Here is a 72,089-nt window from a genome sequence, read left to right on the forward strand (position 1 = left end):
GTTTGCTCACACTCGGTAGGATTTTTAAACACTTAGGCGAGTACTGGGCTGCAGCTAAGCCCCCGAGTGGGAGGTTTGCTCACACTCGGTAGGATTTTTAAACACTTAGGCGAGCGCTGGGCTGCAGCTAAGCCCCCGAGTGAGAGGTTTGCTCTCCACTCGGTAGGATTTTTCAAACTTAGGCGAGTGCCTGACTGCAGCTAAGTCTCTAAGTGGGAGATCTTAGGCGAGTACTGGACTGCAGCTAAGCCCCCGAGTGGGAGGATTGCTCTCCACTCAGTAGGATTTTTCAAACTTAGGCGAGTGCTTGACTGCAGCTAAGTCTCTAAGTGGGAGGTTTGCTCTCCACTCGGTAGGATTTTTCAAACACTTAGGCGAGCGCTGGGCTGCAGCTAAGCCCCCAAGTGGGAGGATTGCTCTCCACTCGGTAGGATTTTTCAAACTTAGGCGAGTGCCTGACTGCAGCTAAGTCTCTAAGTGGGAGAACTTAGGCGAGTACTGGACTGCAGCTAAGCCCCCGAGTGGGAGGATTGCTCTCCACTCAGTAGGATTTTTCAAACTTAGGCGAGTGCCTGACTGCAGCTAAGTCTCTAAGTGGGAGAACTTAGGCGAGTACTGGACTGCAGCTAAGCCCCCGAGTGGGAGGATTGCTCTCCACTCGGTAGGATTTTTAAACACTTAGGCGAGCGCTGGGCTGCAGCTAAGCCCCCGAGTGGGAGGATTGCTCTCCACTCGGTAGGATTTTTAGACACTTAGGCGAGCACTGGGCTGCAGCTAAGCCCCCGAGCGGGAGGTTTGTTCTCCACTCGGTAGGATTTTTAAACACTTAGGCGAGCACTGGGCTGCGGCTAAGCCCCCGAGCGGGAGGTTTGCTCTCCACTCGGTAGGATTTTTTAAACTTAGGCGAAACGGATTCGCAGCTAAGTCACCCACTGGGGGATTTTGTATGCAAACAAAAGTGATAGCAATTATTAGAACACTCTTGTCTTTGATAAAAATGTACTGCGGGAAATTTTTCCTTATTACATCTCGTCCGAGTGAGAATTCAAGTGTAAAATGGGCGGAGCAGTTCCGCATTCCAAGCTCGTGGTTCGTCGATCTGGCGATCAACATTGTAGAGGTGATATGCTCCATTGTGGAGGACTCTGGTGACGATGAAGGGGCCTTCCCAAGTAGGAGCAAGTTTGTGTGGTTTCTGCTGATCCACCCGGAGGACCAAATCTCCTTCTTGGAAGGTTCGGCTCTTCACATTTCTGGCATGGAATCGACGCAAGTCTTGCTGATAGATGGTCGATCTGATCATAGCCATTTCCCTCTCCTCCTCTAGGAGGTCGACTGCATCTTGCCGGGCTTGTTCCGCTTCATCTTCGGTATAGAGTTCGACTCGGGGTGCGTTGTGAGGAAGATCACTCAGCAGAACTGCTTCGGCTCCATAAACCAGAAAGAATGGAGTTCTTCCAGTCGACCGGTTCGGGGTGGTCCTCAATCCCCACAGTACTGACGGAAGCTCGTCGACCCAAGCACCTGCCGCGTTCTTGAGATCACGCATCAGTCGAGGCTTTAGTCCTTTGAGAATTAGACCATTTGCCCTTTCGGCTTGTCCATTTGACTGGGGATGGGCGACCGATGCGTAGTCGACTCGTGTGCCTTGAGAGGCGCAAAAAGCTCTGAACTTGTCTGAATCAAAGTTTGACCCATTGTTAGTGATGATGCTATGCGGGACTCCATATCTGAATGTTAGCCCTCTGACGAAACTGATAGCAGTGCAAGCATCGAGATTCTTGATGGGCTTAGCTTCAATCCATTTGGTAAATTTGTCGACTGCCACAAGCACATGAGTGAAACCGCTCCTGCCTGTTCTCAGTGGACCAACCATGTCCAGTCCCCAGACAGCAAAGGGCCAGATGAGAGGAATGGTCTTCAGGGCTGATGCAGGCTTGTGTGACATGTTGGAGTAGAACTGGCAGCCTCCACACTTGTCGACTATCTCTTTTGCCATCTCATTTGCTCTTGGCCAGTAAAATCCCGCTCGGTATGCTTTAGCCACAATGGTCCGAGAGGACGCATGGTGGCCACAGGTCCCCGAGTGGATATCATCAAGGATTATCTGACCCTCTTCTGGTGTTATGCACTTCTGACCGATTCCAGTCGCGCTTTCCCTATACAACTGTCCCTTTATGACTGTGAAGGCCTTGGATCAGCGGACGATCTGTCGAGCCTCTTCCTCGTCCTCCGGGAGTTCTTTCCTTAGGATATACGTGATGTACAGTATCGTCCAGTCGGGAGTGATTGCCAAGACTTCCATGATTAGGTCGACCACAGCGGGAATTTCGACTTCAGTCGGATCTGTGGCACTTTTCGGTTGCGGGGCTTCTTCTGTAAAAGGATCCTCCTGGACTGACGGCGAGCGGATGTGCTCCAAAAACACATTGCTGGGAATGGCTTCTCTCTTGGAGCCTATCTTTGCCAGATCATCGGCTGCTTGATTTTTCAGTCGAGGGATGTGATGAAGCTCTAACCCCTCGAATTTCTTTTCTAGCTTTCTTACTGCGTTGCAGTAGCCAGTCATAGCTGGGCTTCTGACGTCCCACTCCTTCATCACCTGATTAACCACCAAATCTGAGTCGCCGTAGACCATGAGGCGCCGGACGCCGAGTGAAATGGCCATGCGCAACCCATACAAGAGTGCTTCATATTCTGCTTCATTATTGGAGGAATTGAAGTGGATCTGGAGAACATATCTGAGCTTATCTCCTCGGGGGGAGACCAAGACTACCCCGGCACCGGAACCATTCAGCATCTTAGATCCATCGAAGAACATGGTCCAGTGCTCTGAGTGAACTTGAGTCGGAAGCTGCTGTTCAATCCATTCGGCGATGAAATCTACAATTGCTTGGGACTTGATAGCCTTCTTTGTTTCAAACTTGATATCTAGGGGGAGGAGTTCAATTGCCCACTTCGCCACTTGACCAGTTGCATCTCTGTTGTGCAAAATCTCTGACAGTGGAGCGTCGCTGACGACTGTAATGGAATGGTCAGAGAAGTAGTGTGCAACCTTCTTCGTGGTCATGTAAATCCCATATACAAGCTTCTGGTAATGGGGGTATCTTTGCTTCAAAGGAGTCAAAACTTCGGACACATAATATATTGGGCGCTGAACTCTGAAGGCCTTTCCTTCTTCTTCCCGCTCGACCGTAAGTACTGTACTGACAACTTGTCCCGTGGCCGCAATGTAAAGCAGCAGAGGCTCTTTACTGATTGGGGCAGCAAGCACCGGCTGGGTGGAGAGCAGAGCTTTGAGCTCTGCGAACGCTGCATCAGCTTCTGGAGTCCACTCGAACTTGTCAGACTTCTTCATCAGTCAGTAAAGGGGCAACGCCTTTTCACCGAGACGAGAAATGAATCGACTTAGTGCGGCCAGGCAACCTATAAGCTTCTGGACGTCGTGCACACGCACAGGGCGCTTCATCCGGAGTATGGTGCCAACTTTCTCGGGATTGGCGTCGATTCCTCGTTCGGAAACGAGAAAACCGAGTAACTTTCCACCTGGAACTCCGAATGTGCGCTTTGATGGATTGAGCTTGATATCATATCTCCTGAGGTTAGCAAAGGTTTCGGCAAGGTCAGTCAGTAGGTCGGAACCTTTTCGTGACTTAACCACAATATCATCCATGTATGCTTCTACGTTCCAACTGATCTGAGTGAGCAGACACTTCTGAATCATCCTCATGAACGTGGCTCCAGCATTCTTGAGGCCGAAGGGCATGGTGATGTAACAGAAGCACCCGAATGGGGTGATGAGAGCCGTTTTGATCTCGTCGGGTCCATACAGACGGATCTAATGGTACCCTGAATAAGCGTCTAGAAAAGACAAACGCTCACACCCCGCGGTCGAGTCGACTACCTGGTCGATGCGGGGGAGGGGGAAATGATCTTTCGGGCAGGCCCGATTGATATGTTTGAAGTCAATGCACATGCGAAGTGACTTGTCCTTCTTGGGAACCATGACAACATTGGCGAGCCACTCGGAGTGGTAAATCTCTCGGATGACTCTGCTGCTAAGAGCCGAGCCACCTCCTCGCCAATAGCTTTCCTCTTCTGGACGGCGGACCGTCGAAGATGTTCCTTCACAGGCTTGAACTTCGGGTCGACTCGTAGGCGGTGCTCAGCCAGCCCCCTGGGAACTCCAGGCATGTCAGAAGGCTTCCATGCGAAGACGTCCCAGTTCTCACGAAGGAACTGGATGAGCGCTTCTTCCTATTTGGAGTCGAGCGTCGTTGAGATGTGAGTCAGAGCAGCATCGGGGTCGGCCGGGTGAATGTGAACTGGCTTAGTTTCACCGGACGACTGAAAAGCAGATTCTGAAGCAGGCTTCTTGGCTCGTAACAATTCACTCAGATCAGCAGTTTTCTAGTACTCTTGCAGCTCAACAACTGCCATCTGAGCGTCAGCAATCTTTGATCCTTTCTGAAAACACTCCTCTGCTTTCTTCCGATTGCCTGTAACGGTGATCACACCTCTGGGGCCGGGCATCTTCAACTTAAGATACACATAACATGGTCGAGCCATGAAGCGTGCGTAAGCTGGTCTGCCCAAAATGGCATGATAAGCACTTTGGAAGTCCACAACCTCAAATGTCAACTTTTCCTTGCGGTAATTCTTTGAATCACCGAAAACCACATCGAGAGCAATCTGGCCGAGTGATTCGGCTTTCTTTCCAGGAATGACTCCATGGAAACTCATGTTGCTGGCGCTGAGCCTGGACATCGGAATGCCCATCCCTTTCAAAGTTTCAGCATACAATATGTTCAGGCCACTGCCACCATCCATCAGGACTTTGGTCAGTCGAGTGCCTTCGACAACTGGGTCGACCACCAAAGCTTGCCTCCCAGGGTGGCGATGTGTGTAGGGTGATCAGACTGGTCGAACATGATGGCAGTCTGAGACCACTTCAGATAACTGGGTGTTGCCGGAGCAACCATATTCACCTCACGGTTAATGACTTTCAGTCGACTTTTGCTTTCGACATCAGCAAAAATCATCAGGGTGGAATTGATTTGGGGGTATCCATCGTCACTATCTTCCTTGTCCTCAACTCTGTCCGACTCTTTTTCCTTATCTTTGGACGGTTTGCCCTGAAACTGCTGGATCAGGAGCCGACACTGTCGAGTGGTATGCTTTGGGTAAATAAAATTACCCTCCTCATCTTTCTTGGTGTGGATGTGACATGGCAGATCCAAAACATCATTTCCATCTTGATCCTTGACTTTCTTGGGCTTTCAGGGGCCTTTGGGCTTTCCCTTGAAATTTCCCTGGGTTGCGGCCAGGGCCTCCCCAGGGGCGGCTGGCTCGGCCTTCCGCTTCTGTTTCTGACTGGAATTGCCTCCGGTCTCCTGGGCGACTGCTTTCTGCTTGCCACTCCGGAGTCGATCTTCATCTTCTCCGTTAGCGTACTTGGTGGCAATTTCCATCATCCTATTCAGAGACATTTCTCCGGTCCGACCGAACTTCAGGTTCAATTCTCTGTATTTAACGCCTTCTTTAAAGGCACAAATTGCTTGATGGTCAGGCACATTCTCAACTGTGTGATGCAACGTGATCCACCTCTGGATGTAATCCCTCAGAGTTTCATTCGGTTTCTGCACGCAAGAACGCAATTCTGTAAGGCCTGCGGGTCGCTTGCATGTTCCCTCAAAGGTTGTGACAAACACTCGGGAGAGGTCCTCCCAAGTGTAGATGCTGCTAGGCGCCAACTGATTTAGCCACGCTCTGGCTGAGCCCTCTAACATGAGAGGCAAATGCTTCATGGCCACCTCATCATTGCCACCGCCAATCTGTACGGCCACTCGGTAATCTTCGAGCCAAGTGTCAGGCTTAGACTCACCGGTGAACTTGCTGACTCCAGTCGCCAACCTGAAGTTGGGAGGAATCACTGCGGCTCTGATGGCTCGGCTGAAACACTCTGGCCCCAAAACATGCACTCTGCTGTTGGCAGGCACATCTCTGTTGTGGCCTTCCCGATGAGCTCTGTTCCTGTCAACCAAACCTTGAACGAGGATAGACCTCGCGTCAAAGCCTGGGTCCCTGGGGTCGACTGGAATCCTCTGCCCAACACTATGAGGGCGCCTGTCATCTCGATGCCGAGGCGCATATGACCGACTCCTCGGGGGAGGGGTTGGCACTCGACGTCAATCATCACGGTCGGATTGGTGACCATACCGCTCATTCCTTCTGTACTGATCATGCCGGTCACCACGTCCCTCACGCCTCGGGGGCGATCTCGGGCTGTGAGCTGACTCGACTGTATCTGTTGCAACGGATCGACTGTGGATCCTATTCCGCGACTGAGAAACAGCGGAATTCTGGTTTCCCGCCGCCCGGAGCAACGCTCTGATCTGCAACAAGCCCCTGCCAGCCTCCGACTGGGAGGGCTGAATCGATTCTGCTATACGGGCCGCGGCGGCCAAATTCTGAACTGGGGTTCGGTATACCTGCGTCGGCGGGAAGAGATGACGTCGACTAGACTCGGGAGCCCGCTGACGCGCTTGCTCGTCGAGTGCTCGCTGGAGATTCTCCAGTCAAGTGCGCTCGACCAAGTTAGCCAAGCGCGCGTCCTCCAAGGCCCGGGCCTCGGGGGTCTCTCCGACGATAGGAGTGTGGAGTGCGTCCATGTTCCAGCGGCGAAGCTCCTCTCGTTGTAATGACGTGAGAGGTTCGGGGAGATACTCGTCGTGGGGATGCGACGGGTCGCCCCCACCCGCGCCTCCATCAGCGCGAGGGAAACCGGGAGGGCTGTGCGTTCCATCAACCGCCAGAACCTCAGCCGCTGGGTCACTGCTGCCGCACTCGGATGCAGTCTCCGCGGAGCCAGTCGAACAGGCCGCAGAGGGATTCGTCGGGCTCGATTGCCGCGACTTGTGGGGCGGTCGACTGGCGAGCCACGGCATGCCTCACCCACCTCTGAAGTCTCGACCGACCAGAGCACTTGCGCCGATGGGAGACAGAGCGAGGAGACGATACGGGGGCCGACCGATACTGGGTCGACGGCTGCCGCAGGAGGACGCCACGAACGCATGCGCGGAAATGCGTCGCACCGCGGACGGGGAGCGCGTCGATGTCGAGCGGTGCCTCCTGAAGCCAGGCGGAATCGTCGACGATGAACGTGAGCGCGCCGAGGCGGATCTCGCGGCCCTCCACCAAAACTCCGCCCGAAACCATGATCAAAGGGATCGGAAAAATCGCAACTTCTCCAATCAGGCGCTAAGATTCCTGCCCCACGGTGGGCGCCAACTGTCGTGGTTCTAACTCTGACAGTGAGGTAGGGGTGTGTGTATGGAGAGGCTAGATCTCAGCTATTGGAAAGTTGTAAACGCACGAGGGTTACAAGTTCAGGCCCTTCTCGGAGGAAGTAACAGCCCTACGTCTCGGTGCCCAGAGGCGGTCGATTGGATTATGTGTGTATGAATAACAGGGGTGCGAACCCTTCATACTGAGGAGGGGGTGGCTTATATAGAGTTCGCCAGCCCCCCTCCTGCCCTCAGTAATGCAGGGTTTAAGGTACATTTAAGGTCGGGCGTTACTGGTAACGCCCCTAATAAAGTGCTATAATGACCATAAAGACTACTTAACAGCCGACCGTTTGCCTGCGGAGTGACTTTAGGTCTCTTGGTAGTCGAGTGGTTGGCTTCATGGTCGAGTGATAGCTTCTTGGTCGAGTGTCTTGAACCCGTCGAGTGGGGTACCTTCAAGTCGATTGAAAGGTGACTTCTTCTGGGGACGTCCTTGGGTAGGGCTCTTTGGACAGGTCCGTGCCCCTACCCTAGGTGCATAGCTTCATCATAGGGCACTCCATAATTGCAAATAGGGGCATGGATGGATAGAGCACAACCATATATCCAAATCATCCTTACTGAAGCAACACAAATAAAGCATAGAACACACTGTAGCATCATGTATACATGGCATCAAAATAACAACAGGAAAGGACTTAGTAAAATTATAAGTCCCTGAAAACAGCAATATCACGAAGGCTACTTTGCATGCTTGTGCTAGTCACCACAAAGATCACAAAAATACATGATAAGCACCCCTGTAAAGATGGCATGACATTGATCAAAACACATGTAGAGCTCATGTTCATATGCAGCACACAACAAATGTGACAAAAATGACAAATCCTCATACTCTGATAAGAATCACCACCTAACAATTTATAGCACTCTTGCATCAGTGATCTCGGCATCAAGATGGACTCAAACAAGAATGTCACAATGGAACAAAATGAAGAGCACATCATGATATACATTTTGGTATATCATGCACACGAAACGGAGCTACGGATGAGAAGTTATGGCATGATGAACATGGGCTAAGAATATAGCAGAAAAAGACTTAGAGATGAAAACGAGGTCAACCCTAGTCTTCTAGATCTGGATCCGGGCATGGAAGTCGAGGTGTCCAGAATTCGTCCTCGCAGTGGCCAGAGTGGAGGCGGGGTCGCCAAGCGCTCTGGGCCTCGCCGGAGACGCGGATCCGGTCGGGGCGAGGTCCTACGGAGGCGGCGAGGCACCGGGCGGCGCGGCCGGCGAGCTGCGGAAGGGCGGCGGCGGAGAAGTGAAGAAGAACGGCGGCGGAGGTTCGGAGGCGCGAGGCGGCGAGGTCACGGGCGGCGCGGAGGAACCGCAGGCGGTGTACGGGCTGCGCGGGCCGGCTGCGGGCCCCGCAGGCCGGCGGCGGCAGCAGATCTGGGAGGCCACGTGGCGGCTCTCTACTGGCACGGGCGCGGCGGCGACTGTGTCCGGCGGCGTGCGGACATGTCCGACGAGCAAGAGGGAGGGGGAGCTAGGGTTTCGACCCGGATTTTGGACGGGGAGGACATATTTATACCTAGAAGGAGGTGGGAGTGTTCAAATGAGGTGTAGTTTTTGACCACGCGATCATGATCCGACGGTGGAGGACATGGGAGAGGTTTGGATGGGTTATTGGGCCGTTTTGGAGGGGTGTTGGGCTGCAACACACACGAGGCCTTTACGGTTCCCCGGTTAACCGTTGGGGCATCAAACGGACTCCAAATGACACGAAATTTGACAAGCGGTCTATCGGTGGTGTACCAAGGCCACTTGGCAAACCTCGGTCCATTCCGAGAACGTTTAACACCCGCTCACAGAAAGAGACAAAAGGAGGCGCCGGATGACGTAGGAGTGTCGGATTGCAAAACGGGCAACGGGGAAAATGCTCGGATGCATGAGATGAACACGTATGCAAATGCGATGCACATGATGACAAGATATGAGATGCAAGACATAAACAAAAAGCAAAACAAAGACAAAACCCAACCACGAGGGAATCTCATAACTTAAAGCCAAAAATGGCAAGAGTCGAAGTACAAATATGGCAAGTTACATCCGGGGTGTTACATTGGAATAGCTTCTATCCACTTAGTAACGTAATTAACAACAACTAAAATATGTGTATACCCATTAGAGGAAGGAAACGGTCCCATATAATCAAAGGCCCAAACATCGAATGGTTCAATAACAAATGAATAATTCATAGGCATTTCTTGACATCTACTAATATTACCAATTCTTTGACATTCATCACAAGACAAGACAAACTTACGAGCATATTCGAAGAGAGTAGGCCAATAAAAACCGGATTGCAATACCTTATGTGCAGTTCTATCTCCAGCATGGTGTCCTCCATAAGCCTTCGAGTGATACTTGCGTAGGATCTGTTCCTGTTCGTGCTCAGGTACACAACATCTAATAACACCATATACTCCTTCTTTATAAAGGTGTGGGTCATTCTAAAATTAATGTCTTAAATCATAGAAGAACTTTTTCTTTTGCTGTTATGTGAAACTAGGTTGTATAAATTTAGAAACAATATAATTAGCATAATCAGCATACCATGGAGCAGTACGAGAAGCATCTATGACAGCTAGTTGTTCATCTGGAAAGCTATCAACAATAGGTAGTGGGTCATCAAGAACATTCTCTAACCTAGACAAGTTGCCTGCAACGGGGTTCTCAGCTCCCTTTCTATCAATAATATGCAAATCAAATTCTTGTAGCAAGAGAACCCATCTAATAAGTCTAGGTTTAGCATCTTTCTTTTTCATGAGATATTTAATAGCAGCATGATCAATGTGAACAATTACTTTAGAATTAACTATATAAGGTCTGAACTTATCACAAGCAAATACAACTGCTAAAAACTCCTTTTCAATAGTAGCATAATTTCTCTGGGCACTATCCAGAGTCTTACCAGCATATTGGATAACATTTAATTTCTTATCAACCCTTTGTCCTAGAACAGCCCTTACAACATAATCACTAGCATCACACATAATTTCAAATGATAAATTCCAATCAGGAGGCTGAACAATATGTGCAGAAATCAAAGCTTTCTTAAGTATTTCAAATGCTTCTACACAATCATCATCAAAGACAAAAGAAACATCTTTTTGTAAGAGATTAGTCAGAGGCCTAGAAATTTTAGAGAAGTCCTTAATGAACCTCCTATAGAAACCGGCATGACCAAGGAAATTTCTTATATCTTAAATGTCCTTAGGACACGACATATTTTCAATAGTATCAACCTTAGCTTTATCAACTTCAATACCTCTTTCAGAAATTTTATGCCCCAAGACAATACCTTCATCTCTAGTCCTAATGTCTCAGTTGGTAGGTCGCGTTCCGAGTTTTATTTTCATCCCACCTCACCCGGTCTTTTTTGATACTTTTTTGGTACTTCCTCTCATCATCCCTTCAGCCGTGAAAAACCAAAGAAAAAAACCGGAAGTCCCGCGTACGCCCAAACTCCCGTCGTCATTAACTGAATCGAACGACAAAATACCTACGAAGAAAAACCAACGAAAAAAACCCCTCGAGCTCGGACGGGAACAAGGCTCCCCTCGATCTGAAACAGCGCTAGGGTTTGCCCAGCCGCCACGCTCCGCGCTGCCGCCCAAGGCCCGCTCCGCCCCCACCGCTCCCCACAACGCCGCTGCCGGAGGGCCGGCCGGCGAAGCCGCGCCGCGCCCAGGGACGGCAGCGGCGGGGCGGTTCCATCTCCCTACCTCCTGCCAGAGCCACCACAACACCATACGTAGATCTGGCCGGGAGCCCCGCCGCCGACGAGGGCCACACCGGCGATCTCGCGCAACCTACCTGCCTCATGTTTCCTCTCTGTTCTCCTCCTTCTCTCTCCGACCCTTGTTCATCCGCGGCCGCCCGAGCTCGCCCCGATTCATGACCCTCTCCTTCCGCCAACTCTGGTCCGTCGCCGGTCGTCTGTGGCGCGAGCGTCGCGCCTCCTCCTCAACCTCCTCGATCCGCGATGCCCTGACTGCACTGCGCACGTGCGCCTCGCGAGCCATGGCCGCCTTTTGCCGAGCTGCGGGATCGACGTCTGACCGCCACCATGACCGGCCTCTTGCGAAGGTCCCGGTCACAGTCTCCTGTGCCTTTGGACCTTGGGAGCGAATGGGTGATTATATGCCAGGTAATCTATTTTGCTGAATTTGTTCAGAAGGAAAATTCTTGAGGTACAACACTGACCCGCTTCCTTGCTGTCTCATCTCGGCTGTTTTGGTTGAGCTAGACGCCAAAAGCAATATTGCAACACCATGCGTGAGGAACATGATTCTGCCAGTATTTAAGCATTATACTTGCTAACACTGAGAGCTTAATTATCTTTGATGCAACCAGTCCGTCCAAGCATCCAAATGTACGATTCATGTGCCTAGAATCAGTACTTTTGCATGTCTGATGCATGCAGAAATATCCAAATGTACGACACCTCATGGACCCGATGTGAAGGTAGCATATGCTATTCTACAGTGCTTGCCCTCTGAAATCTTAATTGTTGGTTGTACAGTTAGTGCTAAACTGCAGTAATCTACTGCACTTGCATCTGAATTTTACATTTAATAAGTTAATACTTGAGAGTTAAGATAGATCAGTAATCGAGTTGGGGCTCTATCGTTGTGGCAATTTGGCAACTGTTGCTAGAGGTGATACATCTACTGCACTTGCATCTGAATTTTACATTTAATAAGTTAATACTTGAGAGTTAAGATAGATCAGTAATCTGGTTGGGGCTCTATCGTTGTGGCAATTTGGCAACCGTTGCTAGAGGTGATAAATCTGCAAGCATAAAGTCAATGTCCTGCTATGCCGCATAATTACAGTGCTTTCACATTATGGTAAATTTGTTTCCTAAAAGCAAAATCTTTGTCATGCCCAATTCATGGTGCAGGACAAGTAAGCCATCCACACGAAGTCGGCGGCAGCAAGGGTGTGGGGCGTCGGGAGGAGCATCTGGGTTGAAGGTTCTGGCCCTCGCCATTGAGACTACCGTGTTCGTCGCCGAGTACATCTGGTATGTACGCAATGAACCTCCCTAATGCAATGTCGCTGCTGTTTATTTCATCTTTTGATTGCGGCAGACTATATTCCACTAAGGCACATTAGGGAGTAGCTTTGGGGTAGGGGCCAAACCTGCATATTTTGATCAATTATTTTTATTAGATTAGCAATGGGAGCTTACTGTTCAGTGAGGATTTTCCCCCTTAAAGTCATATTGTTAATATCCAAAAAATTTAATGGGTGGGTGGTGATGTCCCACTGCTTTGCCCTTTTAATTCCAGCACTTAAATAAGAATTGGAGGGCAGACGTTGCACAAATGGATCATGTGGCATTTACTACTGTTGTATTATCATATCTAGCATCTCCCTATAAAAAATAAATCTAGCATTAGTTTTGAACTTCTGATGATGTAAGGTAAACACAGAGGCATATCTTCGTCATAGTTGCATCCTTTATAGCAGAGATTTTGTTATGAAAAAATTATTTTGTTGATGGAAGCCTTTGTGCTTCTGTCACTTGGACGTGAAGTTTTTGTAGACAATCTTAGGACGTGAAGTGGGATGCAACATCTATAGATCTACTGACACTGAAAGGTGGTTGTTAGTTAGGTTCTGATTGTGCCAATCAATAATACACAATTGTTACTAGGGTTCGGCTACGGATGCCATCCATCAACTCATGTTTTAAAGTGTGCTTGTGAGATGCAATCCGATCTCTCTATCTTTCCCGCTGAGATGCAGAGGAGCTCGGTGTTTTAGGGCCTGGCTGTTGCTACAGGGGAAGGTGGAGCTGCGAGGAAACAAGACAGGTGGACAATGCGACAGGAAGCAAGAATGAATTTCTAATCAATCTACTGTTTCCCTTGAGTCGGGGGGAACATACCACGCACCACGTTGTGTTTATTGATCTGGAATCCTAGAGGATCACCCACCCTCGTAATTCAGTATTGAGATGATCTCCTTAATTTCTCAAATGTGTTTTATTAAATTGGATTTCTGTAATTATCCTTGCTCTAATTTGATAGTTTTACCCTCCCGAGCATGTTGTGCTTCCATAAAAACATGAATATTTCTCAGCCATTTTATTGAAAATGTAGTCCTATGCTTTCACATTGACTCTGGATATTCTCCTAAACGAAGGTCAAGAACAATTGATTTTATCGGCAACAGGAGGCGCTTATCAGTCGCCATCAAGTGCCTCAACCAGTGCGGCGTCCAGGTACACACATTGCTTCATCTCCTGTGCTATCTCATCGTCTAGACAATATATCCATGGGTGACCCCTGTACTCACCTCATCTCCAGATTAGAACATAAGTGTCCGTAGGAGGGTAGGATCTAGGCAACTGCAGTACTGATTGTCCAGCTAGGCAACAAAGTCGACGGGGCAAATAACATAATCTTCAGATAAAGTTATATTCGAAAGTCAGTAGGCTTTTCATGATTGCCAGTGGTAAAACAAGCATATATTTCTTTTGATTATTGACATAGCACAGCTTAGTAGAGTGGACCAACCAACATTGGGTTTGGGAGGTCATTTAATAGGAAACACTTCGCTGCAAGTTTCTTCACCATTGAACACAATTCATCACAAGACTTTATATATGTTGGTTGTCATGCATGTATGTCTGCAACTAAATAATTACAGGATGTTGTGTGCTTGTTTTATGTCCAGCAGTAAAGATGTTTGAAGTTTTGTACCAGTTTCCAATAGATCATTTCCTACAACAATATTTGTTTTGCAATCCAAACAAGTAAATGTCTTGTAAAGAAGTAGATGTTTCTGCATATCAACACACCATTCAAGTTATTTACAGAATGATTTTCTTGGAGCGTTCATAATTTCACGTATGTTTACATCATTATTCATGTGTGGGTTGTATTGTGTTTTCTTTCGTGGGGTGCCGGACGCGCTACTGACGGTACTAGCATGTTTGGGCTAGGGAGACAGAGATGGTATGCGGAGTAAGAAGAGTGATTTAAGGGGAGAGAAATCATAACAGGGGTTGGTGGAGCAGAAGAGGGCGAAGGAAGACTTGTGGGGAGCTGCGAGGAATAGATTTTGGGGTATGTTACTGTTTTATGTGTGATATCAGTTCATAATTTACTGCAGCGATCAGTTCTCTACTTTCTATGTACTAGGTTAATTCTATTTGCTAGCCTTAAGTGTTTTTTCTATAGCAACTAAATATTGTGAAAGTAACCCTGAAACATACACACATCTACTAGATGCAAAATTGTTTCTCTGTTGGTACGAACAATCATGTAGATTAATGCATGTAGTTTCGTTTTGCACACAACATACTCTCCAGTAGTGCCGAAATTAGAATCTCAATCCCTGTCCATTATACAAGATGCAAAAGAGTTCAGAATAAGATATTCATCATCATATTCACGCATTTTCCGTTGTAATATATATTTTGTATTTGTGTACAGGTTGACACATTACACATACATACAGTATGTCTGACTTATGCAGAAGAAAAGGGACCCTTCATATAAATTATTTGCATGCTCATAGTTATGAACTTAATACACTTTGCCTGGCATTCATAACCATTATACTTCCTCCTGCCCAAATTTGTTGTCCTACGTAATAGTGTTCCACTTTGCGCCTACCACTGGTAGCTGGAAATTAGATATAATAATAATCAGTTTCCTTGCTAGATTTGTTTCCTTATAGGATATCCTGCCGATTTGATCTATTTTTGGCTAGAGCACATGGGATCAAACCAGAGGTAATCAATTTTCTATGTTCACCTGATTAGTTATAAGGAATTTATTACCTCTGTTTTATTTCCAGGATACCCAAACCAGTGGTAACGTTTTTTATGGCTTTGAAATTCTGTACAAGGTATTCTCATGTCTAAATACTAGAATTGTTTGTTCATTGCTAAATTGTTAATGAGGGGTCCATGTAGTGCTCTCAGTGGAGACACTAGACCATCTGATGTTCATTTAGACATTTCTATTCAAACTTTCAAAGTGATTGTTTTCTTTTTGTGTGTCCACATAGTTGTTTGTGTGCATCCAATATAAAACTTGCTATGAATTTGCACCACCTACACCCTTTTTCCATGTCTTAGTCTATATGAATTACCCACTTTATATACCGCAAAAAGAAATTACCCACTTTATAATAACTCACATGTTAATTAAAAGGAAAAAGATCTGAACCATCGACACTCTATAAGTTAAGTTGTTCAGCTAAAATTTAACAAAGAGATATTTGATTACATGGATCTCTAATTTTTCTGCAGTGTTGTAATTATATTGTCTCGGGTGTTGTTGTACGTTCCTTGTATCATGTTGACTTACTCCTTGATCAATAGGGATGTGGATACAAAATTCCGTTTTCCACTACTTATATTATCCTCATTGGACCTTAAGCTATAATCATCGGCTATTGTTGTGTGTCTGCCTGCCTGGCAATGTTTCACCTCTATTTTTGACCTACTGTTGACTTATTTGGAACCTGAGAAAGAATTATTTTACATGTTAGAGTACTCTCATATGTTCGAAGTCATAAAACCAGCTGAGATAATGAAATAATGCCAGGTAATTACTCGTGGTTTCAAGGTTGCGCAAAGGAGAGGAGGCATGGTTATAGGTCCTCGACAACATCTGCGCCTCATAGGTCAGCCATGATTCTCGGATTTTTTGTTCTGTTGTTATTCCCAAAGAAACATCGTAGTTCTTTTGGACGGTCAAAGATTATTCAGTTACTGAAATACTTCTTATCCAAAGAGCTGGGAATATTTAAAACATCTAAATTGCTTATCTCAACACTATAATAGAAAGTACTATCTCGGAAATAATAACAAAACACCGTGATAAACTGGGCACCGGAGCCATATTGACACAGACCCATGATCAATGATATGTGAGCCAAGTCTTGATACCTGTGAACTTACAGCCACCCATTGAGTGCATGATTTCTTCCATCTCCTTTTCTTTTGTTTTCTAGGGCAGATATTCCACCGTGCATTGTATTTGACCATACTTAGCCAAGTTGATTCATATCAATAAGTATCTTTTGGTTTTCTTCCAGTTTATTAGGCATGGACCCAGACACAAATTCTGAAGCTTCAATAATTTGGGTGGTCTAATAGTTCCTGTATAGCTTGATGTCGTATCAGGTGTAATATTTTGTTGTTGTTTGATGTTGCATCAAGACAAGCTAGGGTCAACAAGGAACAAAGGGGTTGACACATGGAGAAGCGGGAGCATAAAATTCAAAAGGTACTGAACATGTGTATGGATTACACCGGTGAGTGAATGGTGTGGCACATTGAGTCAGAGAGTAGTTGCTTGTCTGGTATGAAAAACAGTTGTTTCTCGATTAGATTAAGGCCAAACTTATCTTCAACATGTGTGGTCTTTCATCACCATTTTAAAAGAGGTTCAATGCAAAATCCTCAGACTGCCAATTTTTACTATATTGGAAGTACTTTATCGATACGTTTGGAACAATTCTCAGATTCCATGAAACATATTCGTGGCACCAATTTTAACTAAAGAATAAATCAATCTCAATTTTGTTCTGTAAAAAATTAAAGCACTCTCCTTTCCTATGAGAAAAGAAAACATATACTCCAATTGAAGGAAGGAGTACAAAGTTGAGTCATTTTTGAGTCACTTATTGCGGGATGGAGGGAGTACTACATTGAAGCGATTGCCAATTCAAGGAATCATTTTCTATGGTCAGTCCAAACAAACAAAATTTAACCATATGGAAACAATATTTAGTTGCCATAGAAGTAATTTGACCCGAAACAGTTACCATCCAAAAAAAGGAAGTGAAAAAACCATATGAAGGAAACTAAAGTTCCAAAAGCAAGGAGTATCAACATTTGAAACAAAATATATTTTCATACAGAAGTAATTTACATCTATGGAAGCAATTTTTTGTTCATCACTAATCTGTATCAATATGTATTGCATTCTCTTTTAGAGAAGTGAACTCTGAAATCCCTCCTCATTCCAAACAATGATATTCTGAGGCTGAAAGTACAAATTTGTTACGACATGACTGACTTAGAGAAAAAAAATGGGCGTATTTGGAGCCAGATGGAAACATGGGCAGATTTGGAGCAGTGTGAAGATGGCGCACACTGGTGTTGCAATGACCAAAAGAGCCGAAGTGAAAGAAGAGATGGAATGACAATGATGCAACCTTGTCGTGTGATTCTTGTATGTATATTTGGGGTCCGTAGAAAAATATGTATTAGTGAGATAAAGTGATGGAGATGCATCTTAGGTGGAAATGGAAGCAGAGCCCAAAGATAAATAGAGAATTATTAGTTTGTGAATGAACATGTGGTGGAAAGATTGTTTTCTTGTTCATATGCCACATTTTCTTACTATTTCTACTAAGGTGAGGTGCCTTGTACATGCCATATTTTTAACATACATAGTAGCGCGAGACAATAAAACAATGACATAGAAGCCACATGCATAATCAAGTTACCGCATATTGAGAGGATGGTTTATGTATCGACAAAGAGGGCTAGGGAGAAGTTCAACAAAAAATAGAGGCTAGATGGGGTGCATGGTGTTTGTTGGAATAGAGAGAAGATACTTGCGTGCAATGTTTTCGTTCGAGGCGGGTAACTTGAGCATTGTTTACAAATTTTTCCCTGGCCCGTGGCAACGCATGGGCAGTCTACCAGTTAACCATAAAGTGACACCTCTCCTAATTCAAGACAAGATTAGTTTCGTAACATCTCTGCAAAACTCGATCAAGGTTGCTTAAGAAATCATCAAAAAAAGTTCCATATACATAAAAATCATCCATGAATACATCAACAATCTTTTCACAAAAGTCCGAGAATATAGCAGTCATACATCTTTGAAAGGTAGCAGGTGCATTGCATAAACCAAAAGGGATACGTCTATAAGAAAAGGTACCAAAAGGGCATGTAAAAGTTGTCTTTTCTTGATCCTCTTTTGACACATGTATTTGAGAGAAACCAGAATAACCATCTAGAAAGCAAAAATGTGTATATTTGGATAATCATTCTAGCATTTGATCAATAAAAGATAAAGGGTAATGATCCTTTTTAGTAGCTTTATTTAATTTGCGGAAATCAATTACCATTCTATAACCTGTAACAATTCTTTGTGGGATCAGTTCAGCTTTATCATTAGGAACAACAGTAATACCTCTCTTCATAGGGACACAATGGACAGGACTTACCCACTGACTATCCGCAATGGGATAAATTATACCTGCCTCCAGAAGTTTTAGTATTTCTTTTCTTACCACTTCTTTTATCTTAGGATTTAACCGTCGTTGGTGATCAACAACCGGTTTAGCATCCTTTTCCAATTTTATTTTGTGCTGGCATAGAGTGGGACTAATGCCCTTAAGATCATCAAGAGTATATCCAATAGCAGCACGGTGCTTCTTCAGAGTTTTCAATAATTTTTTTTCTTCATGCTCTAAAAGGTTAGCACTAATAATAACAGGATATATCTCTTTCTCATCAAGATAAGCATATTTAAGAGTATCAGGTAAAGGTTTAAGCTCAAACACAGGGTCACCCTTGGGTGGGGGAGGATCCCCTAGGATTTCAACAAGCAAGTTGTGTTTCAAAATTGGTCCCTGTTTAAAGAATACTTCATCTATTTCCCTTCTTTCATTCATAAACATATCATTTTCATGGTTGAGCAAATATTGTTCTAAAGGATCATTAGGAGGCACGACAATAGAAGCAAGACCAATAATTTCATCTTTACTAGGCAGTTCTTTATCATGGGGTTGTCTACGAAATTTAGCAAAATTAAACTCATGAGACATATCCCCCAAACCAATAGTAACTACATCCTTTTTGCAGTATATCTTAGCATTAACAATATTCAAGAAGGGTGTAACAAATATAATGGGACAAAATTCATCTTGTGGGGAACCAAGAACAAGAAAATCAGCAGAATATTTAACTTTCCCACACAAGACTTCAACATCTCTAACAATGCCAACTGGTGAAATAGTGTCCCTATTGGCAAGCTTAATAGTAACATAAATTTCCTCTATCTCAGTAGGTGCAATATCATGCATAATTTCTTTATATAAGGAATGAGGTATTGCACTTGCACTAGCACCCATATCACATAAGCCATGATAGAAATGATCTCCTATTTTAACAGAAATAACAGGCATGCCTATAATAGGTCTATGTTTATTTTTAGTATCGGGTCTAGCAATTCTAGCAGCTTCATCACAGAAGAAAATAACATGCCCATCAATATTATCAGCCAAGAGATCTTTAACCGTAGCAACACTAGGTTCAACTTTAATTTGCTCAGAGGGAGTAGGTGTTCTAGTATTACTCTTACGAACTACAGTTGAAGCTTTAGCATGATCCTTTATTCTAACAAGGAAAGGTGGTTTCTCAATATAAGCAGTAGGAAAGACAGAATCATTATAAGTGATAGTCTTTTCTTCAACTTTAATAGGTGCAACTACTTTTAATTCAATTGGAGGATTATATTTAAACCACTTCTCCTTAGGGAGATCATCATGAGTAGCAAAGGATTCATAGAAAGAAGCTACTATCTCAGAGTCAAGTCCATATTTAGTGCTAAATTCACGGAAGGCATCGGTATCCATAAAAGATTTAACACAATCAAACTTAGGTGTTATACCTGACTCCTTACCTTCATCGAGATCCCAATCTTCAGAGTCGAGTTTAATTCTTTCCAATAAATTCCATTTGAATTCAATAGTCTTCATCATAAAAGAGCCAGTACAAGAAGTATCGAGCATGGAGCGATTATCGAGAAAAGCCGAGCATAAAATTTTTGAATAATAATTTCTCTTGAAAGCTTATGATTGGGGCATGAATATAACATTGACTTAAGCCTCCCCCAAGCTTGAGCGATGCTTTCTTCTTCGCGAGGCCAAAAAATATAGATATAATTACGATCACGATGAATAAGATGCATAGGATAAAACTTCTGATGAAATTCCAATTTCAATCGGTTGTAGTTCCATGATCCCATATTATCACATAGCCTAAACCATGTCAACGCCTTTCCCTTCAAAGATAAAGGGAAGACCTTCTTCTTGATAACATCCACGGGCATACCTGCAAGCTTAAATAATCCACAAACTTCATCCACATAGATTAGGTGCAAATTGGGATGTAATGTTCCAGCTCCCATAAAAGGATTAGCTAGCAGTTTCTCTATCATACCCGAAGGAATTTCAAAGTAAACATTTTCAGTAGGTTCAGTAGGTTGAGGAGCAACTCTTTGCTCTACTGGTCGGGGTGAAGATACCCCGAACAAGCCCCTCAAAGGATTATGTTCCATAGTAACAGGTGACAGTAAATTTCAGCACACTATATAAATTTTTCCTTACCAAATTCCACCTACCAATGGCACTTCACTCCTGGCGCCAGAAAATAGTCTTGACGACCCACAAGTATAGGGGATCTATCGTAGTCCTTTCGATAAGTAAGAGTGTCAAACCCAATGAGGAGTAGAAGGAAATGATAAGCAGTTTTTAGTAAGGTATCCTCTGCAAGCACTGAAATTATCGGTAACAGATAGTTTTGTGATAAAGTAATTTGTAACGCGTAACAAGTAACGAAAGTAAATAAGGTGCAGCAAGATGTCCCAATACTTTTTGTAGCAAAGGACAAGCCTGGACAAACTCTTATATAAAGAAAAGCGCTCCCGAGGACACATGTGAATTATCGTCAAGCTAGTTTTCATCACGTTCATATGATTCGCGTTCGGTACTTTGATAATTTGATATGTGAGTGGACCGGTGCTTGGGTACTGTCCTTCCTTGGACAAGCATCCCACTTATGATTAACCCCTATTGCAAGCATCCGCAACTACAAAAGAAGTATTAAGGTAAACCTAACCATAGCATGAAACATATGGATCCAAATCAGCCCCTTACGAAGCAACTCATAAACTAGGGTTTAAGCTTCTGTCACTCTAGCAACCCATCATCTATTTATTACTTCCCAATTCCTTCCTCTAGGCCCAAACAATGGTGAAGTGTCATGTAGTCGACGTTCACATGACACCACTAGAGGAGAGACAACATACATCTCATCAAAATATCGAACGAATACCAACTTCACATAACTACTTATAGCAAGACTTCTCCCATGTCCTCAGGAACAAACGTAACTATTCACAAATCATATTCATGTTCATAATTAGAGGGGTATTAATATGCATAAAGGATCTGAACATATGATCTTCCACTGAATAAACCAACTGGCATCAACTACAAGGAGTAATCAGCACTACTAGCAACCCATAGGTACCAATCTGAGGTTTTGAGACAAAGATTGGATACAAGAGATGAACTAGGGTTTGAGATGAGATGGTGCTGGTGAAGATGTTGATGGAGATTGACCCCTCCAAATGAGAGGATTGATGGTGATGACGATGGTGATGATTTCCCCCTCCCGGAGGGAAGTTTCCCCGGCAGAACAGCTCCACCGGAGCCCTAGATTGGTTCCGCCAAGGTTCCGCCTCATGGCGGCGGAGTTTCGTCCCGTGAGCTTGCTTATGATTTTTTCCTGGACGAAAGACTCTATATAGCCAAAGATGGGCATCAGAGGGCTGCTAGGGGTCCACGAGGCAGGGGGCCCCCTTTGGTACTTCTTTCGCCCAATATTTTTTATATATTATGAAACATGCTCCCGTGAAGTTTCAGGACTTTTGGAGTTGTGCAGAATAGGTCTCTAATATTTACTCCTTTTCCAGCCCAGAATTCCAGCTGTCGGCATCCCCCCTCTTCATGTAAACCTTGTAAAATAAGAGAGAATAGGCATAAGTATTGTGAATAATGTGTAATAACAGCCCATAATGCAATAAATATCGATATAAAAGCATGATGCAAAATGGACGTATCACAACCGATGCGGCTATAACATCTGGTGCGGCAGCAATGACAACTGCAGGTGCTGGCGGGTCAGCTCGCCCGACGGCTCAAGTTTTAGCAGATCTATTGGAGGCTCTGGCGACTCTGATGGAGGTTGAGGTAACCCCAGACAACCAGGAGCAGCACAAAGTAGAGATAGCTAAGTTGCGTGATGAGATAGCGCGGGCTAAGGCGGAATTAACAGCAGAAAACGCCAAGATGGCTGCGTAGCGGGCCGTTTTGGATGCCCAAGCACAACGAATTTAAGCAGATTCATATCGGTAGATCAGAACGCTTCACACGAAGTCCTAAGGAGAAAGCACCGGAGTCGTTTGCCCTTGGTTTATGAGTCGAGGGACCTCTTCAACACCCCTGGAGCTGGGGCCAATAACCCGCCCGTGGTGAATCGGATAGTTGAGCCACCTGGCCAGCCGCATATGAAGAGCACTCCGCCTCAGCAAGTGGTGACACCACCGGGTCATTACTCCACCCCTCTGGATAACATGATTGCTGCAACTACACGATTGGCAGCTCTGCCCGTCGAGGGTGAAACTCCGGCGGCGGTTGAAACCCGAAGGGCCAGGGAGCTTCTTGAAACAGCTTTGGTGCAGCAGCAGGCTTACTCTTATAGTCGTGATCGGATTCGTGCGACCCCTCGTCCAAGCCGGAGTTACAGCAGGCACATTGATTCACCAACAGTCCCAAGTACGGAGCAGCGCCGTAACCAACCTCATGGGCATGACCCGGCGCGCAATGGGGCCGGTGCACTTGATTTGGTGCACCAGGATAGAGCGCATCGGGAGGCCAAGCTGGCAGCTCAGCTGGCGGTTGATCAACATGCGCCAGTTTACCCGACAGCTTCAGTGGAGGCAGGTGTAACTTCCAAGGCTTTCGGTGTGCCGTGTCTAATGGAGGCTCTACGAAACGAGCGCCTGCCTAAGGACTTCAAAGGCCCTCGTAAGGTGCCTAATTATGCAGCCGATCAACCCCCTGAGGCGTGGGTGGAGAGTTATGAGATGGCCATGGAGATGCTGGATGTTAGTGAGGCTGCATATGCTAAGTACTTCACCATGATGTTAGAGGGGACGGCTCGTACATGGTTGAAGGTGTTGCCGGCTAATTCCATCCGTTCATGGGCGGAGCTGAAGGCCCGGTTTATACATAATTTTAAAGACACGTGCATCGATTGTGGATTCGGTTTCTAGTGTTCAGGCTGAGGGTGAGTCAACGACCAGATGGGTGCACTGGGTCTCGACCATCATACATTCTTCAGATAATATCAACGTCGGCTCAGCGGTTCTGATGTTGGAGAAAAAATGCCGGTTCATTCCACTCAAGCAGAAGCTTGGGCGGCTCAAGCGTCATTGCAACGACATGGGGGAGATAATGGCGGCTCTTGTTAAGTATGCCGACTCTGATGGTACCAAGGACCCCGACTCTTAGGATGAAAGATCGGGAAAGGGGAAGAAGGGTAGCGGCGTGAAGGGACAATAGTACAATTCTATCAATCAGGGCGGCAACGGTAAGCGCAAAGCTGATGACTTTGTGTCTAACACCAATGCATGCAATTATAACCAATGTCGTAAGGGACAACCGGCTCTGAGGACAGGATTTGACCTTGAGGCAATGTTAAATCAGCCGTGTCCAAAACACGGAACGGATCGGAAGCCGACTACTCATTCGTGGAAAGATTGCAGCATAATGAGAAGCTTTGGGGAGTCCATCCAGCGCCACCATGGCCCGAATGGCGGATCAGGGTCCGGGTCATGGAGGCAGCGGTTCAAGTTTCGGGGTTTCAAGATCATGATAACCAGGGTGGTTACAATCAGCAAAGTAATCAGGGGAGTCAACAGCAGCAGCAGTCTGGTTATCAGACCAACCCGAAGCAGTTGAATAGTGGGCAGTATCATGTCTTCACCACTAGCTTATGTAAGCGGGACCAAAAGCTTCATAAGAGGGCCGTGAACGAGATTGAGCCGGCGGTCTCACGTTATTTGCGGTGGTCAGAGCAGCCTATTGTGTGGAGTCATGAGGATCATCCGCCACGGGTTGATAATACGGGTCATCTGGCTCTGGTAGTGGCACCTCAGGTTGGGGGTTATAAGTTTACTAAGGTGCTCATGGATGGAGGTAACAGCATTAACATACTTTATTATGAGACCATCCGTCGCATGGGACTGGCAGATAAGAATCTTAAGCCGTCAAACACTGTCTTCCATGGTGTCGTGCCAGGTAAGTCAGCCTACCCGGTGGGTAAGATATCGTTAGAAGTTGCCTTTGGGGATGAGCACGATTCCAGGTCTGAGACGTTAACCTTCGAAGTGGTCAAGATCGAAAGCCCTTATCATGCTCTGTTAGGGCGGCTGGCTTATGCTAAGTTCATGGCAAGGCCCTGTTATGTCTACTTGCATCTTAAAATGCCGGGTTATAAGGGCACCATCACAATGCATGGGAGTCACAAGGTGGCCTTGGAATGTGAGGAAGGTGATGCGGCTTATGCTGAATCAGTTTGTGCAACGGAGGAGCTGAAATTTTACAAGGACAATGTTGACCCGGCAGACATGACATCCTTGAAAAAACCAACCACAGAGCATGATCCTTCGTGAAAGTTTAAGTCGGCGGATGATACTAAGATGGTTGATTTCGTCCCTGGCGACTCATCTAAGCAGTTCAGCATCAGCGCTAATCTAGATCCAAAATAGCAAAGCACGTTCATCGAGTTCATCCGTGAGAACCGGGACATCTTTGCATGGAAGCCTTCAGACATGCCGGGTGTACCGAGGAAACTTGCTGAGCACACTCTTAATATTGATCTGAAGTTTAAGATGGTAAAGCAATTTCTTCGCCGGTTTAACGAGGAGAGGCGGAAGGCCATTGGTGAGGAAGTGGCCCGACTTTTGGCGGCCGGGTTTATCATTGAAGTTTTCCATCCTGAGTGGTTGGCTAATCCGGTGCTGGTACTCAAAAAGAACAGCACATGGCGAATGTGTGTGGATTACACGGACTTAAACAAGGTTTGTCCCGCTGATCCGTTTGCTCTCCCTCGTATTGATAAAATCATTGATGCTACGACATGTTGTGAGCGTTTGAGTTTTTTGGATGCTCATTCTGGTTATCATCATATCAAGATGGCAGTTAAAGACCAGGAGAAGACAGCTTTCATTACTCCGTTTGGAGCCTTCTGCTATGTGTCCATGCCTTCTGGGCTCAAGAGTGTCCGGGCGACTTATCAGCAGTGTGTACAAAATTGCCTTCACAATCAGATTAGGCGCAACATTCATGCTTATGTGGATGACATTGTGGTGAAGTCAAGAGAGAAAGAGACCCTGATTTATGATTTAAAGGAGACGTTTGACAATCTCCGGGTCTACAAGATGATGCTCAACCTGGCTAAGTGTGTCTTTGGTGTACCAACAGGCAAACTCTTGGGATTGTTGGTTTCTAACAGAGGCATTGAAGCTAACCCGGAGAAGATCAAAGCTATTACTTCCTTGGCTAAACTGGTGTGTGTGTCAATGATGTTCAACGACTGGCGGGTCGTATTGCGGCTTTACGTCGGTTCATAAGCTGGCTGGGTGAGAAGGCTATTCCCCTTTACCAGATGATGAAGAAGATGGATCACTTCGTTTGGAGTGATGCTGCTAATCAAGCGTTTGAGGATATGAAGAAACAGTTGGCTGAGCCGCCCGTGCTTGCTGTCCCTATTGATAAAGAGCCTCTATTGTTATATGTGGCTGCTAATAGCCGGGCCGTCAGTGTAGCCATTGTGGTGGAAAGGAAGGAGGCAGGCAAGGAGTACCCGATTCAACGGTCGGTTTATTACATCAGTGAGGTGCTTATCGAGTCCAAACAGAGGTATCCACACTGGCAGAAGTTTGTATATGGGGTTTTCATGGCAAGCCGGAAGCTTAAGCAATATTTTCAAGGTCATCCAATTACGGTGGTTAGCTCTGCTCCTTTAGGAGACATCATTCAAAACAAGGAAGCCACATGCCAAGTTGCTAAATGGGCCATTGAGCTTGGTCCTCACGGTTTAAAGTATGTGCCACGCACGACCATCAAGTCCCAAGCACTTATGGATTTCATCAATGATTTGACAGAGTTGCAGGCACCTGAGGAAAAGCCAGATAACACATATTAGACTATTCACTTTGATGGATCCAGACAGCTGGAGGGCTTGGGGGTTGGAGTTGTTTTGACTTCCCCACGAGGTGACAAGTTTACTAATGTTCTACGGCTAATGTTCCACTATACTAACAATGCAGCTAAGTATGAGTCCTTGCTCCATGGTCTTCGGATGGCTAAAGAGATGAACTTAAGCCGGGTGAGGTGCTGTGGCGATTCGGATCTGGTGGCTCAGCAAGTTTCTGGTACTTGGGATTCTAAGGATCCACTTATGGCAGCTTATCGACGAGAGGTTGATGCCATTGCAGGTCACTTCAAGGGTTACCAAGTTGAGCATATTGATCGCCGGAAGAACGAGGCGGCTGATACTTTAAGCCGGCTAGGATCTCAGCGTAAGCCGGTGCCGCCTAACACGTTTTTGGATATTTTGCTTAACCCGTCCGTTAAATTACCTACAGAGGAGGATCTTGCTATTCCTGATCCGGAGGCGCAATTGGTGGCGGATTTTCATGCTATTCCTAATTGGACGGTTCCGTATTTGGCTTACATGACTCGGGGTGAATTGCCAGAGGATGAGGTCTTGGCCAGACAGATAACCCGGCGGTCTAAGTCAATGACGATTGTCAATGGGGAGTTGCACCATCGCAGTGTCATAGGGGTGTTTCAATGTTGCGTCTCTCCTGAAGAAGGTTGGGAGATTTTATGAGAGATCCACGAAGGAGATTGTGGTCATCATGCTGGCTCTAAATCTCTTGTAGCCAAGGCTTTCCGTCATGGGTTCTATTGGTTGATGGCTCACGCTGATGCTGAGGATTTGGTAAGTAGATGTGACGGCTGTCAGAAATTTTCACGACGAGCTCATGTGCTGGCTCAAGAATTGAGGATAATTCTAATTACTTGGTCGTTTGCAACTTGGGGCTTTGATATGGTTGAGCCTTTTAAAAGGTCCAAGAATAAGAAGACCCACCTCTTGGTGGCAGTTGATAAGTTTACTAAGTGGGTTGAAGTAGAGCCGGTTAGTAAATGTGATGCGGCAATGGCGGTTCAATTCATGAAGAAGGTGATCTTCCGTTTTGGCTTTCCACACAGCATCATAACAGATAATGGCACTAATCTTTCTAAAGGCGCTATGGAAGAATTTTGTCAACGGGAGCATATCCGGCTTGACGTTTCCTCTGTGGCTCACCCTCAATCCAATGGGCAGGCAGAACGAGCAAATCAGGATATTCTGTGAGGTATCAAGCGCCGGCTTATGGTTCCTTTGCAGAGAACGCGGGGTTGTTGGGTGGAGGAGTTACCCTCGGTGTTATGGAACATCAACACGACCCCAACAGGTCTACGGGTTACACACCTTTCTTCATGGTTTATGGGGCAGAGTCGGTTCTCCCTAGTGACATCCGTCACGACTCACCTCGGGTGGAGGCTTATGTTAAAGCTGACAATGGAAGGGCGCGTCAAGACACACTTGACCTATTGGATGAAGAGCGTGATCTTGCGGCGGCTCGTTCGGTGATTTACCAGCAAGACCTACGGCGTTATCACAACCGCCGGGTCAAAACCAGAATTTTCAAGAAGGCGACTTAGTGCTTCGGCTCATTCAAGATCAGACAGATATGCACAAGTTATCACCATCTTGGGAAGGACCTTTTGTGGTCAGCAAGAATTTACATAATGGGTCATACTACCTTACCGACGTTCGAAACAATAAGGACTCACGCACATTGGAGGAGGAGACCCGTCGGCCGTGGAACATTGCTCATCTTCGGCCCTACTATACTTGAGGCTCGGCTCTCATGATGTACATCTATATCTAATATTAAAAGATGGAGGCTTTCATAGTTCTCTATACGTCATGCTTTCATATCCGTTGATTTTGTGTTAACCATAAAAATTGACGGCTCGGATTTAAAACTAGATCTATATAACAAAAACCGGAAACAAAACCTGAACATACATGAGAAAAGGAAACTAAGAAGGAAACCATCACACCCGGACACTTTCTTCCTTTTATAAGGGATTCAAACACAGACATTCATTCAGTTAAAAAAAATCAGAACAAAACCTGGACGCACGAAAGAAAAAAAAACTGAGAAAAAACTTCACGAAACCTGGCCCTTAAAAAAAGAAAACTACACACACGCACCCCACGGGCCCCAGCCATCTTCCCATCGCCCTTCCTCCTAAGGATTCCCCAATTTCATCCCCTCTTCAGGGATGTCTAAAAAAATCTTCTGAGGATCCGTCGCCGGCATGGAACCACCCGTCCATGCACCTGCGTCTCGGCCACCACACCCTAGCCCTCCGATGGCGGCGCCTGATGCTCCTTCCATTGACTTCTTCCATGTGGTACTGCCGGCGTCCTGTGGTGGTGGCTCGAGATGGGGTCGCTGGTGTGGCTCTACCCCTCTGTGCACGCATGCGCCTACACAGGTGCCGGCGGCGGGCGCTACGCGGTGGCCTTCCTACACCATGAGTGAGGAGAGTCCAGTCTCATAGTGCGCGTGCGTCTTCTCGCCAGAGACACACACATGAACGTGGCGCAAGGCGACATCTCTTCCCACGTCGCAGTCCAACCAGGCGTTATCCGACCTTCATGGCTTTGTTAGCTGCAAGCAGGTCACTCTACAAGTGAAGCTAGATGGGCTGGGTCGACCTCCTGTGCAGCATCCTCCTTGCTTGCAACCTGTTCGACAAACGTCCTGTCACCAGACCCTGATTGCTAGACCATCAGTAAAGGCTAGAGAGCCACCACAACCACAACACAAGTAGTCTAGGATCTTGTCGCCGTCGTGTATTCAACCACGTCCGGCCTCACTGTGCCCATATCAACCAACCAATCCAAGTCAGTGGTACACTCCCCAACTTCTCTACCTCTTTTATTTGGCTTTATTTTCTTGATTCCGTTTCTAAGTTAGGTGATATGATCTTGTGATGCTGCAGCTCTTCAGTCTTCACCATCTACGTCCAGAGAAATATTTGGACATGCATCCTGTGATTGGACGGTGCGGAGCAGGAGCTACAGCTATGGGACGGGCAGCTAAAGACGAGAGGCTTCGCGGTCGCACTGCACTTGCTTAATTGTCCGGGTAATTTAATCTCTGTTTAGTTGACCTCTGGTGAGATATTCTCTACCACTTCTTAGATAGCTTTATTTTTAGGCGGTTCCAACTTCCAACTAAACAATGTTGGGTTCGAGGCGACTAGGCATGCATGCATGATCAGTTTATCTCAAGTTCATATACATGTTGATGCATCCCACATTGCTTGTTCTAGGAGAAGCAATGAATAAAGTCATCCTCAAACTAAAGGGAGCATCGAGATAAGTCACCCTGCTGAACTGGAACGTATGGAGGGGAACCAGATTAAGTTTTGGTGGTTTGGGTTCCACGTTTTTCAGCTCACGACCTTATCTCTGTTTAAGCTACAGAATGCTAGCTAGGCAATCCTGATACCAATAATAGCGCTCCAATCTATTTATTAGATGCGTGAACACAGTATCTTTCCTCCACTTTAATACTGGAGCAACTAGATATGGATTTATCTTTTTCTCTCTTTCAGAATCATACCATCATCAGTTTGCAACCTTGGATTTCTGATTTTGAAATGCACTTCTAATCAGCTGGTTGGATATGAACGCTTATTTGTGCTAATGTGTTATGGAGTTCTCCTGCAGTTCGAGAATTTTTTAGGACCATTTTTTTGACTGAAACTAGAGGCACAGTTATGACAATGTGTACTTAATTAGAAGAGATCTTGATAATACTAGAAACCTATGGACTGAAACTGGAGCAGATGAGTTCAATGTCCTGTTTTTGTATCTTGGTAGCATGAGATGACCAGGAAAGTTTATCGATGCACTTTGTATAATGTGGGATTCTTATAGTGAGATAATGTGTAGAAGACAACTAACCAAACAGAATACTCTGTTTCCTTATTTACTCTTTATACTTTATTTTTTCTATATTAAGTGGAATGTTTAGTAATTTACGGGTCTGAAGGTTAATTCTATTGTAGTTTATGGTTTCCCCGTTCTACAATTTGCATTGATGTATGGTGAGCATAGCATATTAGGAGTGACATCATTCAGGGGCACACGACAGTAGCTGCGTCGGTTAATGAATCAAGTGCCCAATGATTCTCATAAAAAGGGAAGGCCACTATAGTCAGGGTAAACCCTCCACCTGAGAGTTCAACGGCGACACTGAAACATGCGTGCACTGTTCCAAGTGACAACTGGATTAAACTAAAACTGGATGGTTCTTTTATGGCGGCAACGGGACAAGGATGTAATATGGGGCTATTGTAAGAGATCGTCGTCCATGCATGGTTCTTTTATCTTGCGAGTGACGTCTGGAAAACTGCACAGAGGCATAAGAAACATAAGTGGCGCACTGTTACAGGGATTCAACAAAATACGCACCATATACCAGGGCCTGTCGTGGCTGAGACGATTGTGGTGCCATGCTGATAAATTTAAATGAAAGAGCTACCAACGGAATTGAGAGTGGGATGTTCATGGTCAGGTGAGCTAGGATTGCTAGCCGGGCGTCTGATGGCTCCCAAAATCAGAAGGTTGATCATGATTGCAACTTGGGAAGCCCACGAGATTTCTACCCATGCCAAACGCAACGGTGGTTTAACCTTTTGGGATGGTGACAATGACTTTATCCACCTGTTTAAATCTGTGATTTATATAAGTTCTCTTAAAAAAAGGCTTGTAGTAGATTCTTCAAGAAATAACTTATTTTAATTTTATCTAGGAGGATAATTTACGTATTTACATACTTTCAGTTTGTTGCAATTTATTGCGATTTTCGTATCTCCGTTCTCCACGCTCCAACCCAGCCCTGGTACATAAAGGAATGTGCCTCCACAGTCAGCACTCACACACTGCCAAGGTTGCTGAGAAAACACAACAAAAAACATCGCCACAGTCGAGATCCCCCATCGCTGCGCCCCCTCACGAGGAGGGACTGGTGCTATGTATCCTTCCTCCGCCCTAGATGAGTTAGAACTACGGGTACTTGCACTGCAAGCGTTGCTATTTTTCTAGAAAGGCTGATATTTTTAGGAAGTTGTATGATGATATGTCTCTTATTCAGTTCTTATCTCGAGTTTAGCTCTATGCTCCAAGCAAAGCCATGTCCTCCAAATAAATGGTGCATATATGAATCAGATAGAAGGAGAAGCAATTTATGCTCGCAACTTCACTTTTCAAGTGTATCTTACCTCTCGATTAATTCACTAGCGACAAATGATTAACTGTAAAAGAAAGGGACAATATTGCTTGATGTGCATAAGGATCCTCAAGGTATATATTTTGCACAATAAATATTGACAGCTGAAATAATATCCACCCGTTGCAATGCACGGGCATTTTTGCTAGTAGTTACCTAATGTATATATTATAAGCAGTATAATAAAGCCGGCATCCCTGACAATTCAGGGCTTTTGTCGTTTCACTTCCTCGAAGCTGAGTCTTTATCATCATTTAAGAAGCTCGATGCCCACAATTTCAGGGACCAAAGAGAGTTGGATGCACAATACAGCTCAAACATAGGTCCCTGATGAGCGCGATTCGTCAGTGTATCACTTGGGGGCTTCCTGCTCATTGAGCATAGTTGTCGGTACCCTCTTGATCGGCACAATGCCAAAGCTTATATGGTCACTTGGGGCTTCCTGTTCAAACATAGGTGTATTCACCAAAGAGAACATAGCTGTCGGTACCCTCTTGATCGGCTCAAGGCCACACTTGTAAGCATGTCACTTGGGGGCTTCCTGTTCAAACATAGGCGTATTCGACCAAAGAGAACATAGCGTTACTACCCTCTTGACCAGGTTTGTTCAAACATAAGCGTATTCGACCAAAGAGAACAAACTCTTACCGGGTCATCCTACCTGTAACCAGCTGCTTCAACTCCATCAGGTCATCCTGATTGACCCGTCGAACTCTTAACGATCAGTCTTTACGGCGTATTCGACCAAGATCTGAGCTCGATTAAGGTTCAAACGTCGTCTTGTCACGCGAGAGCATGGTTTACAAATAGTCAAGATGAATCTAGGCTTCATAAGCCACCTTCCTTGAAACTTGGATAAATCGGCCCGTGATGTATGTTGTTACTCTGGCCCCGCGTACTCCTGATAAGTCTTTGAACAAGACCAGACTTTATCTAGGGTTCAAATGTCGATTTGGCACACTGTGAGTCAGGCTCACGGAACACACGAACAATCTAGTGGCTCGGGCTAGTTTCATTGAAGAAGACACTTTGGCTTGGCAACCTTCCAAAGCCTTGAATCTCTTTTGATTTCTTATTTATATTTGGTTTTTAAGTTGTCTTCTGGTTTTTTATAAGTCGGGCCCAGCTGCCCTATTTACGACTCATATTTGAAGCATGCTTTGGGTTTTACAACCCGTCAGGAGGATGGACTCTAAGTCGTCAGAGCGTAAGAAATCCCATGTTTGGAGTTAATTCTAACACCTCTGGCTGCATGAAGCTGATAAGCCGGCAGTCTAGGCATATACTACATGTATGCAATTTTATTTAGCAATTATCAGATCGGCTCTGGTTATGGACTATTTGTCCCCAGCGGCTTCAATTGGGTATCATGACTTGCCCGGCGGTAAGCTGCCAGGGCACTTGTGTTTTTCTTTGTGTGCAGGATAATAATCGTTCAAATCTGCATATATCAAAGACTATCATACCCATAATGGTTTTTAAGAACCGGTGGATCAGCAAGATTATGCAAAACAGAAATGTGCACGATGGCATGACAGATCTAAGTTTTAACTATCCTATTACATGGCTCCATGAGCCAAAATGAAATCAAGTGTTTTTGTTCAAAGATCAAGTCTTTAAACCGCCTGGCGGTTCAATATTCTTGGCCTTACTGATGGGAGGCCTCTGGTTCATCCCTTGCCGGTTCTTCATCCTCCTCCACCGTCTGGAAGTTTGGGTTTGACCAATCAAAGACACGCAAGGCGTAGAATTCAGCTTCATAATCGATAAGATCGGACGGGTCAATTTCAGGGGAGAAGGTGTGCTTACGAATTGGAGGGATCAGGTCCATCACTTTATATGCTGGGGTAGACATCTTTTGATTGTCTACATCATAAGCCGGCTGATGTTTGGATAGGTTGGTCTCTTCAGCAATGACTGTTGCATGAGGACGAATTTGTTTAACACAGGCAGTGAAGTCTTGCTGATAAAAAGATGTCCCATCCTCCTTTAAGCTCGGATACCCACTGGCCACGTCTGCCGAGTCTAATTCCGATACCCATGCCTTGGCACGGCTCAAGGCTGTCACAGCTCCGGCTCTTGCACAAGACCGTTTAATTTCTTGAAGTCTAGCGGGCAAGATGGACAATTTCTTCAACACATCAGTCAACAGGTTGGGTCCTTGATTAGTTGGGGAGATAGTAGCAAGAGTACGCTGAGCTCCGGTGTACAATTGCTCGACAAGGGTATAAACCGCCTTGAGCTTAACAAGCATATCCTGATTAAGGTTGCTACTGCTCGGACCTGAGGAAAACACAGATCGGTTAAATGGCGGTTTACATTACTACGACAAATATTCACTTTGGATGAATAGCAAGGCGACTCACCGAAGATAGTAGAAACCATCCGAGATACACGGTGTTTTAACCCGGTGAGCTCAGTGGTTACCTCCTGAAGAGTTGCTTCTGCTTTATCAGCTCGCTGTGTTTAAGAAGTCTTCTCTTCAGCCCACATCTTTTTCTCCGCCGAAAAATGGGTCTTCAGTTTTTCCGACTCAACCACGCTAAACTGGAATTTTGACTCAGCTTTCCGGGTCTCAGTTTCCCGAATCGCTAGCCGGGTTTTTGCATCGTTCAATTGACACTCCAGTTTAGCAGTAGTAGCCTGTATTAAGCACAGAGTTATCAACAAATTTATACCAGGATTACAACAATATAAGTCCCAAGTCCTTTGCAAGCAACAACACTTGGAACTTGGGGGCTAATGTCTGTCAAAACAATGTTTCAAAGAAACGGCTCTTATGAATAAAGTGCCAAGCACTTTGCAAGAAACACTACTTGGCACTTGGGGGCTAATGCATATCGCTTGTATCTTAGTAGTGATGACCCGGATGTACTGTAAACAGTCTCAGCCGACTCATGGGGGCTATGCAGTTAAAGTTATCCTTTCTTACACAATGATAAAAAGGACCGGCTCATTCATACTGATTAAACCGGCCCTTGGGGGCTACGGATGCAAAGTTAGACTAATTCAACATCCGGTTTAATTTTAAATCGGACTTGGAGGGAGTCTATGACAGAAGCTTATGGATTCTTCTAAGTCTACAGATTACTCCATCTTATCATAATCACAAGACTTGGGGGCTGGTAGGATGTACATAACTTATTTAAAGCCGGACGACATACCTCATACTTCTGGTGCATCTGTTTCACCATTTCAATTTCCCAATCGTGGCTGAGTGTACTTGGTTGAGATAACCAGACAATATTTCACTTCTGATCAATTGAGCATAGTGGGAGATATCAAACCTCACTTTCCATCTCTCGATGACTTCTTGCTTGGCAGAATGTTTGGCTAAAACAGTTGGGTTCCCCGGTTCAGTAAAACCAGTGCTAGTGACCAGAACGTCATCAGTGTAAGTCTATGACGGTTTAAGTGAGCTTGATGGTTCAGTATTTAAAGAGTCAGTGTTGGTTTGGTCAACAGAGAGGTCAGGCATCTCAGCTTGAGTGTTAGAAGCAGGATCTTCTGGTTGTTGTTCAGAGGTTTATGGTGCAGAGGCTTGCTGCTCCGGTTCAGCAACTTTAGGGTCTTCAGCTGGCTTGGTCACCTTTGCTTTCTTGTTAGGCTTTGCTTGTCCACTGAAAGAGTTAGGACAAGTCAGTATAATGGTGAGGATATAAAATTACAGGAGAAAGGTAATTGTTCTTACCCTGGGGCAGTCTTGAAAGCTGGTAGCTGGGTCTAAGATGAATCACCAGAGGAAGAACGAGAAACCTCCTGGAAGTTTGAATCAAAGGAATTGAGTGGCTGGCGAAAGAGACCCGCCAGTAAATAAAAAGAGTTAAGGTTAAAAGAACCTCATTTTGGCTTTTTCGAGGAGCGGGAGTGTTTGGTAAACCGGCGGATAATTCTTCACCTCCGCTAGTCCGGGTCTGACGTCGATTCTCGTGTTGCTGTCATTTCAAAAGAAAGTGAGGATCTAAATAAGTCAAGGGGTGTGAAAAGCTTACTTTCCGGGTTACTCGCCAAAGTTTCTGTCTTGGCAAAGGTTCTGAGTCGGAGGAAATAATAGTTACCTCTTCTTCAACTGCTTGGCTGGCTCCCGTGTCATCCTGATAATAGTCAGTGTCAATAAGATGGTTGAAAAACAAGCCAAGAGAGTCAAGGGCTACCTCCGACTCAGAGGTGTCATCCAGCTTAGGCAGATCAGAGGCGCTTGGTTTCTTCTTTTTCCTGGTGGTCTTCTTGACGGTTTTCCTGGCAGCTTTCTTGGCAGCTTCATGAGCATATGCCTTTTTCCAAAAATCAGACTTAGCCTGTAAAAATTATCAAAGGTTGAGTAAAATATTTGAATAATGAGGTAAAGGTAAATAAGTTCAGAGACTCACATCCGGTGGCGGGTTAAGCTTGCAGAAAGGGGCCAGACCCATTTTAATGCAATCTTCTGGATCTTCATTCAGAAGGGACTTAACCATTTCATTTACTGCCTCGTCAGCTAATGGCGCAGAGCTGTGGCGCAGTGGATCCTTTACATCACCAGTGTTAGTGCACATTAAGCCGGAGTGGCGACTCAAAGGGATGATCCGCCAAGAAACCCAGCACCTGACAAGGTCAACACCAGTTAAGCCATTTCCTAGCAGAGCTGTAACCTTTGCAATGGTAGGAGCAAGTTTTGCCCATTCAGCAGTGGTAAGCTTCTCAGGAAGATTGCGCTTTGAGTCCAGGCAGTCGACACGGTAACCCGGCAGCGGGTTCTCGTCAGCCGGAGAGGTATCTTTGCAGTAAAACCACGTCTGATTCCAATCCTTTGGGTGACTCGGCAGGAGTGCATAAGGGAAAATGGCGTCTGTTCTGCATTGAATCGAGATTCCACCAAGTTCCAAGCTGGGTCCGTTGGTGAACTCATTCTGACGGTTCAAATAAACACATTCTCTAAAGAGGTCGATGGTGGGCTCCTGTTGAAGGTATACTTCATAGAAGACTTGAAAGTTACAGATATTTGACACGGAATTGGGTCCGATGTCTTGAGGATAGAGTTGGAAGAAATGCAGAACATCTCAGAAAAACTTAGAGCCGGGCGGTGAGAAACCCCGGTTCATGTGATCAGTGAATACAATGACTTCAGCATCCTTTGGCTGAAGTCTATCCACGCCCAGTTCAGGAGTGCGGTAATGCATAACACTCTTTGCGGGTAAGTACCCGACTTAGACATAGTCCTTGAATGTGCCCTCAGTGACGATGGAGGGGACCTAATTACATGTATAGACTGTCTTTGGCGGCATGGTGAAAGAAGTAAAACCTAAAGGGAGGAAGTAATTTTCCGGTTCAAGTCAGTTGGTGAAATCACAAGTTAACAGTTGCAATGTACATTCAAAATGGCAGCTTAAGTGAGGACTAATCGTATATGGTTAATCGTAAACCAGATAGATAAGCCGCCATGACACGTACTGGTATTCAAGATCTGATAAGAGCAAAATTTTACTAAGTATGAGAACAAACAAGTTTTGCTGATTGAAGCTATGAGATTGAATTTGTGCCAGTTCAGGAAAAAGGAAATAAATCCTAAATATAAGGTGGTGGCAGCAGGAAAGTGGAGGTGCGTAGATGAGATCTGTTGCGACAAGGGTATATTCTAGTATAAAAAACAGGTGCTAAAACTACTACCGTACGAGGTTTGTACTACTTTCAGATCAAAACTATGGATTCGGGGCGATGAAGGGGAAGAACGGTGATGAATACCGATGAATAGAGAAACCCTAATGGAGATCTACTACAACAAAGGAGGGAAGTACTTACTGGATCTACGGAATGGCGGAGAGGCGCCACAGTTTTCTGGTCCAGTACAGGGTGATGCAGCGGCCGAGGTCGAGGAAGACGATGAGCTTCGCGGTGGTGCCGGTGTTCAGAAGCGCAGACGCGTCGCGAAGGAAGGTGGAAGACGAGAAGGATAAGAGAGGAGAATGAGAGGAGGGTGGCTTGACCCTATTTAGAAGGAGAAGGGTAACAGGTGGGCATGAAAAACGAGGGGGCCAAATGATGATTATCTAGCTAATCGAACGCCTCGATTTTTGGGAGATCATTAAAGATAAAGATCCGTTAAATATACGTTATGTCACGTGCGAAGTTAATGACAGATGACGTCATGGAGTTTTTTTCCGAAATTTCTGGAGATGACGTCATGGCGGGTTACACTGTTTCACAACAGGTGAAGAAGGATTTTTCTAAGTGTTGAAGATTGACATGAACAAGTTCAAATCAACCTAGGGCCTAATGTTGGGGATATGACTATCAGATATGACCCGCCCAGGAGGGGCCGGGTCATCCCTATGGCGGTTCATCTGGATAAAGCCCAAGAGGATATTAACAACGGCGGTTCATAGATAGGCTTAGTAAAAGGCCTAAACCCGGAGGCGGCTTACGGCCCATAAGGTGTAAACCGCCATGTACGTGTAGACTTGTAATGTAAGGCAAGTAAGATAAGTCACCGAGCCGGACACGTTGTATGAGCCGGCCGGGACTCTGTAGGCCGCAGGGCGTCAACCAATGTATATAAGGGGACGACCCGACAGCGGCTTAGGGCAAGAAACATCAAATCGAAAGCTAGGCAAAGCGTGTTTGCTCCCTGGTAATCGAAACCCTAGCAATACCACCTCAAAATGGAGTAGGCCATTACCTTCACCGCAAGGGGCCGAACAAGTATAAACTCTCCGTGTCTTTTGTCCCGTTTAACCCCTTTAAGCTAACCTCGTCGCAATGGCTCCACAACTAAGTCCTTCTACGAGGACATCTGCCGTGACACTTCCACGACAGATCGCGATGCAGAAATGAATGGCAAAGATAAGGGGTACCATGTAGCTCGAGCTACAGAAAACCACACTCAAAATAATGAAAAATTGTATTGAAGAAATGGCATTTCAAGAACCTTTTGGGTTCTCTTATTCACCTCTCCTTTGACAATTCAAGGTACAAATTAATGACCTGAAGACAACAGATCCCACTTTCCCCATTATGTATAAAAATATCAGTGTAAAGCTTACATATTTTGCAATCAGTGAAGATGGTTTAGTACATGTAACATGAATATTTACCTAGACATTTAACCAGCCATGTGTTCTCAAACACTGATTTTTTTCCTGCTAACCTGAATGTTAGATGGTTCATGTAGAACCAGGACTTTGCTACTGTAAGTGAAAAGGAGCAATGTTTAGCTGTGTTAACAAGGCACATAGGAAGCTTCAAAAAAGATGCAAGCATGTCATGAAATGTACCTTGAACCGTTAGCATAAAAACAATCATGAACTTCATTTTCAGCTTCAGCAGTTAGAGGTACAAAGAACTGAGACATATCAACATACATAAGTCAAAGTGTTAATGGAGAATAGAAGGTTGTAAAAGCCGCAACCAAGTAGGTTAATCAGCCACGCATTAAAAGAGAACAAAACAGGAGAGGAACTCTCTGGTTGCCTCCTTTAAAATTTGAAGCAGTCAAACTAGATTTGACACTAAGTACGCCAAAACTATGAAACTATCTGCATCAGTTACTAAAGATTATTGAAATACATCTGAACATTAAGTGTAGGTAGCACTCAGCACACAACAAACCCTAATGAGAGTCCTACTTAATGAGTAATGAATTAATTAGAAAATGGGTGATGAGGAGTGGCTGCTGAGTGTTGAGGATGTATCTCAGGATAAATCGGGTTGGCTTAGTGGGTGCTGCATGCCTGAGCCCTGAACGGACTGGGAAGGTAGGCATGGTGGCGCGCCTGGGCAGCAGTGACGTTGTTGGGAGAGCGGCTCCTGACCTCCCGTTAGTCCAGCGTCTCCTCCTAGAGTCATGTCATCAGGGGACGACAAGTCGCCGGCAAGGCAGGCGGCTGGGGGCGGGTAGAGATCAGAAGCGTGCAGCAGAACAGAGGGGAATCGGGGCCTGGGCCGACCCAAAATCCCAGGGTGGGCCGCGGCCCACCGTGGGCACCCCGTAGAGATACACACCCGAGCGGCGAACATGCATTTTCGAAACTAAATCAGGAACATTTAGTTAACCAATTAAACAACCCAGTTTTAATAATATTAGATTCATATTTGAACAACTAAGCTTGTTTACCTTGATGGGTGGAGCAGTGCTATTATGACACGAAGCACGTATGCTGATCGTATAGTGATCATAAATGGGGGAAACCCTATGCATTTTTTTGAGCAAAAGAGGGTTTCCCTCCGATTTCTATTAAAGAAACCTCCACGAAACCAACATGATCAATTGAACCCTAAGCATGATCAATTAAACCGTATTATGACTGTGCCATGGCAGATTTAAAGCTGCAAACCAGAGAAATGCTATTTAGCATCCATTGTTTGCTTAGAACTAAGAAATGAATTCTAAGAGCGGAAAAGAAAGTAGAGTAACTAAGTTACGATCTATTTTCTGGTTGAGATCAAAAAGTTGAGGAGATATGAAGTAACACCTCTCTTGCGGTGCCATGTAGGCATCGGGGTGCAATGGCTGTCGGTGGCGTTGAAACAGATCTGTGAAGGTATATGGGTGCATCAGGGGATAAGTCCCGTTACGGTGGAAGATAAGGTCGTGCGAGCGGCCCCGACAAAGAGGACGACAGCGCCGATGAAGCGAAAGGACGCGATGCAAGGCTCTTGGTCCGTCGTCGTGGATGAGAAACGTCGATCTCTAGAAGTGGACGATGCGGTCTTGGTAGGCACTCCGGCATGGTGGAGGACGGTAGCGATGGATGGGGTGGAGGACGGCGGCGATGGATGGGGTGGTGGACGGAGGAGGCTGGTGTGGGGATGGTGTTCTAGCGCGGATGATGTATGAATGGTAAAATGGAGGGAGAGGTACGGGGAACCATGTTTTTTGGACGCACCTGTCTAAAATATGGGAAAGTTACGAACTTAGCCCCCGTTTAAAATTTCGTCGTCTCATCGGTTGGGGATAGGACGGTAATCTCGCATATCGCCAATATTTGCCCAGAGCGATTTCGGGCAAGGAGAGGGTGTTTTGGCGCCCATGGTTGGCGCCCACGGTGTATGAATGGGGCTGACAGGTAGGGAGGTTGTGTCACGTCTGAGTGAAGTTACAAACCTACCCTTATTGAAAATATTTGCCTACATGAATTTCGGCCGAGTCGAGTTTGTTTTGCCGCCCACCGTGTATGAATGGGGAAATGGAGGGAGAGACGGAGGTCTTTCGGACGAGCTTGAATCAAATGTGTTTTGCCGCCCATGTTTGGCGCCCACCGTGTCGAAAGGGGCTCAGAGGCGGCCGTGTCACGTCTAATTAAAGTTACTAACCTACCCCTATTGAGAGCAGTGGAAATCGGGCTGATGGATTGTCCGTGTAAGGGGTAGACAATAATTTCCATCTCCCAAACACTTGGCTTCGGGCTGCTGACGTGGGAGTGGACATTTTGCCGCTTCTTTCGAATTTTGGGACAATAAGCATCCACGTTTACCCTGACAACTAAATTCGAATCCATTTTTTGTTCCTATTCGAATCTTTATAAATCATTCTATGTGTTTTTATATATCTTCAAAAGCACGACAAAGATGTATTCCACTCTCATATATGAATATGATTTACAAATGCCGATACATGAATTCAGAAGCAAGAATCCAGTTTAATGTGAATTCGAATATTTGAAACCACTTTATGTCCAACTCAAGTGTCACATGCAGCATAATGTGTACTCCCATTTAGATATGCACACATGCGATGTTTCAAGATTCAAATACTGAGTCAATCAACCAATAATGTACAAAACTAACAGACATATAAACACTTATAGAGTATATGGATCAATAATATCAACTAACATACATAAGCCAGGCTGTTGTACTTTTTTTTGCTAGAAGAGCATCCTTTTTTTAGCATAGCTAGTACAACATCTTGGCCCTTTCCGATGCGTGCCACTTAAGCCAGTACAACATCTTGGCCCTTTTCGATGCGTGCCAGTTAAGGTCTATTATTGTTGAATGCACATTCAGCCCGATTGGCATATTTATAGGTGTGGCACAACAATCAAAATGAAATGTCTCCGAGTCTTATCAATTAATACAGACTTGTTCTAAAAAATACAAACCAAAAAACAAAAAACAATTATTACATGATCTCTAAAACAAATGGTTTGATCGATTACGTGAACAAACAACACAAAGGTTATTCAACGATGGAAAGAACATTTCACCTATGATTTACCAAGTGGGAATTTAATTTCCTTTCTTCCTTCAGGACCTTAATAATACAGTCAGTCTCAGCTTGCTTCATTTTGAAATCCACCAAATATTTAATGGTTGTCTTGCATACTACTTGTGATTGTGCTATTTGCTTCCTCAACATGTCAACTTCATATCTAAGTGCAGAAGCAGAATCTCTTTCTACCAATAGTTTAGCCTCTAGAGCATCAGCAGTTGGCAATTCATGATGCACGATTGGGCCGGTGCCACTACTGTGGGATGATACAATGTCCATGGTGACCTCACTCTTTGATCTTGGGCTAACCTATTTTCCATTAAAGTTCCGATTGGATTCCGAAAAGTTAATGTTAGCAAAACATCTCAATTGGGAGTTATAATAGCAAACCAGTTAAAGAAACAAGGAATTAAAGAGTTTCAATTGGATGCTGAAAAGTAGTTATTAACATCATTGTAACCAGTAGTTGCAGCAGCAAAGCAGTTAAACAAACAAGTTTTGCAAAAGATACCTGTTGTGGCATTGGAGTTTCTCTTGGATCCTGAAAAGTTGAGTAGCCAGTAACGTGATTAGAGCAACCGGTTGCAGCAGCAAAGCAGTTAAACAAACAAGTTTTGCAAAAGGAATCTGTTGTGGCATTGGAGTTTCTCTTGGATCCTGGAAAGTTGAGTAGTCAGTAACTTGATTAGAGCAACAAGTTACAGCAGCAAACCTGTTACACAAATATATTTTTGAAAATGTACCTGCTATGCAATTGGACTTCCAATTGGATCCTGAAAACTTGAAGTTGGTAAGATGATTACAACAACAAGTTATAGTAGCAAACCAGGTAAACAAGGAAGTTTCCGAAAACATACCTGTTGTGCCAATGGAGTTTCAGTTGGACCCTGCAAACTTGAATGTTGGCAATCATAAATAAAGTGTTGCAAGAGCCATAAGAAACTAACATCAAACTAGTAAAACTAACCAGTTTTGGCAACGTATTTAATTACACACCAACTAGTAAAACTAACAAGTTCTTGGCAACATATTAAAGTAACAAGTTGGTATAGTTTACCAGCAACACAGAAATCTGTAAATTTCTTTGATGTAAGCAAAATGATTCCAACACATATATAAGTTAAAAAGACGGTGTCCCTCATAGAAACATGAAAGGTGTATATCTATGAACATGCAAACAATACTAGTGCTACACGTGATAACAACAAACCATTTAAACAAATAGGGAATCAGAACGCAAATTACACGTGAATTCTTCTACACCCTAGAAGTACATATGACCACCTATCTACGTGCTTAAGTAACTATTTAAGTTCAGGCAAACAGGTAATTCTTAACAGTAAGTATCAAACACATAGATAGGCACAGTCTATAATAGGATTAACAGGCTATGGCATTATGTAATCATTTGCAAAATAAATTAATCCAAGCAACATAATTGAACAATTTTGCAATAAGTGGCTAACTAAAATTCCGAGAAGCAGGTAACTGAACTTACTCTAGCTGTTTGTACAGGCACACTGCAACTTATTTTTCGCTTACAAGGTTCTACGAAGAAGTACATGTCATCAATTGCTTGGATACGCAGTCCCAATACTTCTTTCTTCCCACACTGCATTGGTAAGTTGAATGGTTAATCTGGTAAGATGGTGCGTCCTCGATTTTGTCATATGAGGACGGGTAGTCATACTAGTTGTATCCACACACATCACACTGGCTCTTACTGTATATTTCATGTGATTACATTTGACATATCGAGATCTAAGAAATCTACAATAGGATGAAAAGACTGGCATCCTTCACATTATTGGCGAACTCGGTTCATAGAAACAAGCAATTCAACCATTCTGTGGGTAAATCAAAAGCGCCACTGGAATATTTTTCACTACCCCAATCATACACGCAAAAAAGGGGTGACGCCACCATAGGGGCTGGTATGGGCAGCCGCCTCGGGTGGCTGGAAAGTGTGCACCTAGTTTGAGTCATCCAGGTTAGCCCAAGCTAGTTTTGTTCGTCCCAATGCACGAGCAGGCAATGTAAAAAATGAAGAAAAACGTTTCAACTTGGATGGGCCAATAACGTAAGTGCAAGGCAGACCCTATAGCAGGCTCGCGGCCCAAATGAGCGCCTCCCATATCGATCGATAGCAGGAAAAATCCCAATTCGTTTGCTCCAACCTCCAGTCTGGTTCGCTCCTAACCTAGCCGCCACTGGATAGATCGATGCAGCACTTCCTCGCTCCCTCGTTGGAGGGCGGTCGCCTGGCTTCAAGCGAATGGAAGGACAAGAATATGAAGATCGAACCCTATGTGCAGCCTGCATGGGAGGCAGCGGCGACAGCACAGACATGGCATCGAGCTTGCGCAAAAGGACAGTCACAGCTTGTAAGAGCAGCATGCACAACGAGCAGGTACATCACATCCCTGATTATATCTAATTCAACTGTTCAATTTCTGGCCAATAGTTAAACCTGACGGTGTTGTAAAACTGCTTGTATGTAGGGAATCTATGAGAAAATGAAACCAATTTTTGCTTATTTTACAACTCCCCCAATCAATACTGAACTGACTGAATCTGATGTATCTAATGAAGTTTCCGGTGCAAACATACAAGCTCATGTTGTTCTTGAGCCTGAAGTGTCTAATGAACAAACTGCTAATGAAGGATTTGATGCAAACATTTTACATGCTCCTGGTGATGAACATATAGTGTCTAATGACGGATCTAATGCAAGCATTTTGTAAGCTCCCATTGAAGGATTTAGTTTCTAATGATGATCTGCTATGTTGAGAGAGACATAGAGATTTACTGGCATTGATGACAACAAAATTATAGTACATTTTCATGGCTTGAGGAAACGTCGGGGCCATCTACAAGAAGGTCCCCGTATCATGACAACGTAGCATAAATACTTTTCTAATCTGTTGTTTGAAATATTGGCATACTTGTGCAGGATAGATATATTGATATGCAGTTTTCGCACTGGTTATAGGTGCAATTACACTTCGATATTTTCAGCCAGAGAATGAATAATTCAAGTAGGTACAGACCATGTTAGTAGTCCTTGTACACCATGTTGCATTTTGTGTTTTTGGTGTTTACATCATTTAGTGTTTAATAATCTGAACTACTTCGGATCATTAGCTGGTTTTCAAAGCGCATGTAGCTTCACATTTCTCAAGTTATGTTGATTTCCGGAGTGCAAGTTCCTTCATATTTTTTAAGTTAAATGTTCGCCCCTGGTAACTTGAATTCGTGGATCCGCCTCTGCACACAAATCATACACGCAGGTCAATATGAATTAAATGAAATGCAGGGACTTACGCTAGCTCATTGTACACGCTCACTGCAGCTCTGCTTGCGCTTGGGATGTTCCATGTAACAAGTCCATGTTACCAATTGCTTGGATGTGCATGCCTTGTGCTCCTTCCATCCCCCTATGCATTTTTGACACGGCGAATGGTTGATCAAATAAGAGGAATCGACCTTGCTATTGTACCGGAGGACAGATACTTACAAGGTTGTACGGGTGTGCAAGATGTCTACTAGATCCTGTAGCGCCGTCATGCTTCGCTAAATAAATGGTTTTGCTTGTTTCAGATGATATCTCCAGAATAAATAAGAGTTAAAGTCAGAGTTGCATAGGCGTGCAAGCTAAGAGAGCAGTGAAAGGACATCCAAACATCATCGGAACAGTGCACAAGGGAGTGATGTGTGGATATCTAGTTTGGGCCGATGTTTGGGCATGCTCGCCTAGCTAGAGTGCGGGTCACTTTAGAGCCGTCGAGAGTGATGTGCTGGCGTTGGCTGGCCGCGCACGGGTGTAGATCTTGAGTGGCAGCGGAGCGCTACGATGCGGTGGACGAGACCGTTGGTGAAGCCCCAACGGCCTCGGGGGGCGGAGGTGCGACGATGTGCTCAGTGAAGTAGCCCCAGTGAGATGGGAGACGGCGTCGGTAAAGTGCACCTAATGCTGTGGAAGTCGGTGTCTATGAGGCACGTCGGTTGCGGCGGCTGACATTGTCGGTGGACCACCCGTTGTGGTGGACGAGGGTGTAGATGAGGTAGCTCCGGTGCGGTGGTGAAGTGCGACCGTCTTCTTTGTCGTCATCGTCCGACACAGAGGTGGGGAAAGAGACGAGACGAGGGGTGATTCGAACTTTGCTTGGGTTGGTGGTGAATTAGGGATTTGAGCAATCTGGGCGCGGAAGGGGACGGTGGAGAAGGGAGATTTTGCAGGGATGGAATTGGGGCCGCCAGATATTTCAATCTAAAACATGGAAGCGCAAAATTATTTTGTCGTCGTTTTTTTTGGGGGAGGGGGAGGGAGGGGTGGGTGGCTGGGTGCTAAGCGTCCGTACAACACACGCGACCACCATGACATGACCCTGGTCTGCCTAGTGCGCCTACATTTGAGAATGCAAACGAATCTTCTTTCATTTGCAAACGAATCTATATGTATTACAATGCCTGTGTTTTCCTTGCAAATAATTAGTCATTTGAAACGAGATACTATAAATTAATTAATGAGGAGTTATTTAAAAAAAATCAAAACGATATCCATGCTAACGTGGATTAGAGTATGTGTCATATAATTAGTTATTTGAATTAGAGTGTGTGTCACATAGCGATCTCCAATTCTAACGTGGATTTAGCATTTCACGGTATCCATGCTACCTTTTTTTAATACAAATTCATATGTATATGATGAAGACCATGGTAGTGAGAAAACTTTGGATGGATTCAAACATATGACCTACAAAATAGCACAATAATCGAGTCAATGTCAACTTTTCCAAACCTAGTATGGCACAAATTTGAAATAATTACCCATATGCATGGTCCTCAGTTCAAATCTTACAATGTACACCGAATTGAAACATCGATATTAAGTCTCATGCTATCTACATTCAAATGTTGTTTTTAGCCCCACCCCCTCGGCACACACGCTACATACTTCGTGTATCGGTCAATATTCCTCTCCTAACCACCTTAGAAAGATATCGGTTTCCGACACACGTTCATTCTTTCTCACCATGTTTCGATCTATAACTCTCTCAACTACAGAACCCCCTTTTCCACTCTGTTACCAAATGTATTTACCTCACACACCCGCCATTGCACCCCATGCCGAGCTCTCTCTCTCTCTCTCGCTCTCTCTCTCTCCCACCCTCTCTCTCTAGATACATGCATTGCCTATCTAGTCCCCCAACCTCTCGTGCACATGCACACACGTTGTCTATCTAGGTCACTCCCTCAAGACCGTCTCACTCTTTCTTCTGCACGGCGGGCCACACTCTCTCAATCTCGCTCTCTTTATCTGAGTCTCGATTAACCTCATTTTCTTTCACACACAAATGATATATCTCCCTATTCGGGCCTCGGTCGACACACTCCATACTCTCTAGTCCATCCAAGCCGCCCCACTCTTTCAACCTCATGGCAGGATACACTCGCTAAATCTCTCTCTCCCTCTCTCTCTCACCCTTCGTATGTCTCGATTGGCCTCGCTCTTTCTTGGACACAAACGATATATCTCCATGTTTGAGCCCAATTCGACATATTCATATTCTATACTCTCTCACGCACATTGTGTATCTAAGTCACTCTCTCCAACCTGTCTCTCTCTTTCGATCGCACGACGACCCACACTCTCTCAATCTCTCTCCCTTTATATATGTAATTGATTGACCTTGATTCCTCCCACGCACAAAATATATCTACATGTCTGTGACTGTGTCATCTCTCAAGCTCTATCTTACAGCCCTCACCCTTCCCAAAAGCTCAATCGGACAATATCTCTCCAGAGGATATATCTTTTCAATGAATGTCGGACCACACTCACTTTGTCTCTCTATCCATATGTGTCTCAATTGAACTCGCTTTCTCACACTATATCTTCCACACATTAAAGCTATCTCTCCATCCCTCGCAAAGCCAGAGCTATTTACATTGCGAGGGGGACTCCAACCGTGGATAAATTTCTGTAGGCATTTATTCCGGTGGGTTTAGATTATATTTTCGTAGCATTCGGCCCACAACTACTCCAAACACTGTTGCAACCCCCGGACCTCCCCCAATTGATTTCCCTCTGGCTCGGTCATTGCTCTCTCGCACGTCCTTTCTCGCCTTCAACATCGCACCATGGTATTATTGCAAAAAACTCTGTTGTTCTCTTTAATTATGACAAATAAGCTACAAAATTACACACCGATAGTCCACCTATAATGGAACAAATTTCGACCCACAAATTAAAGTGCTACAAACTAGACACCGAGGGGCCCACCTGTCATGAAACATATTTGGACCCATATATAAATTAAAAATTAAAAAGGACAAGGATCGAACATGCGACCAGGACCTTCAAGCCGCATGTCAATAGGCAACATACGCAGAACAACAATGTTTGTTGTACCCCCTTTGTTCATATAATGTTTTATATTACCATAGCCTATTTAATGGATAACATGTAATATTATTTTTAGTACATTAGTGGGACCGGCTCGTTAGCACGTACTATTCTCCTTCACTTACTGGTGGGTTCCATGTGTGCTCTCTCTCCTCCCCTTCTACGTTTAGACGCACGTGCAAACACGAAGAACTCGCGGGCGATGTTTCTGTTGACCATATCTGGACGCATTCACAAGTTACGACACCAGTTCACATACTAGTAGTACCAGTCAATGTGTACGTGCAATGCACGTTAATTTAGAAGTATATTAAGTGCATGCGGATATTAAGTAGGATATTATTTGCGTGTTATTATGTGATTAGCACCATTTTGGCATGAAATTAACTGCACGCTAAACGTGTTGAGCGCTCGACATTAAAGCAGTGTAGGTCGTTGGATGAGAAGGAATACATGTGGCTTGATGACATTTTATATTTAATTTGATATGGCTCTAGCAGAACTTTCAACCGATCAAACCATAGATTTCATTCAGTCTGACTCCGATTTTACATTCATATGACAATCAATCTAAAATAAACATAAATGATGAACGTTCGGATTTTAAGCATGGCAATCCGAACGTTTTTCATGGAAAATTTAGACTACGCGGTGGGGGGGGCATCTTGCGGTAGGAAGCAGCTCCTCTGCCGTGCTCTGTGTGTCATCGGGCCACTAACTGACGGCGATGGCGACGGTGGCGTCTTGCGCCGTTGTTGGCGTACTCCTGGACGTTGGCCCTAGCTTCAAGGAAGGCCACAATGTTCAGGACTTCGGTCTCCAGGAGCGAGTCAACTGGCAGGTGGAGGCGACTGGCGTTGGTGCAAGGAAGCGGTCGACGGCGGCCATCCATGCCGCTGAGGGGGGCACTAGCACCGGCGCGGGGACATGCGCTGGCAATGGCGCAGCGGAGACATTCGTGTGCCGGGCACCGACACGGGCGCACACGTTAGTGCACGCGCAGGCGCATGCGCTGACAGGTGCATGGGCACGGGCAAGGCGCGCGCGTTAGTGCAAGCGCAGGTGCATGCGCTGGTAGGTGCACGGGCACGTGAAAGTTGGTGGGGACCTCGTGGAACCCTGTGGCATCAAGCTCGGCGACAATATGCGGCTCCTAGCCCATCAATGCCACGGGGATGGGCGCTGGCACAGTCAGGGCGACGGGAGCCAGAACGGGAGCGGGGAAAGGCGCGATGTCTTCTCGCAAGGCTGGTTCAAGCTCATCCCAAAGCGCCTTATGTTCTTGAGACTCTGACTGGGTGTCTTCCTTAGGAAACTGGAAGACTAAGGGCAAACCATCATGATGCGGCATGGCGTACGGTTAGGTCAGGTTGGTTGGAGGTAGACGACAGGAGAATCAAAGAGGAAGAGAGAAGATTGTAGCGATACCAGGTAGTGCGGGGTTGACTTTAAACCACGGTGCCGGTGACATTAAAAGTGGGAGCAGTTGGGACGAAGGTGGGCGGCGGAGCCTGGTCAAAGGGCTCGCCTCCCAGTGAGCCTGCGTAGCGGTCTGCTCGCACGCCTCCCAATTAGCCGGCGCAGCGTTCTGCTCGCACGCCTCCCGTCGACTCACACGCTTGCTTGGATGGCACCTGCTGATGAGAAGCGGGACTCGTGGCGGCACGTAAACGCCCACAATTTCAATAGTGAAAGTGTTCGCCTTAACGTGACAAGTCTTTGTTTCAAAATACCTTGCCTCTTCATTTGTGCAACTTCTCATAAGCAGCTTGTCTCAAATTGAAGAAAAAATTTACGTAGGAATATTTGTGCCATATCACATGACCATGCTCAGTTTCATGAATTTCCGGCCACTTTTGGATTTTATGAAATTTAAAATCCATGATTTGAAACAATATCATAACCTGCATCATGCAATAAATTTTCAAGCGATACATCTTTCCTGTTGTATTTGTTAAGAAAGGATTTGGTCAAACATTTTGCTTAGTTAGACTTCAGACAAGTTATATATGCAGAGTAAAAGGATAATCCCTCCGTACCAGTGCATTACCTGATATATTAACTCAAGTACTAGGCACGCTCAAACGGGCTCAATTCTGTGCTCATCCTGGTGTAGTACTCCTATTAGTACTAGGCAATGGAGTTGACAGGTGACCTTGGGTAGCGGCGACCGAGGGAATTGAACCGTGCTCGGCACCGTAGGTAACATTGTCTAGTTACTAAAGCATCCCTCCATTGTTCATCGGTAGTCATTATGGACCGGGGACATGAGGGGAATTTCCTAGGGCTAGAATTCTCGCCACCAGATATTTCGACTCAAAACGCGGAGGCTCGACTGGTTGGGGTTGGCTAATGTGCGTACCACCACGCCACCAGAAGGACACGAGCCCGATTTTTTTAGGATCAACATGAGCCAGGGTCTGGCTGGTACGCCGTTGGGTCCTACCATTCAAGAATACAAAAGGAATCTTTTAAATTGCCAAACGAATCTATGTGTATTGCGATGCCCATATTTTCCATGCAAATAGTAATCTCAACGTGGTAATTGATTTATGACGAGTTCTTGAATTAGAGTGAGTTTGTGATATAGTGATATCAACGTGGATTTCACATTTCATGGTTTCCCTTGTAAGTTTTTCATTGCAAATTCAAATTTAAAAGACGAACAGTATGGTGGTGAGAAAACTTTGTATGTATCAAGCATATGACCACACACACACACACGAACACAACAACAATCCAATAACTATAGTGCATCTATTTTTTCCAAACCATGCATGTATGACACGAATTCAAAAATATTCCTTCTGTTCCTAAATGTTTGTCTTTTAGATATTTCAACAAGTGACTACATAAGGAGCAAAATGAGTGAATCTACACTCTAAAGTATGTCTATATACATCCGGATGTGGCAGTCCATTTGAAATCAATAAAAGACTAATATTTAGGAACGAAGGGAGTAAAATGTAAGACGTGCGTGGTCCTCAATTCAATATTTAAAATGAATAGGAAACTAAAACATGAATATTAAGTCTAGTACTACATTCCCCTCCGGTCCTTTTTACTCCGCGTATAAGAATTGTCTGAAGTCAAGCTTCATAAAGTTTGACCATATTTATATGAAAAAATATTAATATCTATAATACTAAATTTATACAAATGAAGACTAAAGTCATGATGCATCTAATGTTGTTGATTTTCACATGTTGAATGTTGGTATTTTTCTCTATAAATTCGGTCAAAGTTTACGAGGTTTGACTTCAGACAAACCTTATATGCGAACTAAAAAGGACCGGAGGGAGTACATGCAAATGTTGTGTTTAGGAGGAGCTATGTACATTGTCGGGGGTTAACCCCTCGACTTTAGATAAAATTGTGAAGCTCTGTTTAGGATTTTTTAGATTATATTTGTCCCCACCCTCCCAAACACCGATTGGCTGTGCACCCCCTCCTCCCCGGGAGAATATCATGTGCCCCCACACCTTAGATTCTATATGCTGATACGAGTTGCTTGGAGCTTGTAGATCTAAGATATAGCAGCTCACAAGATGTCTTAATATTTTTACAGGAAACCTTAATGAGTTTGAGAATTGCACACAATTTGTACAAAAACTACTCACATGCCCTTGGATCCCATATCCAACGACCTCGAAGCTCGTATCACCGTAGCATCTAAGATGAAGGAGGACCTGATATTCTCCTGTATGTAAGAATATCATGTGCTACCACACCTTAGATGCTTTGGTGATACAAGCTCTTCGGAGCCGTTGGATTTGTGATCCAACAACTCGGTGGTTCAAATGTTTCTTTTGTAGAAAAGCCCCCAAAGAGTTCGGCCACTACTTACAAGCACAAAGACTTCTCAGATGCCATTGGATCTCAGATCAAATGACCTTGAAGCTCGTATCACCATAGCATCCAAGCTGCAAGAGCACCTGATGTTTTCTCGCACGGGAGAATATGAGGTGCTCCTGCACCGTAGATTCTATGGTGATACGAGTTCACGGAGATCTAACGGCTCACAGTAGGAGGTTTGAATGTTTTTGCAATATATGCTTGAGAGAGTTTGGGAATTGCACAGAAAGTACAAGTACTACGCATGTGGAATCTGATCACAGATCATACGACCTAGATGCTCGTATCACCGTAGCGGCTAATTAAGCTACGGGGAGCACCTAATATGAGCAAGGGGGAGCCGTTGGATCCAAGATGCAGCGGCACACACGATGCCTGAATGTTTTATTTGCAAAAAAACATTGGAGAGTTTGGAAATTGCACACAATTACAAAGACTACTCCCAAGCCATTGGATCTCAGTTCCAACGATGTAAAAACTCGTATCACCATAGCATCTAAGCTGCGGGGTGGATGTGATATTCTATGCCGTTGTCATTTTTGTTCGTAAACTTGCAAAATACGTGTAACTCGTGCCATCACTTGTATAACCGCACAAATTGTTTGTTCAAAAAAACCACCCAACACTGCAATATCGGAACAACACGGGGCACTTGTCATTGATCAAATTTGGACCTAAAACTAACAAATCTGAAAGACGAGATTCGAACTGGCAACCTGGACTACAAAGCGTAAGTTGATAGCCTGAAACAACAATGATTGTTTGCTTTGTCCCATAACTTGATTTTATACAGTAATGCATTGAGTAGAGTAGAGGGAGTGCCTCGTCAACACGTGCATGACCATTGACTCACTTACTGCCGGTCCCAGGTCTACGATCTCTCTCTCCTCTACATCGTCTAACCTTTAGACGCACGGGCACACATTAAGAGCGACGCTAGCTTGCTGTGATGTTATTATAACTAAAAAAGCTTGGAAAATAGAAGAATCGCTTAGAACAAGAGACATTGTGGCTGGTCGAGGCTAACCACACCTATCCTCTGTGCCATGTTAGCATGATGAAGTTGTGTGGCTATTGGGGTGTTTTCGTCCGACTAGCTGGATCCTGAGGTTGAACCATAGGTAGTACATCTGATACAATATATTTGTACACGCACATTATTCCTCCGTGCTGAGACATGGCACGCCCTACCGCGTGGTTTCGGGGTCATCCCGGGTGGTGCACGCATATATTCTTCCTTGCCGAAATGTGGGACGCTCTACCGCACCTTTTCCCGGTTCTCCTTAGTCGTAGCGCCGAAGGAAGTAAATGACTCGTCAAATCACGAAAGACCACCTTTCCCGCCGAGTACATCAGTGAAGCACGGTGGCTAGCTAGCTGGGCTAGTGCGATCGATTAGCTAGGCCACCGCCACATTTGTTTTTTCACCCCTCTTTTTATCTCCTTGCTAGCAGGTAAATTTGAATATCCACCACGGCGTTGCTCTGGTCTTTGGGTGCGACATGCGCGGCGGGATTTTTAATTTTTCGATTGACGGGAGCAGGCGCGGCAGGATTTTTATTTTTTTGATTGACGGGAGCAGGCACGGTAGCAATTAGTCACGATGACTCTACCTGTAAAACCCACTGCACCCTGATGTGAAAGTCATCGACTGGTGTTTTCCCATGGTGAAAACCAAAAGATTCACCCCGCTCCTTGCCTGGCTCCCTCTGCCTTCCCAAAGATTGCATTGCCTTTCAGCCGTTTCGCCCCATTTGCTTCCTCTCCCCATTGCTTCTACCTGGTGCCATGGCGGCGCAGCATATCACTGAGTCTGAGGTGAGGCACCTAACACAGGAGCTCCAGGCCAAGGATGTGGAGTTCAGGGCCAAGGACGTGGAGCTCCGTGAGCTCAAGGAGAAGAGGAGTGCCATGCTCCTCCGTTATGCGCGGGAGTTCACAGAGCTTCAAAAGTGGCAGGCATCCACCACAAAAATGCTCGAGGCATCAGCGGTGTTGCTGCAGAAAGCTGGAGATATGATATGCCATCAGGGGAGCCGGCTGGAGCGTGAGCGGGCCGATCGTGACGAGGTCCAGGATCGCCTTAGCCACTGATACGTCTCCAACGTATGTATAATTTATGAAGTATTCATGCTATTATGTTATCAACCTTGGATGTATTATATGCATTTATATGCTATTTTATATGGTTTTTGGGACTAACCTATTAACCTAGAGCCTAGTGCCAGTTTCTGTTTTTCCTTGTTTTGAGTTTTACAGAAAAGGAATATCAAAAGGAGTCCAATTGACGTGCCAATTTTTGACGATTTTTTATGGACCAAAAGAAGACCCCGGAGTAAAAGAGTTGGGCCAGAAGAGTCACGCGCTGTCCACGAGGGTGGGGGGTGCGCCCACCCCCTGGGCATGGGCCCCTGCCTCGTGGACGCCTTGGGCACCTCCTTGACGTGAGACCGACGCCAAAAAATCCTATAAATACAGAAACCTCGGAAAATTAACCTAGATCGGGAGTTCCGCCGCCAGAAGCCTCAGTAGCCACCGAAAACCAATATAGGCCCTCTCTGGCACCCTGCCGAAGGGGGCCATCATCACCGGAGGGCATGGAGGAGGATCCCGGAGGGGCCATCATCACCATGAAGGCCAAGGACCAGAGGGGGAACCTCTCCCCATCCAGGGGGGAGGCCATGGAGGAGGAAGCACAAGGGGGAGAACCTCTCCTCCTCTCTCTTGGTGGCACCGGAGTGCCATCGAGAGGGGAATCATCGCCATGGTGATCGTCTTCAACAACATCACCATCATAATCACCATCGTCATCTATTTTACGCCGTCCACTCTCCTGCACCCCGCTGTAATCCCTACTTGAACATGGTGCTTTATGCCACATATTATGATCCAATGATGTGTTGCCATCCTATGATGTTTTGAGTAGATAATTTTTGTCTTTGGGTTGATTGATGATCTAGATTGGTATGAGTTGTATGTTTTACTTTAGTGGTGTCCTATGGTGCCCTCCGTGTAGTGCAAGCGTGAGGGATTCCCTCTGCAAGGTGTTGCAATACGTTTATGATTCGCTTATAGTGGGTTGCATGAGTGAGTGAAACACAAACCCGAGTAAGGGGGTTATTGCGTATGGGATAAAGAGGACTTGATGCTTTAATGCTATGGTTGGGTTTTACCTTAATGATCTTTAGTAGTTGCGGATGCTTGCTAGAGTTCCAATCATAAGTGCATATGATCCAAGTAGAGAATGTATGTTAGCTTATGCCTCTCCCTCATATGAAACTGCAATAGTGATTACCGGTCTTGTTAACAATTGCCTAGGACAATTCCGCACACCGATCCACCATTATTCCACACTCGCTATTTATAATATTTAGTAATATATTCTAACTTTATGATAACAGCACCTAGTTTTATATTTTACCTCTCTGATATCATGCCAAGTTATCCACTTCATACCCACAATGTAGTTTTATTTCTCGTTGCTAGTTGGAAGCAAACGTTCGGTGTACGTAGAGTCGTATCAGTGGAAGATAGGGCTTGAGAGAATATTGATCTTACCTTTAGCTCCTTGTGGGTTCGACACTCCATACTTATCACTTCCACCTTTGGAAATTGCTACGATGATTCCCTGCACTTGGGGATTATCAAGACTCTTTTCTGGCGCCGTTGCCGGGGAGCAATAGCGTGGGGTTGATATTCTCGTGTGTGCTTGTTTGCTTTCTTCACTAAGTAGATTTTCTTTTCTTTTTTTGTTTCTGTTTAGTTGTGGGTGAAACATACAAAAAAATTTTAAAGAATGAAAATACAAAAAAAAATTATTACTTGCCTCTCATGCCTAAAAAGTTTTTCAAAAAGAGAAGTGATTGGAAAGTTATGCATTGAAGGAGTGAGGGTCGACCTTGAGCACTTGTGTTCATGATCACGGAAACAATGTAGAATTTTTCATGGAAGTTTCTCTGTAAATAATTATCCACTTGTATATATCTATTGTATTATAAAAATAATGTGCCAAGCTTTGGTTTTAGGATGATTAGATTGCTTGTTTACTATGTGCAGAATAAAAACAGAAATTTTGGCTGTAGCGCGTGAATTTACATTTTTACTGGAAAGTCAAATGGGTCTGAAACTTTCTGCACATTACTTCTGTACAAAATTTTCAAATTGTCAAATTTATTTCATAATTATTGGAGTTACATAGGTTTACTAAACTTCCAGATTACTACAGACTGTCCTGTTTTAGACAGATTCTGTTTTTCGCGTGTTGTTTGCTTATTTTGATGAATCTATGGCTTGTATAGGAGGGTATGAACCATGGATGAGTTGGAATACAGTATATATTATACCAATATGAATTTATAATTAGTTCACAACAGTACCTAAAGGTAGTGATTTGCTTTATTATACTAATGGATCTCACAAAGTTTTTGTTAAAATTTTGTGTGGATGAAGTCTTCGAAGAACGAGGAGTTACCAATGTGAGAATAATAAAGAGAGGCAGGAGCTCAAGCTTGGGGATGCCCAAGGCACCCCAAGTAAATATTCTAAGGATACTCAAGCATCTAAGCTTGGGGATGCCCCGGTTGGCATCCCATCTTTCTTCTTCAACAATTATCGGTATACCTCGGTTTTTGTTTTGTTCACATGATTTGTGTCCTTTGTGTTTTTATTTTTTTCTTTAAGAACCATGCTAGTATGAGATATCTCTTCATTGGTTTATAGAATTATTAATGTGCTTCACTTATATCTTTTAAGTATGATCTTATAGAATTGCTCTTTGAGCTTCACTTAAATCTTTTGAGTATGGTTTCATAGAATGCTTAATGTGCTTCACTTATACATTTTGATCTTGGATATTGGTTAGTCTATGTTAATTGTAGAATGCTCCATGAACTTCACTTATATCTTTTGGAGTATGAATAATACTACCATCTAAAGCGGGTTTGGAAGAGTGTCAACTTTAGGAACTAGTGATCCCGCTATTCCGAATGAGAAGAATTTTGCTTATGTGGAGAGTAGAAAAATTTCTATGCTTGTAGATATTGAAAAGAATGCTTTATGAGATGGTTATATTGTTGAATTAATTCATGATGCTACTGAAAATTATTATGAGGGAGGAATATATGCTTGTAGGAGTTGCAATAATATCAAGTTTCCTCTCTATATGCTTAAAGCTTTGAAGTTATACTTGTTTTGCCTTCCTATGCTAGTTGATTCTTGCTCCTATAAATTATGTACTCACAAAATACCTAGGCATAGGAAGTGGGTTAGACTTAAATATGCTAGTCATATTCTTCATGATGCTCCCTTTATGTTTTAATTCTTATATTTTATGTGAGCATCATTGAAATCATCATGCCTAGCTAAAAGGCATTAAAGAAAAGCGCTTGTTGGGAGACAACCCAATATTTACCCTTACTGTTTTTGTGTGTTATCATGGTTAAGATACTGTAGTAATCATGTTTTATAGCTTTTGTTTCAATAAAGTTCCAAGTAAGACCTTTGGCAAGACTTGGGTGAAAGTTAATGTGATCTTGCTGTAAAAAACAGAAACTTTGTGCTCACGAAATTAGCTGCCATTTTTTACAGAAGAGCGATTTGGTGATGATTCTTTTTGAAGAAGATTAATAGACAAATTACTCACGACCACCAATTTATTTCTTAATTTTTTGAGTAGAAGAAGTATGGTTAGTGTTCAGATCATTACAGACTGTTCTGTCTCTGACAGATTCTGTTCTCATTGCATAGTTTGCTTGTTTTCTAGTTCCTATGACTTATATTTCTCAATATAAATTGTAGAAATGATATGGTATAGTAGGCATTGTGTGAGAAAAATTATGAACCTTGTCTTTGACAGTACCAAAGTGAATGGTTTACTCTTTATCATACTAACCTATATCACGAAGTTTCGTTAAGTTTTGTGTGATTGAAGTTTTCAAGCTTTGGGTGAGATATCGATATGAGGAGAATAAGGAGTGGAAAGACCCTAAGCTTGGGGATGCCCGAGGCACCCCAAGGTAATATTTAAGGAAGACTCAAGCGCCTAAGCTTGGGGATGCCCCGGAAGGCATCCCCTCTTTCGTCTTCAAAACTATCGGTATACCTTACTCGGAGCTATATTTTTATTCGTCACATGATATGTGTTTTGCTTGGAGCGTATTTTCAATTTTACTTGCTGTTTGAATAAAATCATTGGATCTGAATTATTAAATGAAAAAGAATCCTCCCATGGCTAGTTAATTATTTGACTACTCAGTGTCCTTCACTATTATCTTTTGGAGTAGTTTGTCATTTACTCACGTGCTTCACGTATATCCTATGAGTAAATGGTTGAATAATTGAACATCATAAATCTGAATTTATTTATGTTTCATATGCTTATACCATGGGGAGTAATGACTTCACATAGAATAAGTATAGGTAGTAAACTTATTAAAAGTTAGCAAACGTAGAATTGGTCACTTGAACAATTCATGAAAGAATATTGAAGGAAGAGAGATTTCACATATAAATATACTATATTGGACATCTTTTGTAATTGTGAGCACTCATTAAAATATGACATGCTAAAAGGTTGATGTCGGACAAGGAAGACAATGTAATGGGTTATTCTTATATCCGAAATAAAGTATATTATCTTGGATCATCCAACATGTTGAGCTTGCTTTTCCCCCTCATGCTAGCCAAATTCTTTGCACCAAGTAGAGATACTACTTGTGCTTCCAAACATTCCTTAAACTAGTTTTGCCATGAGAGTCCAGCATACCTACCTATGGATTGAGTAAGATCCTTCAAGTAAGTTGTCATCGGTGCATGCAATAAAAATTGCCTTCTAAATATGTATGATCTATTAATGTGGAGAAAATAAGCTTTATATGATCGTGTGATGTGGAAGAAATAAAAGCGACAGACTGCATAATAAAGGTCCATATCATAAGTGGCAATATAAAGTGACGTTCTTTTGCATTAAGATTTTGTGCATCCAACCATAAAAGCGCATGACAACCTCTGCTTCCCTCTGCGAAGGGCCTATCTTTTACTTTTATCTTCTACCATTATGCAAGAGTCATGGTGATCTTCACCTTTCCTTTTTACATTTTATCAATTGGATGTAAGTTTTCATGAACTATTGTTGTTGACATTACCCTTGACGTAAAACGTTGGGAGGCAAAACTATAAGCCCCTATCTTTCTCTGTGTCCGATTAAAACTTTGAACCCATAAATATCACGTGAGTGTCAGCAATTGTGAAAGACTAAATGATAGTTGAGTATGTGGAGTTTGCTAAATCAAAGCTCTGACAAAGACCCTTCCTAAAAGTAAGATGAATTGCAATTGTTTGATGACTGAGAATATAGTTTGTTAGTTTCAAGATAGTTTATGATCTATACTTTAACATGTGAATAGCTTGTTACTTGATCATGAAAAGTTTTATGAAGATGAGCTACTGTTATGATATAGAATGATGCTAGAAAAGTGATTGGAACTACCATTGATGAAACTTATGCACTTTCTAGCATTCACACTTAAATACATTATTTCTTTTATCATTTACCTACTCGAGGACGAGCAGGAATTAAGCTTGGGGATGCTGATACGTCACCAACGTATCTATAATTTAAGAAGTATTCATGCTATTATATTATCAACCTTGGATGTTTTATATGCATTTATGTGCTATTTTATATGGTTTTTGGGACTAACCTATTAACCTAGAGCCCAGTGCCAGTTTCTGTTTTTTCCTTGTTTTTGAGTTTTACAGAAAAGGAATATCAAACGGAGTCCAATTAACGTGCCAATTTTTGACGATTTTTATGGACCAAAAGAAGACCCCGGAGTAAAAGAGTTGGGCCAGAAGAGTCTCGGGCTGTCCATGAGGGTGGGGGGCGCGCCCACCCCCCTGGGCACAGGCCCCTGCCTCGTGGACGCCTCAGGAACCTCCTTGACGTGAGACCGACACCAAAAATTCCTATAAATACAGAAACCTCGAAAAATTAACCTAGATCGGGAGTTCTGCCGCCAGAAGCCTCTGTAGCCACCGAAAACCAATCTAGGCCCTCTGTGGCACCCTGCCGGAGGGGGCCATCATCACCGGAGGGCATGGAGGAGGATCCCGGAGGGGCCATCATCACCATGAAGGCCAATGACCAGAGGGGGAACCTCTCCCCATCCAGGGGGGAGGCCATGGAGGAGGAAGCACAAGGGGAGAACCTCTCCTCCTCTCTCTTGGTGGCACCGGAGTGCCATCGAGAGGGGAATCATCGCCACGGTGATCGTCTTCATCAACATCACCATCATCATCACCATCCTCACCTATTTTACGCGGTCCACTCTCCCGCACCCCGCTGTAATCCCTACTTGAACATGGTGCTTTATGCCACATATTATGATCCAAAGATGTGTTGCCATCCTATGTTGTTTTGAGTAGATATCTTTTGTCTTTGGGTTGATTAATGATCTAGATTGGTATGAGTTGTATGTTTTACTTTGGTGCTGTCCTATGGTGCCCTCCGTGTCGCGCAAGCGTGAGGGATTCCCGCTGTAGGGTGTTGCAATACGTTTATGATTCGCTTATAGTGGGTTGCGTGAGTGACTGAAAAACAAACCCGAGTAAGGGGGTTATTGCATATGGGATAAAGAGGAATTGATGCTTTAATGCTATGGTTGGGTTTTACCTTAATGATCTTTAGTAGTTGCGGATGCTTGCTAGAGTTCCAATCATAAGTGCATATGATCCAAGTAGAGAAAGTATGTTAGCTTATGCCTCTCCCTCATATGAAACTGCAATAGTGATTACCGATATTGTTAACAATTGCCTAGGACAATTCCGCACACCGATCCACCATTATTACACACTCGCTATTTATAATATTTAGTAATATATTCTAACTTTATGATAACAGCACCTACTTTTATATTTTACCTCTCCGATATCATGCAAAGTTATCCACTTCATACCCACAACGTAGTTTTATTTCTCGTTGCTAGTTGGAAGCAAATGTTCGGTGTACGTAGAGTCGTATCAGTGGCAGATAGGGCTTGAGAGAATATTGATCTTACCTTTAGCTCCTTGTGGGTTCGACACTCCATACTTATCACTTCCACCTTTGGAAATTGCTTCGATGATTCCCTGCACTTGGGGATTATCAGCCACTTCGTGGACCAAGTTTCCATGCACGTGTTGCGGCTGCGCGATGCCTACCGTCGTGCCAGCGCGACCATGCCGACCATCGGTCTAAACCAGATCGACCACTCCGTCGACTTCAATGAGCTGCGGCTTCCTGACCTGGTCCCCATCTTCACCTATATCTCCGAGGAGCTGAGCCATCTCCGCGCGATGGTGGGGGCGGAGCTAGACAAAGAGGGGTTGCAGGCTGTCGTCGCCATTGCCGGGCGAATCCTCTCACCGGAATCCATTCGTGCCATTGGACGCCGTCTTTGACGAGCAGGCTCCCGTCAACCGGGAGCGGGCTCTGCGGGCGGTTGCACCCTACATCTCCAACGTCGTGCGCCTCGAGAAGCAGAGGGACTTCGGTGGTGTTTAAGTGTCCTCTGCATGGGCATGTCCATGTCTCGGCGCAACATGACCGTTGGATCAAACTCAGATGGTGCAGATCATTCACTCTAGCACAAAGTGTCTGGGTGTGTTTGGTTGCATTCTCCGAAGGAAATATGCCCTAGAGGCAATAATAAAGTTGTTATTTATATTTCCTTATATCTTGATAAATGTTTATTATTCATGCTAGAATTGTATTAACTGGAAACTTGATACATGTGTGAATACATAGACAAACATAGTGTCCCTAGTATGCCTCTTCTTGACTAGCTCGTTAATCAAAGATGGTTAAGTTTCCTAGCCATGTGTGGCACCCACAATGTGGCTATATCTCCCACGTGTCGGGGCTCGACTTAGAGGCATAGCCGCATGGTAGGTTTCTCGCAAGAGGGGTAATCTTCACACAATCCCATGTACTAAATAAGAAAGGGATAAAGAGTTGGCTTACAATCGCCACTTCACACAATACAAGTTAAACATACATCATCCAGAATACAATCAAGGTCCGACTACGGAACCAAAATAAAAAAAGATAATCCCAAATGCTAGATCCCTGATCGTCCCAACTGGGCACCACTACTGATCAACAGGGAACGAAACAAAACAACGATTCAAGATCTTCATCGAGCTCCCACTTGAGCTGGGTTGCGTCATCTGCACTGGTATCATTGGCACCTGCATCTTTTTAGAAGTATATGTGAATCACGGGGACTCAACAATCTCACACACGCGAGATCAGGACTAATTAAGCTTAAGGGTAGGAAAGGGTAGTGAGGTGGAGCTGCAGCAAGCACTAGCATATATGGTGGCTAACATACGCAAATAAGAGCGAGAAGAGAAGCATAGCAACGGTCGTGAAGCTAGAAGTGATCCTGAAACTACCTACGTTCAAGCATAACACAAGAACCGTGTTCACTTCTCGGACTCCACCGAGAAGAGACCATCATGGCTACACACGCGGTTGATGTATTTTAAATTAAGTCAAGTGTCAAGTTATCTACAACTAGACATTAAAAAATTCCCATCTGCCACATAACCGCGGGCACGGATTTCGAAAGTTCAAACCCTGCAGGGGTGTCCCAACTTAGCCCATCACAAGCTCTCACGGTCAACGAAGGATATTCCATCTCCTGGGAAGACCCGATCAGTGTCAGAATCCTAGTTACAAGACATTTAGACAATGGTAAAACAAGACCAGCAAAGCCACCCGATGTGTCGACATCCCGATAGGAGTCGCACGTATCTCGTTCTCATGACACACCGGATAGGTCAAGCTACGAGTAAAACCAGCCCTCAAGTTGCCCCGAGGTGGCCCCGCAGGTTGCCCGGTTCAGACCAACACTTAGAGAAGCACTGGCCCGGGGGGGGGGGGTTAAAATAAAGATGACCCTCGGGTTAATTACTCCCAAGGGAAAAGTATATGTTGTTAGGAAAATGTAAAACCAAGGTTGGGCCTTGCTAGAGGAGTTTTATTCAAAGCGAACTGTCAAGGGGTTCCCATAACACCCAACTGCGCAAGGAACGCAAAATCAAGGAACATAACACCAATATGACGGAAATTAGGGCGGCAAGAGTGGAACAAAACACTAGGCATAAGGCCGAGCGTTCCACCCTTTACCAAGTATATAGATGCATTAAAGTAAATAAGATATATTGTGATATCCCAAACATATCCATGTTCCAACATGGAGCAAACTTTGTCTTCACCTGCAACTAGCAACGCTATAAGAGGGGCTAAGCAAAAGCGGTAACATAACCAAACAACGGTTTGCTAGGAAAGGTGGGTTAGAGGCTTGACGTGGAAATATGGGAGGCATGCTATAGCAAGTGGTATGTAGCATGGCATAGCAATAGAGCGAACAACTAGCAAGCAAAGATAGAAGTGATTTCGAGGGTATGGTCATCTTGCGTGCAAAGTTCACCGAGTTGACGAAAGCTTGATCCTCGTTAGTGTAATCAACAGGTTCCTCGATCACGTACTCGTCTCCCGGCTCTACCCAAGGCAAGAACACAATCAAAGGAACAACAATCAACCACGATGCAATGCACAAACAACATGATGCAAAACATGGCATGACATGCGGGATGTGACATGTAATGCATATGCGTGCTCCAAAAGGAAAAGGATGAACAAGGCATCAACTTGGCAAACCAAGTGTGCCGCTGGAAAGATGAGATGATTTCGGTCAGAATCGATATAAAGATCACCGGAATCGGGTGCACAGTTTGCAAATGGCAAGCAAAACAAGAATGGCACAATTCTGCGATTAACAGCACGATGCCATCTAGAATGCAACAAGAAACTAAGTTACTGCACTCCAACACAACAACAAAGTATATGGCAGTGATGTACACAAAATTCTTGACCAAACATGAACACTGAGCTACGACTAAATCACACAAGAGCAGGTTCAAACAAGCATGGCAAAAGTGCAAAAGATATCAGCTCCACAGACTTAGTGAAAATACTAACATGCCAGGAATAACATCAGGAAGCCATGTTTAGAGCAAGCAAACAACATGTTCTAGGAACATATCATAGCAAACAAAGACATGGAATGATTCTACTAAATGCATAGAACAAAAGTCTCTTACTGAACATGAGCCAAAAAGGCACAGAAGATATGATTGAACCCATGTAAACATAGCAAGTTCTATAAACAGTTTCAGACTTGGCAGAAAACAGAGAATGGCATAAACAAAATTATGAAGGCATCTTTGCGAGCTCAAATCACTCACCAAAAAGCATTGCATGACAAGATAAGCATACTAACAACAAGAAGACATGTTCATGAATCTAACCATGGCAATAGCAATTCATAGCATGCAAGGATCAATAGCAACAACCATGGCAAAATTGATTAACATGTGAATAATCTATCAGGAACATTTTATAGCAAAAGTAGAGCAACATTAAGACATGCTAGGGCACCCCATAAATGCAAACATGGGCATTGATGGATAGAGCATGCCCATATGTTTAAAACATCCTTACTGAAGATACTCAAAAGAAGCATGGATCTCACTGTAGCCTCATGTTTACATGGCATAAAAATAACTGCAGGAAAATGACCTAGTAAAATCCTAAGTCCCTGAAAACAGCAATATCACGAGGCCTAGTTTGCATGCTTTTGCTAGTCTCCACATTGATAAAAAAATACATGTCAAGCACCCTTATAAAGATGGAATGCCATAGCTCAAAACACATGTAGATATCATGCCCATATGATGCACACATCAAATGTGACAAAAATGACAAATCATCATAATCTGCTAAGGAACAGGAGTAAACATTTTACAGCACTCTTGCATCAATGATTTGGGCATCAAGACGAACTCAAACAATCATGCCACAATGGAATGAAATGAAGAGCATCTCACAGTGAACATTTTGATATCTTATATGCATGAAATGGAGCTACTGTCACCAAGATATGACAGGTCAAAGGAGGCATAAAAAATATCAGGATCCAGGGACTTAGCAAAAAAACAGGTGAGCGAAGGATAGATGTAGGATACTCGGGCGAGATTTAGCAGATGCTCACCCTGGGCTTCGGCCCGGTTAGGAGGGGAAGAAGAGTGGGCCGACGGCGTGGAATCTAGGCCTGGCCCAGCGCGGGGCCGCGGTCAACGGGGGTGACGGATAGGGGCTCCTCCTGATCCCGCACGGCGGCGGCGGCGCACACCGGTGCTCCGGCGACAGTGGCTGTTCCGGTGAGAGGAGGAGACCGGAGAAGGGTGGATCCGGCGGAGCTCGTCCGGATCCGGTGGTTTACGGAGGCCGGCGAGGTCCCGCGGGGCGGAGGCGACAGATCGACGCGGGGCGACAAGCTCACCGGCGAGGTCACGTGGTCGGCAGTGGGGAATCGAGAAGGGTCCGGCGAGGTACCGACGAACAGAGGCGGAGAGCGGCGCGCTCGGGCGACGTTTGGTGACGCGGAAGCCGGGGCGACGGGCGACGAGCGGCAGAGACGGCGGAGTCCGGCAATGCTCTGGTGACGGAGGAGACGTATGACGGGCGGCGCGGTGGCTCAGGCACCCGGGCGGAGACGAACGGGCCCAGCGGGCCGCGGATGGGCTCGCGGGCCTGCGCGGTGGAGGAGGACGGGGGCGACACATGGCGGCGCGCGAGTGGACGAGGGAGGCGGTGTTGCTGAGGCGGCGGCCTCTCATTGGCCGGAGCGACGTGGCGGCGGCGGTGGACGCGTCCGACGGTGGACGGACATGTCCGGATGCACGGTGGAGGAGTGGATCTTGGGTTTTATCCGCGAAATTTCAGAGGGAGACACATATTTATAGGTAGGAGGAGGTAGGAGTGTCCAAATGGAGTGTAGTTTTCGCCCACATGATCGTGATCCGACGACGGAGGACATGGAAGAGGTTTGGATGGGTTATTGGGCCGTTTTGGAGGGGTATTGGGCTGCAACACACACGAGGCCTTTGTGGTTCCCCGGTTAACCGTTGGAGTATCAAACAGACTCCAAATGGCACGAAATTTGACAGGCAGTCTACCGGTGGTGTACCAAGGCCACTTGGAAAATCTCGGTCCATTCTGAGAACGTTTAACACCCGCTCACGAAAAGAGACAGGAGGGGTGCGCCGGTGCAAGTAGGAGTGTCGAATTGCGAAATGGACAACAGGGAAAATGTTCGGATGCATGAGACGAACATGGATGCAAATGCGATGCACATGATGACATGATATGAAATGCATGACAAGAATAAAATACCAAAACGAAAACAAAAACCCAACCACGAAGGGAAAATCATATCGCATATATAGAAAAGGCAAGAGTCGGAGTTACAAATATGGAAAGTTGTATCCGGGGCATTACAACACTCCACCACTACGAAAGGATCTCATCCCGAGATCTAGGATGGCACCGGAGGGAAATGGAAGAGGAAGAGAAGAGGTAAAACTAAATTGCTTCTTTGACAAACGAGTGAAACCAAAGAATCTTGAGAGGTTAAACCATTTTCGAGAAAAGAATACAACGAAGATGAACAAAGTTGAAAACACTCCATTAGAAAAGAGGAACAAGGAAGAAACAAATTCGGGCAGAACTCCGGTTCAAAAGAGATGCAAGACTTGATAAGATGAAAAGAACTTAAGCAGATGGCACAACACTCCGGTTAAATGGATAAGCATGAAAAGAACACGATCCTCATATTTCGAGATGATGAGTGAAGAGATCAACATCACAATGTCTCCGAAAGAGAGAATAGAAGATAGATCATTGGAACGAAAGAATGGAGAAGAAAATGACAACTTCTACCACAAATGAGTTTGGAAAGCACCCTTCCAAAAAGGTTATAACTGTTGGGGAACGTAGTAATTTCAAAAAATTTCCTACGCACACGCAAGATCATGGTGATGCATAGCAACGAGAGGGGAGAGTGTTGTCTACATACCCTCGTAGACCGATAGCGGAAGCGTTATGAAAACGCGGTTGATGTAGTCGTACGTCTTCACGGCCCGACCGATCAAGCACCGAAACTACGACACCTCCGAGTTTTAGCACACGTTCAGCTCGATGACGATCCCCGAACTCTGATCCAGCAAAGTGTCGGGAAAGAGTTCTGTCAGCACGATGGCGTGATGACGATCTTGATGTTCTATCGTCGCAGGGCTTCGCCTAAGCACCGCTACAATATTATCGAGGAGTATGGTGGAAGGGGGCACCGCACACGGCTAAGAAAACGATCACGAGGATCAACTTGTGTGTCTAGAGGTGGCCCCTGTCCCTGTATATAAAGGAGCAAGGGGGGGTGCGGCCGGCCCTAGGAGGAGGCGCGCTGGAGGAGTCCTACTCCTACCGGTAGTAGGACTCCCCCCTTTCCCTAGTTGGATTAGGACTTGGGGGGAAGGAGGAGAGGGAAGAAAGGAAAGGTGGGGGGGCGCCGCCCTTCCTCCTTGTCCAATTCGGACTAGGGGGGAGGGGCGCGCGGCAGCCCCTAGGCCTCCACTCCTCTTCCTCCACTAGGCCCATTAAGGCCCATTAGGTTACCGGGGGTTTCCGGTAACCTCCCGGTACTCCGGTAAAATGCCGATTTCACCCGGAACACTTCCGATGTCCAAACATAGGCTTTCAATATATCAATCTTTATGTCTCGACCATTCCGAGACTGCTCGTCATGTCCGTGATCACATCCGGGACTCCGGAAAAACTTTGGTCCATCAAAATATATAAACTCATAATGAAACTGTCATCATAATGTTAAGCGTGCGGACCCTACGGGTTCGAGAACAATGTAGACATGACCGAGACATGTCTCCGGTTAATAACCAATAGCGGAACCTGGATGCTCATATTGGCTCCCACATATTCTACGAAGATCTTTTATCGGTCAGACCGCATAACAACATACTTTGTTCCCTTTGTCATCGGTATGTTACTTGCCCGAGATTCGATCATCGGTATCTCAATACCTAGTTCAATCTCGTTATCGGCAAGTCTCTTTACTCGTTTCGTAATACATCATCTCGCAACTAACTCATTAGTTGCAATGCTTGCAAGGCTTATGTGATGTGCATTACCGAGAGGGCCCAGAGATACCTCTCCGACAATCGGAGTGACAAATCCTAATCTCGAAATACACCAACCCAACATGTACCTTTGGAGACACCTGTAGAGCTCCTTTATAATCACCCAGTTATGTTGTGACGTTTGGTAGCACAGAAAGTGTTCCTCCGGCAAACGGGAGTTGCATAATCTCATAGTCATAGGAACATGTATAAGTCATGAAGAAAGCAATAGCAACATACTAAACGATCGGGTGCTAAGCTAATGGAATGGGTCATGTAAATCACATCATTCTCCTAATGATGTGATCCCGTTAATCAAATGACAACACATGTCTATGGTTAGGAAACATAACCATCTTTGATTAACGAGGTAGTCAAGTAGAGGCACACTAGTGACGTTTAGTTTGTCTATGTATTCACACAAGTATTATGTTTCCGAATAATACAATTCTAGCATGAATAATAAACATTTATCATGATATAAGGAAATAAAATAATAACTTTATTATTGCCTCTAGGGCATATTTCCTTCAGTCTCCCACTTGCACTAGAGTCAATAATCTAGATTACACAGTAATGATTCTAACACCCATGGAGCTTTGGTGCTGATCATGTTTTGCTTGTGGAAGAGGCTTAGTCAACGGGTCTGCTACATTCAGATCCGTATGTATCTTGCAAATCTCTATGTCTCCCACCTGGACTAGATCCCGGATGGAATTGAAGTGTCTCTTGATGTGCTTGGTTCTCTTGTGAAATCTGGATTCCTTTGCCAAGGCAATTGCACCAGTATTGTCATAAAAGATTTTCATTGGACCCGATGCACTAGGTATGATACCTAGAACGGATATGAACTCTTTCATCCAGACTCCTTCGTTTGCTGCTTCCGAAGCAGCTATGTACTCCGCTTCACATGTAGATCCCGCCACAACGCTTTGTTTAGAACTGCACCAACTGACAGCTCCACCGTTTAATGTAAACATGTATCCGGTTTGCGATTTAGAATCATCCAGATCAGTGTCAAAGCTTGCATCAATGTAACTATTTAGAGCTCTTTGTCACCTCCATATATGAGAAACATATCCTTAGTCTTTTTCAGGTATTTCAGGATGTTCTTGACCGCTGTCCAGTGATCCACTCCTGGATTACTTTGGTACCTCCCTGCTAGACTTATAGCAAGACACACATCAGGTCTGGTACACAGCATTGCGTACATGATAGAGCCTATGGCTGAAGCATAGGGAACATCTTTCATTTTCTCTCTATCTTCTGCAGTGGTCGGGCATTGAGTCTTACTCAATTTCACACCTTGTAACACAGGCAAGAATCCTTTCTTTGCTTGATCCATTTTGAACTTCTTCAAAAAAATTTCAAGGTATGTGCTTTGTGAAAGTCCAATTAAGCGTCTTGATCTATCTCTATAGATCTTAATGCCCAATATGTAAGCAGCTTCACCGAGGTCTTTCATTGAAAAACTCTTATTCAAGTATCCCTTTATGCTATCTAGAAATTCTATATCATTTCCGATTAGTAATATGTCATCTACATATAATATCAGAAATGCTACAGAGCTCCCACTCACTTTCTTGTAAATACAGGCTTCTCCAAAAGTCTGTACAAAACCAAATGCTTTGATCACACTATCAAAGCGTTTATTCCAACTCCGAGAGGCTTGCACCAGTCCATAAATGGATCGCTGGAGCTTGCACACTTTGTTAGCTCCCTTTGGATCGACAAAACCTTCTGGCTGCATCATATACAACTCTTCTTCCAGAAATCCATTCAGGAATGCAGTTTTGACATCCATCTGCCAAATTTCATAATCATAAAATGCGGCAATTGCTAACATGATTCGGACAGACTTAAGCATCGCTACGGGTGAGAAGGTCTCATCGTAGTCAATCCCTTGAACTTGTAGAAAACCTTTTGCGACAAGTCGAGCTTTGTAGACAGTAACATTACCGTCAGCGTCAGTCTTCTTCTTGAAGATCCATTTATTCTCAATTGCTTGCCGATCATTGGGCAAGTCAACCAAAGTCCACACTTTGTTCTCATACATGGATCCCATCTCAGATTTCATGGCTTCAAACCATTTTGCGGAATCTGGGCTCACCATCGCTTCTTCATAGTTCGTAGGTTCATCATGATCTAGTAGCATGACTTCCAGAACAGGATTACCGTACCACTCTGGTGCGGATCTTACTCTGGTTGATCTACGAGGTTCAGTAGTATCTTGTTCTAAAGTTTCATGATCATTATCATTAGCTTCCTCACTAATTGGTGTAGGTGTCACAGAAACCGGTTTCTGTGATGTACTACTTTCCAATAAGGGAGCAGGTACAGTTACCTCATCAAGTTCTACTTTCCTCCCACTCACTTCTTTCGAGAGAAACTCCCTCTCTAGAAAGTTTCCGAATTTAGCAACAAAAGTCTTGCCTTCGGATCTGTGATAGAAGGTGTATCCAATAGTTTCCTTTGGATATCCTATGAAGACACATTTCTCCGATTTGGGTTCGGGCTTATCAGGTTGAAGCTTTTTCACATAATCATCGCAGCCCCAAACTTTCAGAAACGACAACTTTGGTTTCTTGCCAAACCACAGCTCATAAGGCGTCGTCTCAACTGATTTTGATGGTGCCCTATTTAACGTGAATGCGGCCGTCTCTAAGGCATAACCCCAAAACGATAGCGGTAAATCAGTAAGAGACATCATAGATTGCACCATATCTAGTAAAGTACGATTACAATGTCCGGACACACCATTACGCTGTGGTGTTCCAGGTGGCGTGAGTTGCGAAACTATTCCGCATTGTTTCAAATGTACACCAAACTCGTAACTCAAATATTCTCCTCCACGATCAGATCGTAGGAATTTTATTTTCTTATTACGATGATTTTCAACTTCACTCTGAAATTCTTTGAACTTTTCAAATGTTTCAGACTTATGTTTCATTAAGTAGATATACCCATATCTTCTTAAGTCATCTGTGAAGGTGAGAAAATAACGATATCCGCCACGAGCCTCAACATTCATCGGACCACATACATCTGTATGTATGATTTCCAACAAATCTGTTGCTCTCTCCATAGTACCGGAGAACGGTGTTTTGGTCATCTTGCCCATAAGACACGGTTCGCAAGTACCAAGTGATTCATAATCAAGTGGTTCCAAAAGTCCATCATATGGAGTTTCTTCATGCGCTTTACACCGATATGACCTAAACGGCAGTGCCACAAATAAGTTGCACTATCATTATCAACTCTGCATCTTTTGGCTTCAACATTATGAATATGTGTGTCACTACTATCCAGATTTAATAAGAATAGACCACTCTTCAAGGGTGCATGACCATAAAAGATATTACTCATATAAATAGAACAACCATTATTCTCTAATTTAAATGAATAACCGTCTCGCATCAAACAAGATCCAGATATAATGTTCATTCTCAACGCTGGCACCAAATAACAATTATTTAGGTCTAATACTAATCCCGAAGGTAGATGTAGAGGTAGCGTGCCGATCGCGATCACATCGACTTTGGAACCATTTCCCACGCGCATCGTCACCTCGTCCTTAGCCAATCTTCGCTTAATCCTTAGTCCCTGTTTCGAGTTGCAAATATTAGCAACAGAACCAGTATCAAATACCCAGGTGCTACTGCGAGCATTAGTAAGGTACACATCAATAACATGTATATCATATATACCTTTGTTCACCTTGCCATCCTTCTTATCCGCCAAATACTTGGGGCAGTTCTGCTTCCAGTGACCAGTCTGCTTGCAGTAGAAGCACTCAGTTTCAGGCTTAGGTCCAGATTTGGTTTTCTTCTCCTGAGCAGCAACTTGCTTGCTGTTCTTTTTGAAGTTCCCCTTCTTCTTCCCTTTGCCCTTTTTCTTGAAACTAGTGGTCTTGTTGACCATCAACACTTGATGCT

At 44.6% G+C, this 72,089-nt stretch overlaps 2 long non-coding RNA genes across 20 annotated transcripts; both read left to right on the forward strand.

Moving 5' to 3' along the window:
* Positions 1–10,861: 10,861 nt before the first annotated feature.
* On the forward strand, positions 10,862–17,739 carry LOC125522727 (uncharacterized). Of its 19 annotated transcripts, XR_007289947.2 has the most exons (9): positions 10,864–11,508; positions 11,608–11,825; positions 12,265–12,387; positions 13,515–13,593; positions 14,317–14,440; positions 15,041–15,111; positions 15,177–15,227; positions 15,932–16,010; positions 16,425–16,834. It is a non-coding gene; the product is annotated as an uncharacterized LOC125522727 (long non-coding RNA). The 19 variants fall into 19 exon arrangements; XR_007289951.2 differs by adding an exon at positions 13,153–13,183 and having other exon boundaries at positions 10,862–11,508; positions 14,317–15,227; XR_007289945.2 differs by adding an exon at positions 17,328–17,739 and having other exon boundaries at positions 10,863–11,508; positions 14,317–15,227; positions 16,425–16,615.
* A 10,417-nt stretch (positions 17,740–28,156) lies between these two features.
* Positions 28,157–29,940, forward strand: LOC125525130 (uncharacterized). The gene is made up of 2 exons (XR_007291161.2): positions 28,157–29,239; positions 29,331–29,940. It is a non-coding gene; the product is annotated as an uncharacterized LOC125525130 (long non-coding RNA).
* The last annotated feature ends 42,149 nt before the right edge of the window (positions 29,941–72,089 follow it).

The sequence above is a fragment of the Triticum urartu genome, chromosome 7A (assembly GCF_056163025.1).
Source record: "Triticum urartu cultivar PI428250 chromosome 7A, HENAU_Tu73, whole genome shotgun sequence".
Lineage (NCBI taxonomy): Eukaryota > Viridiplantae > Streptophyta > Magnoliopsida > Poales > Poaceae > Triticum > Triticum urartu.